A 72,089-nucleotide genomic window follows, 5' to 3' on the forward strand; every position below is an offset into this window, starting at 1 on the left:
GGGAGGTATGGCGGTATGGGAGGTATGGCGGTATGGCAGGTATGGCTGTATGGGAGGTATGGCGGTATGGGAGGTATGGCGGTATGGGAGGTATGGCGGTATGGGAGGTGTGGCTGTATGGGAGGTGTGGCTGTATGGGAGGTGTGGCTGTATGGGAGGTGTGGCTGTATGGGAGGTATGGCTGTATGGGAGGTATGGCTGTAAGTATATCAGTGACTTCATGGATGGAGCATAATATAAAATATTTAACATCAAACCTATTTTCAACCAAACAGTAATCTGATTTCAGGAGACCCCTCAGGTTTACAAATAAAGCCACATTATCTGGTGAATACATTAGAGAATATAGCGGGCACTTTCCATTTCATTTCTTACGCAGAAGATCAAATGATTCTTAGGCTCCTCATGCTTCATCTCCTACACAAGATATAAAATATTTAAAGGGGTTGTCTGGTTCAAATCCATAAGTCTGTAGTCACTCTGTTTGACTGCTGACTTATGAATTCCCCCAGAGCCCGCACTGTGCGCTGTGAGGATCCGCTGGTTTCTGATCCGGGACCTGACGGTATATACAGTACAGACCAAAAGTTTGGACACACCTTCTCATTTAAAGATTTTTCTGTATTTTCATGACTATGAAAATTGTACATTCACACTGAAGGCATCAAAACTATGAATTAACACATGTAGAATTATATACTTAACAAAAAAGTGTGAAACAACTGAAAATATGTCTTATATTCTAGGTTCTTCAAAGTAGCCACAATTTGCTTTGATGACTGCTTTGCACACTCTTGGCATTCTCTTGATGAGCTTCAAGAGGTAGTCACCGGAAATGGTTTTCACTTCCCAGGTCTGCCCTGTCAGGTTTAATAAGTGGGATTTCTTGCCTTATAAATGGGGTTGGGACCATCAGTTGTGTTGTGCAGAAGTCTGGTGGATACACAGCTGATAGTCCTACTGAATAGACTGTTAGAAATTGTATTATGGCAAGAAAAAAGCAGCGAAGTAAAGAAAAACGAGTGGCCATCATTACTTTAAGAAATGAAGGTCAGTCAGTCTGAAAAATTGGGCAAACTTTGAAATTGTCCCCAAGTGCAGTTGCAAAAACCATCAAGCGCTACAAAGAAACTGGCTCACATGAGGACCGCCCCAGGAAAGGAAGACCAAGAGTCACCTCTGCTTCTAAGGATAAGTTTATCCGAGTCACCAGCCTCAGAAATCGCAGGTTAACAGCAGCTCAGATTAGAGACCAGGTCAATGCCACACAGAGTTCTAGCAGCAGACACATCTCTACAACAACTGTTAAAAGGAGACTTTGTGCAGCAGGCCTTCATGGTAAAATAGCTGCTAGGAAACCACTGCTAAGGACAGGCAACAAGCAGAAGAGACTTGTTTGGGCTAAAGAACAAAAGGAATGTACATTAGACCAGTGGAAATCTGAGCTTTGGTCTGATGAGTCCAAATTTGAGATCTTTGGTTCCAACCACCGTGTCTTTGTGCGACGCAGAAAAGGTGAACGGATGGACTCTACATGCCTGGTTCCCACCGTGAAGCATGGAGGAGGAGGTGTGATGGTGTGGGGGTGCTTTGCTGGTGACACTGTTGGGGATTTATTCAAAATTGAAGGCATACTGAACCAGCATGGCTACCACAGCATCTTGCAACGGCATGCTATTCCATCAGGTTTGCATTTAGTTGGACCATCATTTATTTTTCAACAGGACAATGACCCCAAACACACCTCTAGGCTGTGTAAGGGCTATTTGACCAAGAGGGAGAGTGATGGGGTGCTACGCCAGATGATCTGGCCTTTACAGTCACCAGACCTGAACCCAATCGAGACGGTTTGGGGTGAGCTGGACCGCAGAGTGAAGGCAAAAGGGCCAACAAGTGCTAAGCATCTCTGGGAACTCCTTCAAGATTGTTGGAAGACCATTTCCGGTGACTACCTCTTGAAGCTCATCAAGAGAATGCCAAGAGTGTGCAAAGCAGTCATCAAAGCAAAAGGTGGCTATTTTGAAGAACCTAGAATATAAGACATATTTTCAGTTGTTTCACACTTTTTTGTTAAGTATATAATTCCACATGTGTTAATTCATAGTTGTGATGCCTTCAGTGTGAATGTACAATTTTCATAGTCATGAAAATACAGAAAAATCTTTAAATGAGAAGGTGTGTCCAAACTTTTTTGTCTGTACTGTATGTGTAATACATACTCCTGGCCAGGGTCCATCTTGTGGGCATGACCTAGCTCCCTACACTTGCATAGAGCAAGGCCGTGCTACGACAGTGGTTGTGGTCATCTAGAGGGTGTGGCCTCGCTCCATACACTTGCATAGAGCAAGGCCGTGCTATGACAGTGGTTGTGGTCATCTAGAGGATGTGGCCTCGCTCCATACACTTGCATAGAGCAAGGCCGTGCTACGACAGTGGTTGTGGTCATCTAGAGGGTGTGGCCTCGCTCCATACACTTGCATAGAGCAAGGCCGTGCTACGACAGTGGTTGTGGTCATCTAGAGGGTGTGGCCTCGCTCCATACACTTGCATAGAGCAAGGCCATGCTACGACAGTGGTTGTGGTCATCTAGAGCAGGGGTCCTCAAACTACGGCCCGCGGAGGACTTTTATCCGGCCCGCCGGGCTATGGGCGGAGGAGAGGGGAGCGGTGTCATCGCCCGCCCTTTTCCCCCGCTTGCTCAGGGCCCCGGCAGGCGGATACTTACCTGTCCCCGTGCCTCTGCAGATCTGCTGTCTTCCTGCTCTGCGCTTCCTGTGACGTCTCAGGTCTCAGGTCAGAGGGTGCGGTGACGTCTTTACACTGCGCCCTCCCGAGTGTCGTCACAGGCAGCGCAGAGCGGGGCGACGCTGGAGTCCAGACCAGAGTAGAGCAGCGGCAGCAAGTGAGAAGTGAGGTGAGTATTGGATATTTTTTTTTTTTTTAATGTATGGAGGCATAGGTCATTATATGGAGGGGTGACATCCTGCAAGGGGTATAATATGGGGGGGTGACATCCTGCATGGGGCATGATATGGGGGGTGACATCCAGCATGGGGCATTATATGGGGGGGGGTGACATGCTGCATGGGGCATTATATGGGGGGGTGACATGCTGCATGGGGCATTATATGGGGGGGGTGACATGCTGCATGGGGCATTATATGGGGGGGTGACATGCTGCATGGGGCATTATACGGGGGTGTGTGACATGCTGCATGGGGCATTATAAAGACAGGGGAGTGATATCCTGCATGGGGCATTATATGGGGGGTGACATCCTGCATGGGGCATTATATGGGGGGTGACATCCTGCATGGGGCATTCTATGGGGGGTGACATCCTGCATGGGGCATTATATGGGGGGTGACATCCTGCATGGGGCTTTATATGGGGGGAAAGGGACATCCTGCATGGGGCATAATATGGGGGGAAAGGGACATCCTGCATGGGGCATAATATGGGGGGGAGGTGACATGCTGCATGGGGCATAATATGGGGGGGTGACATGCTGCATGGGGCATAATATGGGGGGGTGACATGCTGCATGGGGCATTATATGGGGGGGGTGACATGCTGCATGGGGCATTATATGGGGGGTGGCATCCAGCATGGGGCATTATAAGGGGGGAACAGCCTGCATGGGGCATTATAAGGGGTGGAACAGCCTGCATATTGCATTATAAGGGGGAAACAGCCTGCCTATTGGGAACATTTACCTGCCCATTGAGGACCTATGCTGCCTATTGGGGATATTTACCTGCCTATTGGGGATATTTACCTGCCTATTGGGGACATTTACCTGCCTATTAGGGACCTATGCTGCCTATTGGGTACATTTACCTGCCTATTGGGGACCTATGGTGCCTATTGGGTACATTTACCTGCCTATTGAGGACCTATGCTGCCTATTGGGGATATTTATCTGCCTATTGGGGATATTTACCTGCCTACTGAGGACCTATGCTGCCTATTGGGGATATTTACCTGCCTATTGGGGATATTTACCTGCCTATTGGGGATATTTACCTGCCTATTGAGGACCTATGCTGCCTACTGGGGATATTTACCTGCCTATTGAGGACATATGCTGCCTATTGGGGATATTTACCTGCCTATTGGGGATATTTACCTGCCTATTGAGGACCTATGCTGCCTATTGGGGATATTTACCTGCCTATTGGGGATATTTACCTGCCTATTGAGGACCTATGCTGCCTATTGGGGATATTTACCTGCCTATTGGGGATATTTACCTGCCTATTGAGGACCTATGCTGCCTATTGGGGATATTTACCTGCCAATTGAGGACATATGCTGCCTATTGGGTACAGTTACCTACCTATTGAAATACCGGTTGATTTAACTTTACTTGTTCTTCATTTTAAATATTGTATTTGTTCCTGTATTGTTTTTTTTACTACAATATAAGATATGTGCAGTGTGCATAGGAATGTGTTCATAGTTTTTTTTAAAAACTATATTTCGGCCCTCCAATGGTCTGAGGGACCGTGAACTGGCCCCCTGTTTAAAAAGTTTGAGGACCCCTGATCTAGAGGGTGTGGCCTCGCTCCATACACTTGCATAGAGCAAGGCCGTGCTATGACAGTGGTTGTGGTCATCTAGAGGGTGTGGCCTCGCTCCATACACTTGCATAGAACAAGGCCGTGCTACGACAGTGGTTGTGGTCATCTAGAGGGTGTGGCCTCGCTCCATACACTTGCATAGAGCGAGGCCGTGCTACGACAGTGGTTGTGGTCATCTAGAGGGTGTGGCCTCGCTCCATACACTTGCATAGAGCAAGGCCGTGCTACGACAGTGGTTGTGGTCATCTAGAGGGTGTGGCCTCGCTCCATACACTTGCATAGAACAAGGCCGTGTTACGACAGTGGTTGTGGTCATCTAGAGGGTGTGGCCTCGCTCCATACACTTGCATAGAGCGAGGCCGTGCTACGACAGTGGTTGTGGTCATCTAGAGGGCGTGGCCTCGCTCCATACAATTGTATGGAAGTGAGGCCACGCCCACTGGCCAGGCCATAGCCATGAGTATATATAACACATGCGTACCCTCCTTTGCTGCCATATAAGGTGTCACCATGACTTCAGGTAAAATTTATGTGTCCTGATATAGTGTAAAGGGTACACGTTGATTATAGAGGTTTTTTTTTCCCCCAGAGTAATTTAGGTGGCCCCCTTCTCTTGTTACCTATGACCTTTTGTGCTGGAAGGTGAAATAGTACCTATAGAAATAGTACCTACAGCATAGCACTTTAGTTGGGCTAAACTGTACAGCATAGTAATTTAATGGTGATAACATTGGGCATTAGTCCATTATTTTAAATTTGGCTGCTTGGAGTTGACCCTTCAAAGCTAAATAGGTAGTTTGTATTCTGTCTTTTTATGGGGTGTTATGTTTGTATGTTTTAAGACTTGTATCAATAAAATTATGCTTTTTTTACCCTCCGGTCGTGGCTCAGAAACCAGCGAATCCCCACAGCGCACAGTACGGACTATGGGGGGTGCATTATACTATATGGAGGACTATGAATAACAAAATAAAAAATGAATTTGGCACTCCAAGTATATGTGAAAATAATGTGTTTCTTATACAGGTTCCTCTGTGTGCATAAATTAACATTTCGACCTATATCTGGCCTTCTTCAGTACAATCTGGAGTTCAGCAACATGTCTATGTGGGATGGAAACATATGACCAGGGAGACAAGATGCGCTGTATGCAGATGGTGTTAAAGGGCGCAGGAGTATCGATGGCGCTCACTGACATATTAATAGCAATAGATTCACTAGGTACATTTTAGGAAAAAATGCACCTGCACCATATTATGGCCCAAAAATGGGGGTGAATGTTTAATTCCACTCCAAATAATCAATGTATAGCAATCAGACAAATAGGAATTTTTGGCAAAAAAGTTAAACACTTTATTAGACGATCATATAAAATACACACACATGATTAATAAAGGATGACAACCACACACCCATAACTTAGTGACATATGCATGAAATATCATTAATGTAAACCATATACAGTGCTCAAAAGTTTACATCACTCGGCAGAATTTTTCCTTTCTTGGCCTTGTTTCAGAGAATATGAATGATAACAAAAAACTTTTTCTCTACTCATGATTATTGGTTGGGTGAAGCCATTTATTGTCAAACTACTGTGATTTTTCTTTTTAAATCTTAATGACAACCAAAAACATCCAAATGACCCTGATCAAAAGTTCACATACCCCAGTTCTTAATACCGTGTATTGCCCCCTCTAACATCAATGACAGCTTGAAGTCTTTTGTGGTAGTTGTTGATGAGGTTCTTTTTTTTCTCAGATGGTAAAAAGCCTCCAGTTCCTGTAAATTCCTGGGCTGTCTAACATGAACTGCACGCTTGAGATCTCCCCAGAGTGGCTCAATGATATTGAGGTCAGGAGACTGAGATGGCCACTCCAGAACCTTCACTTTGTTCTGCTGTAGACAATGACAGGTCGACTTGGCCTTGTGTTTTGGATCGTTGTCATGTTGGAATTTCCAAGTAGGTCCCATGCGCAGCTTCCAGGCTGATGAGTGCAAATTTGCCTCCAGCTTTTGCTGATAACGTGCTGCATTCATCTTTCCTTCAACTTTTACCAAGTTTCCAGTGCCTTTGTAGCTCACACATCCCCAAGACATCAGCGATCCACCTCTGTGCTTTATTGTAGGAATGGTGTTCTTTTCATCATAGGCCTTGTTGACCTCTCTCCAAATGTAACGTTTATGGTTGTGGCCAAAAAGTTCAATTTTGGTCTCATCACTCCAAATTACCTTGTTCCAGAAGTTTTGAGGCTTCTCGCTGTGCTGTTTGGCGTATTGTAGGACAGATACTTTGTGGCATTTGCGCAGTAATGGCTTTCTCCTGGCGACTCGACCATGCAGCCTATTCTTCTTCAAGAACCTCCTTATTGTGCATTTTGAAACAGCCACACCGCTAGTTTTCAGAGAGTGCTGAATTTCAGTTGATGTTATTTGTGGGTTTTTCTTTGCATCCTGAACAATTTTCCTGGCAGTTGTGGCCGCATTTTTTGTTGGTCTAGATGACCGTCTACCTACGCTTTTACAGAGCCCCTGATTTTCCATTTGTTAATTAAAATTTGAACGCTGCTGACTGGCATTATCAATTCCTTGGATATCTTTTTGTATCCCTTTCCTGTGTTATACAGTTCAACTACCTTTTCCCGTAGATCCATTGACAATTCTTTTGCTTTCCCCATGACTCCAGAAACGTCAGTGGCTGGATGAAAGATGCAAGGGTCTGTCTGGATCCCAGAAACTCACTCAGCTTTTATGCACACTCACTGATTATAAGCAAACAAGTCACATGTGAGGATGTTACCTTTAGTAGCCATTCAAACCCATTTGTGTCAAATTCTGTGCATGTTATCAGGCCAAAATCACCAGGGTATGTGAACTTATGATCAGCGTCATTTGGATGTTTTTGGTTGTCATTAAGATTTAAAAAGAGAAAACACATTCGTTTGACAATAAATGGCTTCACCCAACCAATAACCATGAGTGAAGAAATAGTTTTTTGTTCTCATTCATATTCTCAGAAACAAGGCCAAGAAAGGAAAAATTCTGCCAGGGTATGTAAACTTTTGAGCACAACTGTTGGTCTCAATGGAAGAAAGTACAACAATAATTCTGTGGCGGTGAAGATATGTAGTGGGTGTGATCTATAGCATAATTGTAGATATCACTATGGACATATAGATTCCACACCCAGGAACACCCTTAATTGTAGTTATCAATTAGTCATACCCCTAATATTGCACTCTTACCCATATAGAGCCATGTATATTTCTGTATTTGTCACTATAGATATTATCATTAATATGCCATAAATAAGAAACAATCTTAATATCCTTCTAATATCGCATAATGTGGTCTCTCCACTGTGCTGTATACAGTTAATACAATGCTCCTGTGCACCATCTTGTGGCCTTTTTTGAGTATTACGCTCCCACTATGCACAGTGTTCATTTCTCTCAACTATGAATGCTAGACTACTTTTGCAGATCGACCCGGCAGCACGCATGCACATCTGGTTCTTCGTCTCAACCCAGTTTGTGACACGGCCGGTCACGTGACACCAGTGTTGGCAAGCTCCTGGATGTCACCAGTTTGCGCATGCACCAATACACGCCGCGTCCCTCTCCTATTTGCTAGTGCTGCATTGTTATACTCCCTCTTCCTATAATGATGCCACCCCCTGATGAAGACATTGTCAAAATGCGTGTTCTGGTCAGCGCATCGCAAGGGAGCTCCTGCTGTGAACCAAGTATGTGCTAAACTAATTTTTTCCCATCCATCCTGAGTGTATGCTGACTATTTGACCATGCAATATATGGGAATATCTTTACCTTTTACTCCAATCTTGTATACTTGACCATTATTTAGTCACCATACACACTGTATCTTATGATTGCATCATTAATATTATATATGTATTTTTATACATATTTCCTTATATATATTTCTGATGATGGTTACGTTCAATATACTATATTTGTGATTTTCTACTAAGCACAGAGTCTCCTTTACATTTTCATATACACTATTTTTATTTATGATGTTTTCTGTTTTTTGTATGTCCACTACACCTTTCTACTTGATCAATACAGTTAATCTTTTATGACATTTATTTATGACTCGCTATATTGACTTAATTATTGTTTTTTTGTGTCCCTTCTATCCATTGCAAAAAATAGTATACAATTTATTAATTTTACTCACTTATATAGTGCCAGTAATTCCAAAGCGCTTTACAGATATTATCATCACTGTCCCCATTGGGGCTCACAATCTAAACTCTCTATTGGTCTGTCTTTGAAGTGTGGGAGGAAATCAACGCACCCACGGGGAGAATATACAAACTGCTTGCAGATGTTGTCTTTTTAAGATATTTTACAATACTATTAAGATATTTTATTTTTTAATTTATTAATAGTAATTTTATTTGTTATAAAATCGCTTTGTAGAAACATGTACATTTTACAACACTTGTGTATCATTTTTCCAGCCCACCCTCAATAAACAGGAAAAGGTGGAGAAAGAAAGCAGAAAAGGGAATGGGTTAAAAAAAAACTAGGGAGGGGAGAGGGCAGGAAGATTTGATGACTTTAATAGACTTATTATATACCAGTCAGGCGCATCCTTTTAGCATAAAAACATAAATAATGTGTACGTTAACAAATGTCTATATATGATGTGAACATTGTCTTACTGGTCAGGTCCCATAGAAACATCAAACATGAGGGGTATACCTGCCATAGAAGGAGCCTGTCTGCAGACAGACGGCAATAGCCTGCAGGCAGAGGAGTCATTTGTAGATAAATACTATATTAAACATGTGCAGCAATCTAATTGGAAGAGCGGCTGCAGGGAGAAAATAAAGTTACACTCTCCCTGCAGCCGCTCCCTTCCAGTCATTAGGGCTCGAACAGTGAAGAGTCAGTGATCTCTACACACTGAGTGCTCTGTAATCACATCCACCGCTCCGACATCCATAGAGCAGGATGTCAATGAGAAAGAAGGGAGAGATTACAGCTCGCTCACAGTGTAGTGATCGCTGACTGCTCACTGCCCGGTGCTGCCCAAGAACAGGAAACAAGCGGCTGCAGGGAGAATACAACTTCATTTTTCCCCACTTCCAATTAGATGACCCACATTGTATAAAACAGCTTTTATCTGCAGATTTATATTTTTGCAGAGAGGTTTCTTTTAAGACTCTAAAGTTATAAATCTGTTATACAGCTCGTCCCAATCATATAATGTGAGCAGTTCTGTTCCCATCTCTGTGTATACACTGTGTAATGTGAATGTATTGTGCTCTGTGAACTGTATATGGGGCACAGAGAATGATACTTGCCACATGATGACCAGTAACGGATGATGTAATCCAGTCAATCCAGCAAAAATGATAAAAGGGGAAATGGGGGAGGGTACAAATGGGAAGGAAAGGGAAAAATATGACAAAACACTGCGCTTCTAAGGCTGAAAACTCTGCGGATGCTCCTTGTAGACAAGTCGCTGCGTCGCTCTCTCCCAACTGTCACCTGAGATACAAATGATAACATTACAGATGTCAGGAGCGACCAGTAACTGCCAATCACCTGCAGTCACATGACCTCCTCACTGCAGCCAGCACATTCCTCTTACATGGGAAACCTTCCAGTAAAGATTTAGCCGCGATTCACCAAGACCGGCCGTTCTCATGTCGGAACGTGCTGGTTTCTGGCCCTTAGTCTGACATTTATTGGTTAGACATTGTGCCTGCATGAGCTCCTGAGTCTGTTTTGGGCATTTGCAGTAACTGGGGCTAATACTGAGGTGATGGAGGTTTCCCTTTTGTCAAAGAATTATAGCAGAGTCTGGAGATTCATTAAATACAAACACTGTGGCCCGATTCATCATTTGTGATTTATTCAAGTCACTTTTCTTTTTTGTTTTGTGGCATTTACTAGTGTTTTTTTCATAAAATTCTTCAATATGGCATACGCGGTCAAGCACTGTCAGGAGTGGGGCTTATTGCAGAAGGGTCAGCAATTATAGACAGGGGCATAACTACAATAGGTGCAGGGGTTGCAATCACATCTGGACTCTAGAGCCTAGAGGGCCCAAAAAGTCCCTTTGGTTTGTATGAAAAGACCAATACTATTAAAGACTTGCAATAATTGGGGGCCCTGTTGGAGCTTTTACATTGGGGCCCATGAGCTTCAAGTTACTCCACTGATTATAGGAAGTATTGAGAAAGTGCAAGTTCAGCGAAGGTTCCTGAGTGAGTTAAAAAAAGGCCGAGCCTTGAGGATCAGTCAGATTGTTTGCAGAGGTAACAGCTCTTATCTAGTGAGAAAGCAGGCGGCAGGGAAGCTCTTAAAGGAAATCTGTGAGGTTGAAGAACACTATTGACCTGCAGATAGATGGTTGATCTGTTTTTGGATTGCTTTACTAATGAATCAGAATTTTTTCTGAAACTCTGAGTGCCGGATTTTTTCTTCTTTGAGTACATGGAGTGTTATCATATTCTGGCACCATATTTTTATAAAGAGTGACGTACATCCTACTTACATATTATAGGTTTCAGGTATATGATGATGACATTGATCACGTTACTGTACTTGGACCGCATGACCCCTCACATGGGGGGGGGGCACACAATCTGAACTGCCCGGGGCCCTGGCCACCCTTAATCCACCCCTGGTAGCTGTGTCTTTCATATAGAAATGTACTGAGTTTTGGCTAAACTTACAGTTAGTTTCTTGCAGTGTGTTGCCAGCACTGTGACCTTGGAGATTGGACGCACCATTCGCTAGTGATGAGCAGCTTTTTTCTTATGCACAATAAAATTGCATTAATTTTATTTATTTATTATACCTTGCTGATATAGCGCCATCATATTCCACAGCACTTTACATACATTATCATCGATGTCAGTATATCTTTGGAGTGTGGGAGGAAACCGGAGAACCCGGAGGAAACCCACACAAACACAGGGAGAACATACAAACTCCTTGCAGATGCTGTCCTTGGTGGGATTTGCACGGCCAGTATAGCTCTGGATCGGCGTACACGACAGAGTGTTCAAGTTCCTGCCAATATCCAGCAACTTTGCACAGTCATTGATGAGAGGACCAACATTTCACAACCAACAACCTGATCAACTCTAAGCGAAGGAGATGTGTTTGCACCACGTGAGGCAAATGGTGGTCACACCAGATACTGATTGGTTTTCTGAGATAATGACTTTTGTGTTTCCATTGGCTGTAAGCCATAATCATCAACATTAACAGAAATCAACACTTGAAATAGATCATTCTGTAATGACTCTATATAATGAGTTTCACTTTTTGTATTGAAGAACTGAAATGAATTAACTTTTTGATGATATTCCAATTTTGTGAAATGCACCTGTATATAAGAAGGAAGGATCCTGCTATAATTGAACTTTTGATATATTTTTTTGTCATTTTACATACAGTTTAAATAATTTAATATTTTGATAAACTAGACTTTTTTTGGACACGACAATACTAAGTAAATGTTTTTTTTATTTCAACTTTGTATTTTCTTAATTTTTAAATAGGGAAAAGAGGCATCTAAATGGTTGACGACAACGATCGGAGCTAGCTCCAGCCAAAGCTGTCAGAGAAAGATGCCGGCTCTGTATCGCATACTGGGCATCTGCCACTTATGAAGGGCTCTCAGCTCCTCGCCATTGCAGCCTATGGCTATGTGCCCACGATGCAGATTTGGTGCGTTTTTTGTGTGTTTTTTTTTTCCGTGTGGAAATGTAGCTGAAGCACATTGCACATCTCAGGATTTTTTCTGCTCGGATTTTAGGTGTGGAAAAAAACGCAGCATGTCCATTCTTTATGCGTTTCAGCATGCGGATTTGCCTATACAATGCATTTGAAAAACGCATGGCAAATCCGCAAGTAAAAATGCATCAAAAGCGCGTGTAAAATCAGCATGCGTTTTTACTGCCAAGGACATGCAGAAATGCTGCGGAAAATTTCAGCTTCATTTCTGCACCGTGGGCACATAGCCTATCACTGGGCTCTGAGGTTTAGTTGGTGCAGAAAGGGGCAGCAGCAGAAACCCACAATAACAAACACCAAGAGCAGCGGCAGAGAGTCACCGCTGGACCTGTGGAGGGTGAGTAGAGCGCATTTTGCTTGTTTTTTAAATAAACTGCAGCTGGGGAACAGAGGTCTTCCAAATCTGGAATACCCATTTAACCTCTGGAAGCCTCGGGGGTAAACAAATAATTCTCAGAAAATCCTTTTCACCAAAAGTCCTGGCAGCACCCCAGGCAAAAACTATAGTACCCCATTATAATAGTCCGCCCGGCACCACTGGGCTCTGTCCTGCGTCGTATCTCTCAGGCTTTGGCTATAAACAGAAATGACAAAACTATGTCTTTTTTGGAAGCGGAAAATCCAATGAGATTTTCCGGAGGAATTTGCGTTGCTTTTTCTCTTTGTTTTGGGGTTGTTTTCTTGAAGCGTTATTGAAGTATTTTCTCCTTATGGTCTTTTGCAGCCTGTGACAGTGTCGAGTTTGGAGAAGCTTCCATGAGAATCCGCCTCACAGAAGTGACGTTAATTATTATTATTTTTTATTTTGTGCAGTGAGGTTTTTAATGTTTAGTCAGAAAAACTCTCAAAATAATTCACAATATGAACAGCCGTGTGGATATTCCACAGCAATGAATATGAGGAGTAGTCAGAGTATCTGAAGCAGTTTTTTACGTGGATTTTGGAGTGGATCTGACACAATATCCATGTAGAAAACTGTGTGTGAACTTCGCTCAAGGTAGATAATAAAGAGGTTGTCTCCACGTTGATCTTCAGCACCCCGATCCCCATCCTCCCGACTTCCGGTTGCCCGGTTGCCGATGCTGTCCTGCTTGATTGACAGGTCAGACATGTGGCAATGTAGCATTGCTGAACCCAAATGGTGCACCCTCCGATGCTGACACATGAGGCATCTTTACCGCTGCAGCCCCGGAGAGTGCAGGGTACTAAATCCGGGCAGCCTCAAATCAGTGTGTACAAGCTCTATAGAAAACAGCTTGTAAGCGCTGCACTCCTAGCACAGCAGTGGCCGGTAACCTAGGCAACGAGCAGTAAACAAAACTAAAATTCCTCCTCTCCTTGAGAATGAAAAGGATTTTTTAAAAACAAGTAAATCACAAAGCTGCTGCTTTTTATAAACAATTCTTCCCATTGATGAGGTCACTTTTATTGGGCGGCTACTACTAGAGAACAAATGGCGTTTCCACCTGTCATTGACTCCCTTTACATGTGGTAATTAAGCACCAGCAATAACCCCGCGGGTACAGCACATTACGGCCATATACGGAGATGACACGGCCTCTCTGCTCGCTGCCTTGTTACGGTGCACCCCTCCGCTATGCGCTTGGTATGGTCCCGGGTATAAATGCGCACTGCCCCGCGCCCTGGACGCTGTAGTGGCAGCTGTCGGCTGTGAGGTGCAGCAGTCATGGCTTCTTGGAGGTTTCTCAGCTCGTCCGTCGCGCTGTGCCCCGGAGTGCAGGGACCGTGTGCCTCAGCAGACCATGCGTCAGAGCAATGAGCGCTGGAGGTGGGTATGACAGCCATGGTGGACTGTGGCCGCCTCCTGTGTGTGGTGTGAGGACTGCTGTGTATTAAGGCCCTGTCACACATAACGAGATCGCTAGCGAGATCGTTACTACGTCACAGTTTTGAGATCGCTGGAGAGATCGTTCGGGAGCCGTCAAACATGTATAACTTGCCAACGATTTCGGCCGCCCCAGCGATCTAACTAACGATCTCGTTGGTCGCTGGGACGCTGTCACACAGCAGCTATTTCAACGATCCACACTCAACGATACACACTTTGAGGGACTGTACTGTGACAGAAAGGCGTGCATAAAATTACCTTTCCGCGCCCACTCATCTCCGATTGGTGGACGCTACTGCGTTCTGATTGGCGGCCGGGTTTTTAAAAAAGGCGACGTTGGGGCAATTCCGCTCCCTTGTTCCTATCTGCGCTCTGCTTTCGGATCGTAGCAGTGTTCTCCGGGCAAGTTTCGTCCATCTGGGATTTGTTGAAGCCTTGTCAGCGTCCTGATTTTTGGATCCTAGTTGCGTTCTACTGCTGTGATTCCATTCATTTGTGGATTTTCTTCAGCTGTGACTGAACATTGACTTTTGGGTTCTTCAGGCACTGTATCGCTTTGTTTCCACGGTAAGTTATTTTAGTGGATTTTTATCACACTCAATAAGTATACATTTGCTTATACATTGGAGGCCATTTTTAGTCAGCAAATGGTGTGTAGTACTTTTTACTTTGTTTTAAAATGTTTCATGTATGCTCACTGTATTGCTATCCTTTTCAGATGGCTTTCAAAAGTGAAGAGTTTGTGAGGGAAATGATTGACCTGTACCGCTCCCTGCCGTGCCTTTGGCAAATAAAATCAACAGACTACTGCAATAGAGAGAAAAAGAGGGAGGCCTACCAGCAATTGATTTCCCTCTTTAAAAGGCATGGCCCCAACGAGAAGGTGGATGAAGAGCTGGTGAAGAGAAAGATCCAGGGTCTACGCACCGTATATAAGAAAGAACTCAACCGGGTGGAGAAATCAAAGAAGTCAGGTACCGGCACAGATGAGGTTTATGTGCCGACATTATGGTATTATGATTTGCTTGCCTTCACCCGTGACCAGGAGCTACCTCGGCGAATGGCGTGTACGATGCGGCCGACCCCGGAAGAAGACCCCGACATACGGACTGACTCCCCTGTTGAAGATGTAAGTACCTTCTTTGCTTCCCTGTAAATAGCATTTATACTTTCAATGTACATGCCATAGTTTAGCCGCCCCTCATATTTGTTTTTTAGTGCACGTGTACCCATGCTGGTCATAACATACCTGCTGGATGTTGTAACCAAATCTTAACTTTAATTTTGTGTTCCCACAGCACCATCGGCAAGATGACGACATCTCGGCTACGGAACGTGGTATGGAGGAGGCGAGTGTTATGTCAAGGAATGAGGAACCTATGGCATCGGTGAATGAAGACCCTATGGCCTCTACAAGTGAAGACCTTGTGCCTCGGCGACAGAGAAAATCAAGGAAAAGAAAGGCCAGCTTGCCGCCATCGCCAGGTCTAGTATCTCTGGCGAACAAGATTCTACTTCTGCAGACCCAGGCCAAGCGGGACAGCTTTGCAACATATGCTGGCGAGAGACTACAGAGGCTGGATGACCGACAGAGGGCGCATGCAGAAAGGGTCATGTTTGAGACTTTAAATAAAGCGGCAGCCGGTGAACTTAATGAAACGTCTACTGTACATACTCTGATTGACCCTGGCCATTTTCAACAACATTCTTGGACCCATAGGCCGGACCCACTTCACAGCACACCAGTGCAGAGGATCCGGCGTCCACAAAGCCTTGCCCCCCCCCCCACAGTATCCCATGTGTTCTGATTCTTTTGTTTCCCCCAGGCACGGATACACAAATACAGGTAATCGATATGAAGAACTGTAGTGATGTTTCATTTCAATTTTTTTTTATCATTTTGTAAATATTGTTAATTTAATACTTATTTAAATTGTTAAAATTGTTTATATTTTTGTTTGTTTATAAAAAAAAGTTTTATTGTCCTCTTTTTTAACTTTACCCCTGCCCTCTGATCTCACCCTGATTGAAATAAAAATGTTTTTTGGTTGCCTTATTTTCTGCTTTACCTCTTCCCGAGGGTGGGACCCCTCACCCCTGCCCTCCGATCCCTTCCCAATCTCCGTTCCCTCCCCTCCATTCTCTACCGTCTATTCCCATCCCTGCTCTCCGCTGGTGATCACCTCCTCCCCTTCTCCTCCTCCGGCTCCAGGCTTTATCACCTGTCTTCTGTCTTCTCCCTGTGTCCTCTGGTCTTCTTCACAGCTGGTTTTCTTCCCCTCCTCTTCCTACTTCCCTTCTTTTAGTCTTTGGGGTCATAGTCATGGTGCACGGTATGGCAATGATCTGCCATACCATGCACCATGAGTCTGACTCAGATTATAGGTTGTATATACTAGATTCTTGATAGGGCGTTGATCCAGGGAACTAGTCTGATTGCCGTATGTGGAGTCAGGAAGGAATTTTTTTTCCCAAAACGGAGCATGGTTTTTTTTTTCCTTCCTCTGGATCAACATGTTAGGTCTTCCTTATAGTTTTCATACTATGTTCCTATTCTTTCCTCTTCTCTCTTCTTCTTGAATTAGCTGGCATCTGTGAAAGCCGACTTCAGACGGCTTTCCTGCCCCCACACAACTTCAGCTAATAATATCAATAAGTAGGCGGCAATGAAAGCCGACTTCAGACGGCTTTCCTGCCCCTACACTACTTCAGCTGATAACATCAATTAGTAGACAGCTATTAAAGCCGACTTCAGACGGCTTTCCTGCCCCCACACAACTTCAGCTGATAATATCAATAAGTAGGCGGCAATGAAAGCCGACTTCAGACGGCTTTCCTGCCCCTACACTACTTCAGCTGATAACATCAATTAGTAGACAGCTATTAACGCCGACTTCAGACGGCTTTCATGCCCCCACACAACTTTAGCTGATAACATCAATTTGCAGGCGGCTATTAAAGCCGACTTCAGACGGCTTTCCTGCCCCCACACAACTTCAGCTGATAACATCAATAAGTAGGCGGCAATGAAAGCCTACTTCAGACTGCTTTCCTGCCCCTACACAACTTCAGCTGATAACATCAATAAGCAGGAGGGTGTGAAAGCCGACTTTGGAGTGGGCTTTACTGCCCCTGCACTGCTTGTTAGGCAGTATCACACAGGATAGGATTAGATACACAACCCGTCAGGCAGTATCACACAGGATAGGATTAGATACACAACCCGTCAGGCAGTATCACACAGGATAGGATTAGATACACAACTCTTTAGGCAGTATCACACAGGATCGGATTAGATACACAACCTGTCAGGCAGTATCACACAGGATAGGATTAGATACACAACTCTTTAGGCAGTATCACACAGGATAGGATTAGATACACAACCCGTCAGGCAGTATCACACAGGATAGGATTAGATACACAACTCTTTAGGCAGTATCACACAGGATAGGATTAGATACACAACCCGTCAGGCAGTATCACACAGGATAGGATTAGATACACAACTCTTTAGGCAGTATCACACAGGATAGGATTAGATACACAACCTGTCAGGCAGTATCACACAGGATAGGATTAGATACACAACCCGTCAGGCAGTATCACACAGGATAGGATTAGATACACAACCCGTCAGGCAGTATCACACAGGATAGGATTAGATACACAACCCTTTAGGCAGTATCACACAGGATAGGATTAGATACACAACCCGTCAGGCAGTATCACACAGGATAGGATTAGATACACAACTCTTTAGGCAGTATCACACAGGATAGGATTAGATACACAACCCGTCAGGCAGTATCACACAGGATAGGATTAGATACACAACTCTTTAGGCAGTATCACACAGGATAGGATTAGATACACAACCTGTCAGGCAGTATCACACAGGATAGGATTAGATACACAACCCGTCAGGCAGTATCACACAGGATAGGATTAGATACACAACCCGTCAGGCAGTATCACACAGGATAGGATTAGATGTAACAAAGTGTAGACAATAGTGGATATAAACTAATTTTTTTTTATAAAAATATAAAAAATATAACCAACCAAATAATATCAACTACATAACAAAAAAGAATTTATTGGCTGCCGTGACGGTCATGGGCTGCCACAAATCTTGCCAGCATCACTCCGTGCTGGTGGATCTCTTCACTCAGTCTCCGTTGTGACGCCAGGAGATCTTGTAGTGTTGGGATTTCTACGGAGGTAATAGTTAAACTTAAAAGTCCAATAATTCTGTACATTCATCAAATTAAGGCTATGTGCCCACGATGCACCACACCCGGGTACCATCCACACATTAGAACGCGCTAATTACGCAAGTACAGATGCAGTATTGCGGAATTGGCGCATTATAATGCAAGTCAATGGCGGCGCAAAAAAAACACCTTATGCAAAATAATTGGTAGTGCTGCGTTTTTTTCCGCAATGATAATGTGCAGCGGAAATTTCCGCAGCATGTGCACAGCACATGCGGATTATCATTGGGGAACATGGCAGACCTTCTACCATGCGCTTTTAATGCGTTTCCACAGCAGCAAAAACGCTGCAGAAACACCTTAAAAAACGCATCGTGGGCACACAGCCTATCAGGTACATGTTTGGTATTTAACACTTACGGTTTTCAGGTTGCTCGGATGATGACGAGCTTAAGGACCACCCCGATCCCCTGGCACCACCGGCTAGAGAAAGACACAACACTTAATAGTACATGACAGCCCTAAACTTTCCAAGTTGTATGGACCGTATTTTATGTCAAAGCATTACCGAAAGATGAAGCTGCACCTATATCACGGAGTGATGCTGGCGAGCTGGCAGAGGAATGCTGCTGGGGCTCCAGGGCTGGAGGTGACTCCCTTGGGGGCTCTGGGGCTGCAGGTGCTGGAAAACAAATAACATTAGATACCTAAGGTGATTGCAGTTGTAACTAATGTGCTGCCATGTATTGTGTTAACATATTTTAAAACCACTCACCACTGCGGGGCAGGGACCGTGACCGGATGCTGACGATTCGGTCGGCAGACCTATATTTCAGGTCCGCCAGCTTTTTACGGATTTGGGTAGCAGAGCGCTGCACCCCAAATCTCCGGACCAGGCCCCGACCGATCCTCTGCAGCACCGCCTGCTTATGGAGCACTGGATGCTCAGAGTGCACATGGCACTCATAATCAAGTGCATCCAGGTGCTCCACAAGGTAGCACACCTCAGCATCACCCCAAGGAGATGCCCTGACCCTGGATGCCATAATGCTCTTAATAAGCTAGGCCGCAACTACGTCGTTAGACTCGCCCACGACGCATGAACGTCGGTAACCACGCCCACGACGCATGAACGTCGCCAATAAACCCGCGGTTTATTAGAGAACCCTATTGTGACTTGAATTATTAGCGTGTCGGACTAGAGACGCTGTATTGATAATGCGACATCTGTAGAACGCAGCAGTGTCTCTATTGTGACGGTCACACAGGAACACTGGTGTTTAGGTGGTTTTATGTAGAAATATGTATCTATATTTTTATGTCGGTATGCATACTTCTGTGTCTGTGAGTATGTGTGTGTATAGCTGGTTATCTGTATATAAGTGTGGATATGGGTGTAGATTTTTATGTATCTGAATATGTATGTGTATATGGATGTGTATATGGATGTATACATACGAGTACAACAGTGGCGTACCGCCATTGGTGGCAGGCCACATAACTGCTATGGGGCCCGTGGCCGTAGGGGGCCCGTGAGCCAGCGGACCCCATAGCAGTCTCCCCCATTCTGTACCCCACGCTCCTCTGTTTGATTGCCGCCACCGCCCACTGCCACTGTGTTCAGACATGGCCAACACCTTTAATTGTGCTTGAGTGGGCCCTGCTGCGGCATTACTACAAGGCACAGCCGCACAACACACTACACGCAGCCATTACTGAGTACAGTGCCGGTGGGTGGCGGTTAATCAAACAGCGGCGCGGCAACGCTGCTACGATGCACCACGCTGTGTCAGACAGTGGAGCTGCCAGCTGCTGTCGTGATGAGAGAGACGCGCTGCAGAGACTGAAGCAGCGGGGAATACGGAGTGGTAAGTATGTATTTATATATTTTTGTAAATCAGTCAGTACTGATAATACTGGAGGACTGGGGCTGCCTTTTACCCTATGGGGGGCTGCATTATACTGTGTGCTCTCCCATCCTGGTATACAGGGCTGCGGAGTCGATAAGCCAAACCGACTCCTCAATTTCCATTACTCCGACTCCACCTCCCTCATACATGGCTCATGTGATACATTAGGGTCATTACACTGTGCATGTGGAGGCTAAAAAGGAGGAAGTCACCATCGGGGTATCATACTGTGTTAAGGGGGACACTTTTGTTGGCATCACATTTTTATGGGGCTATGAAAGAGTAATTTAGGAGTTCAGAAAGGAAGAAAGGCTGGAAGGTTGTGGGATCTGCTCTTCTGTGTCCCCAACAATTATTTCCTTTTTTTTTTTTTTTTTTTTTTTTGTGGGGGGGTCCCAATTATAACTTCTGCTATGAGCTCCCATGATTCCTATGTCCGCCCCTGGAGTACACGTATGTGTATACGGGCCCTTACTATTGAAACAATGATAAACAAATCTTTTGCAAAGTTAAACACAGTTTATTACACAAATCAATACAAAACTGAAAGTAGTGTATAATTGTCAGTAGTTGCCCACTATAAGTTCTGATGTTGCCAAGTAACAGCACCAGGACCGTTAAAATACTGGCAGTAGTTGTCGCGGCTGGTCTTCGCATCCTGGGTGTTTCTGCCATATCCCACTGGTTGAAGGCCTGCAATTGCAGGATCGTTTGAACGCCATTCACCGAGCTCCACTTCCCCATTGGCTAGGTCCACAGAGTCCACGAAGCCAGGCGGACAGTACGTAATTGCATCACGTCGACGAAGAAAGTTGTGAAGTGTGCAACAGGCCAAAACAACAGAGTCTATTGATGTAAGCTTCATGTTAATTGGCGTGTGAAAAACTCTGAAGCGGTTGGCCATGATACCGAAGGCATTTTCGACAACACGACGTGCCCTTGACAAACGATAATTGAAAATTCTTCTTTCCTGGGTAAGACTTTTTTGGGGGAACGGTTTAATAAGATTGGGATGAAGTGGGAAGGCTTCATCGCCGACAAAAACAAAATTAAGGTTACCTGTAGTCTTTGAGTTGGGAGGCAAGTGTAGGTCACACTTGTCCAATCGCTCTCCAAAAAGTGTGTGCTCTAAAACACCACCATCAGAAACCCTGCCGTTCATGCCAACATCTACATTTATAAATTCGTAATTGGCATTAACAAGGGCCATCATGATGATGCTGAAATAGCCCTTATAATTATAAAAATAGGATCCGCTATTTGGTGGCTGAGTGATTCGGACATGTTTCCCGTCCAAAGCCCCACCACAGTTAGGGAACTGCCACAGCTGCTCAAAATCAGAGGCAATCTTTTTCCATTCCTCCTCCGTGTTGGGAAACTGTATGTAACTACGTAGACTGTGGTAAATTGCATTACATGTCTCCGGGATTAGAACACTGAGCATGGGCCTTGAAATGGCTGCAGAAAAATGCAAGTCTTGGAGTGAGCGTCCGGTGGCCAGGAATCTCAGTGTGACTGCCAATCTTTCATCTGCCGGAATGGCAGCACGCATCGCTGTATCCTTCCGTTGAATACGTGGCGTAACTCGTTCCAATAACTCTTTAAAAGATTCCTCTGACATCCTCAGATAGTTGCGGAAATCATGAGGATTCTTCTCCTGAAGCTCTCTTACAAGTTGCATGTGGGACAATTCAGACCTCTTCTGCAGCCACTCTCTGGTCCACATGCGACGCTTTCGTTTGGAACGCCTCTGTAGCTCTCGTGCCTCATCTTGACGCCGAGCTTCCTCAACCAGCAATGCAGCAACCACAATAGCACACTGCCCGTCGTCCATGATGTGCAAACTGCAAACATAACATGAAAAGATGAGAACACTTTCAACAAAACAATTAACAGAAGTATTGAAACTGTATATAAAAAATATCATGGAAAACCATATTCCATTCTGTTAGTGAGCATGACAGAAAATGCGCTGTGTGGGTGCATGTGCATGAGACCCCTAAAATATCTGCCCATGCAAAAGCATACATATATATATATACAAATAGAAGCCAAGCCCTCCCTCCCTGAAAAGCAAAGATAACAGATAATTAGTAAATGTGTGATAAAAGATTAAAAAATGGAAACGCATCTGAGACCTCAAACAATACCTACCTTACTAAAGATGTCTGATATGTTCAAAGCGGAGTCACAGCTGGAGAACGCTGCAATGATCCGCAAAAATCAGCACTAGTCCAATGAACGGATATTAGCAGCCCGGAGAACTCTGGTAGGATCTGCAATAAGCACGAGGTCAGAAACAAAGGACGGAATCGCTATTCTGTTGCCTTCTTTATGCGCGTCCGGAAATGAGAACGCCGTAGCGACCACCAATCGGGGACGAGGGGCGCGGAATAGTCCAATTTATACACGCCTACGTGTCTCAGTTCTGAATCGCTGGACGAGGTCGTTGGCTAGGTGTCAAATACAGCGATGCACACTGCCCAGCGGGAGTGCAACGACCCAGGAATGGTCCAGGGAGCTTTGTAACGATCAACGATCTCGCAGCAGGGGCCTGATCGTTGCTACCTGTCAAACGTAGCGAGATCGCTAGCGATGTCGCTGTTGCGTCACAAAACCCGTGACGTATCAACGATCTCGCTAGCGATCTCGTTATGTGTGACAGGGCCTTTACTAGGTGTGAGGCTGGAGTGTGCGGTGTCCCCTGTGAAGGGCATAGGACGGGACAGTGTATGTGACTTTGCAGCAGTGTAGTAATGTGCGCCGCCCATCAGCACGTACTCACTGCTCCAGTGACAGCAGGTGACACCCAGGACTGTGACCTTGTGCACGGGGTCTGCCAAGCCCCTGCACAGGTTACACTTCCACTACTGTACCCTCTGTACAGACTGAATTGTCACACAGCTCTGCTGGCTATTGTCCTCTGTTATCAGCCACTTTCAGGTCACTTTGTTTTTTCTTTGTAGTATTCTTGCTATGATCTGTCCTTTTTGTGTCTTTTCTGTTTAGGTATCCCCACTGATGAGGAGTAGGCGACGGGCCTGGAGAGGAAGGTCCTGAACGCTTTGAAGAAGGGAGAGGTATATGACCTAATGAAGATAATTAAGACTGAAATGTACAACTGGGGATGCTAGAGTGCTACTCCCCTCCATTAGAGTGCTACTCCCCTCCATTAGAGTGCTACTCCCCTCCATTAGAGTGCTACTCCCCTCCATTAGAGTGCGTCTAGGACCAGGCTGAGCCATGTTCACACACTTATATCTTACTCCTTGTGTTTACTGTTTGTTTTTGTTTTTTTTACAATTTTCTTGTATTGTGCCAAGTAGTGGACAAACCCTCCTTACTATATCCCTCAGTGTAAAATGGAAACAAACTCCCCTCCTGTGCGGGTGCCATTCTAGCAATGTGAGTGCTGGGTCTCCCTGGTCTCCCATGATATTTGTATACCGTGTGAGTGCTGCAGCCAGTCTGCTGCTAATGGGCCACTGTTCTCACACTTTCCTCTGATGTCCAAAGTTCATCTCCAGGAAGTGTGAGCGAAGCAGCCTGTTAGCGGCTGCTGATTATTCCATATGGGACCGGGAGACCTATTGCTGACACTGTTGGAACGACGCTGGTGTGAAACTGGAGTTTGTTTTATACCGGGTAATACAGCCTTTAAGAAAGGGGTTGTCAAGTCTTTGACAAACCTTTTAATATCCTTGTGTGTTTAGAGGAACAAACATTGGCTTTGCCCACTTCTCAAAGTTGTCTAAGCTGGCTGGGACACACATGTGTCAAGAAACTATTTGCTTTCAGCAACAAAAAGTTGTGCAAAAATGTAGCGAGATTCCAGGTTTTACAGTAGAAACCTGGTGACACTTGATGAGTCTGGGACAAAGTGAAACTGGCTGAAGAGGGGTCCCCGTCTTCAGATGCATCTGTAGGTCTTGTGCTTGTGATGTAAAGTTTGGGTCCTGGTGACATCCCCTATACTTTATTGGTGTAGCTGCTAGTCACACCCCGGTGTATATGGGGCATTATTAGTGACCTGCTAGACAGTCTAGCCACAGGGAACACACATCTGGTCACTTCTGTGTTCTGTAGTCATGCTTCCCAGGTCCTATTTCTTCGCGCTTTTTTATTTAATCCCTTATATAGCGCCTTTAATTCCGAAGCACTTTACCGACATTATCACTGACCCCATTGGGGCTCATAATCTAAATTCTCTATCAGTATGTCTTTGAAGTTTGGGAGTAAATTAGATGAAACCCACGCAAACACAGGGAGAACATACAAACTCCTTGCAGATGTTGTCCTTGGTGGGATTTGAAGCCAGGACCCTATTACAGAGTGGGGAACTAGGAGAAACTGGATACTTTTTCCAGCGTATAAAACAGGATGGGATATGTAGTCTAGGAATGATGGCCGTATCCACAAATAGGCATGAGAAGAATTTTTTTATTATTATTATTTATTTATTTTACTATGACCTAAAAACTAACAGGCAGGTAGTTGCTAACTGTCTGTCTGTGCCTGGTGTCTGTCTCTGCCAGCACAGAGCGGTCAGACTGCTCCTGCTGGCGATTCAGCGGCTTCCACGGACGTCTTGTCAACAGAGCAGCTTCTTCTCTTCTGCTCTGTTGACAGCCAGCTTCCTTTTCCCAAAGTAAAAATAAAATGGCCCTGGACAACCCATTTAATGATACTTTGGCAGCATCGTTTAATAACGTTGTTCTACCTTGCTTCTCACTGTGAAGGACTCCAAACATCTGTCATGTGGCAACAACTCAAGGGGTAATGCCACCAGATTACTTTTTTTACGTTCTTTCTCATGCACCCTCTCCACAGGTCCTCAGTGCATATGGATGTCATAAAGCAGAATGGGGTGCTAACCATGTACCCATCACTTTAGACATCATAGTGGGGAGGAAGGGTTTCTCCTGCTGTTGACATACTTGGCCTCCATTACATTGATCACTGCTGGCAGGAGTATTATAATAAGTTTGTCCTACGACAGCTTCTTTCCAGACCTTATTATAAGATGGTGGTCTTGCTTCAACACACGGTAAATAGTGCAGGTCTGAGATTAGGCAATGTACTGTATAGCTGTGCATGGGATATATTGTGCTGATTTCAGTGGATCAACCATGTAAGTACAGCAGTGCCTATCATGAGTTTCAGGCCTTGTTCCAGTTATTCCTTTGTTTCCAGGAGAAGTAAAGCAAATGACCGACCTCTTATACAAATGTGGATTAAGGTCAAAGTCCATAATGAGTCCTTTGCAGGAATCTCTCAGTGTATCTGGATTCATGACAAGACATTGCTAAATTATTTTGTTCAGTGTCTTTAAATAAACGTTTGTGTTCTTTACATATACAGGTGCATCTCACAAAATTAGAATATCATCAAAAATTTAATTTATTTCAGTTCTTCAATACAAAAGCTGAAACTGATATTATAGTCATTACAAACATAGTGATCTATTTCAAGTGTTTATTTCTTTTAATGTTGATGATTATGGCTTACAGCCAATGAAAACACAAAACTCATTATCTCAGTAAAGTAGAATAATTAACAAAAAACACCTGCAAAAGCTTCCTAAGCGTTTAAAAGGGTCCCTTAGTCTGTTTCAGTAGGCTCCACAATCATAGGGAAGACAGCTTACTTGACAGATGTCCAGAAGGCAGTCACTGACACAATCCACAAGGAGGATAAGCCACGAAAGGTCATTGCTAAAGAATCTGGCTGTTCAGAGTGCTGAATCCAAGCATATTAATGGAAAGTTGAGTGGAACGAAAGTGTGGTAGAAAAAGGTGCACAAGCAATCTGGATAACCGCAGCCTTGAAAGGCTTATTAACAAAAGGCCGTTCAAAAATTTTGGGGAGACTCACAAGGAGTGGACGGCTGCTGGAGTCATTGGTTCAAGAGCCACCACACACAGACGTATCCAGGACATGGGCTACAAGTGTCGCATTCCTTGTGTCAAGCCACTCATGACCAATAGACAACGCCAGAAGCGTCTTACCTGGGCCAAGGAGAAAAAGACCTGGATTGTAGCTCAGTGGTCCAAGGTGGTGTTTTCAGATGAAAGTAAATTTTGCATTTCATTTGGAAATCAAGGTCCCAGAGTCTGAAGGAAGAGTGGAGAGGCCACAATCCAAGCTGCTTGAGGTCTAGTGTGAAGTTTCCACAATCAGTGATGGTTTGGGGAGCCATGTCATCTGTTCGTGTAGGGCCACTGTCTTTTATCAAGACCAAGGTCAGCGCAGCCGTCTACCAGGAAACTTTATTGCACTTCATGCTTCCCTCTGCTAATAAGATTTTTGGAGATGGAAATTTCATTCTCCTGCAGGACTTGGTACTTCTGGCAGTGTGGACAGGTGCCAATACCTGGTTTACAAACAGTATCACTATGCTTGATTGGCCCGCAAACTCGCCTGACCTTAACCCCATAGATTCTCTATGGGGTATTGTCAAGAGGAAACATTTTTCAAGCTGTTATAAAGTATTCTAATTTACTGAGATAATGACTTTTGTGATTTCTTTGGCTGTAAGCCATAATCATCAACATTAACAGAAATCAACACTTGAAATAGATCACTGTTTGTAATGACTCTATATAATGAGTTTCACTTTTTGTATTGAAGAACTGAAATAAATACATTTTTTGATATTCTAATTCAGTGAGATGCACCTGTAAGTGGTATAACACTTACAACTCATTTTGTCTTTTTAAGGATCCTTTTAATGTCCTCAAGCCAAAATCCTATGCAGGAACCAAAGAGAATCCACACATTGTGCCACCAGTCAATAAGCAGAGACTTGTGGGCTGCATATGTAAGTTTCTTTGCTACACGTTTCATTTCAGTGTAAAACTTATAGAAAGGGTGATTAACCCCTGAAAGCTGTACAGATTTGTCATGAGCACATGTCACTTTGGGCTGTGTGCCAGATATGTACACCATGCCAATTAACCCATCAGATACCACAGTCAATCACAACAGCAGCATCTAAGTGGTTAAAAGGGAGAATACTCACTCTTTAACACTATCTGCTCATCGCGATTGTAATCGTGGGTGCCAATAGTTTGCATTGCACCCTGAGGTCATCAGATGACCTCGGGGTACAGTGGCCTGTTGGACCCTCTTTATGGCAGTGTCTAACAGACTGAGTCAGTGAAAATCTAACAGGTCTCATGCACTGTATTGTGAGTACTACGTGAGTACTGCAGTGTATGGGACCAGGAATTGGTGAGAAATGTTCATGTTCCACAGTGGTACTAGGTTAAAGTAAAAGGATTAAATAAAGTATAATTACTCTTAACTTTCCCACAATGAAAAATCCCCCACCTAGCTCTTGTGGTAAATAAGTTTCAGCTTCTAGAATATGGCGATGCAAAAACAAATTAATGTTTGTAAAATATTGTTTTTAGTGTGCAGAAGTAGCAAAGCATAAAGAGCTAAAACTGGTATCCTTATAATCATACTGAACCAAACAATAAATCATTCTTACTACTAATAGCTTTTACCACACAGTGAACCACATAAAAATATATAAAACCAATAACTGAATTGCTGTTCTTTGTTTTTTTGTTCATCCTGCATCTGTGTAAAAAATGATCAAAAGAATGTTCTGTATCCCAAAATGGTACTTAAAAAAGGATCAAACTCCTCCTGCAAAAATAAGCTCTCGTACAGCTCTTGGCCAGATAAGTTGTTGCTCTCAGAATGTAGACCAAAATTTTTTTTTTTATAAATCTGACATCGCTGTAAATGTATTGAACAGAATAATAAAGCAGTCTTATCACTTATACCACACGAAAATTGCGTAAAATTTAAAAACTATTTTACTGCTGTTTTTGTTCATTCTGATTCCCAATAATCTGAATAAGGCTCGGTTCACATTTATCCTGCGCTCTCCACTGAGCACTTGCGTCTGGGTTTCAGTGTAAATTCCCCAAAAAATGTGATTCAGATAGAACCCCCAACTGAACCACTCGCTATAATGAGGCAGGTGGTCACTTTGGACTCCATCTGGACTGTGTTCCACCAAAGTCCCATCAGTTTAGGTGTCTTTTTAGCGCACAAGTGTGGGTGACCACTGTTCTGTGCATGTCTCAAGATGGATACCACCGGAACAGATGCCAAACTGAGTCCAAAGTGTCTCCACCTGCCTCATTATGGAGAGCGGTTGCATTGGGGGGTTTCATCTAAATCACATTTTTGTAGGATTTACACGGAAACTCCAGCGTAAGTGCTTAGTGTAGAACACAATAATATGATCCCAGCCTTCTATTGAAAACAAGGGATGTCCCCCAAAATATTACCAATAAAACACTAACTTAGACCTGAGTGGAGTTTTGTGCAGGATATCTGTCACTGGAAACATAGGGGGTCCCACATTACTGGTAGAACAAAGACTCTTGAAAAGCGACGGATCCCAACCCATCAAATAAAATCCAGTGAAATCTGTGCTTCCAAATTCCCCTCCTTCTGAGCCCCCCTATGCCTAAACCACAGTAAGCGGCCACATGTTTGGCATTATTGTAGCTGGGAGAGTGCACTTAACAATTTACGGGGTGTATGTCTCCATAAGCTCAAGCTGGGCACAATATATGGGGCTACTACACTGTATGGGGGCACAATGTATGGGCATTTAAGTGGCAGATTTGCAATTCTCAAGGGGAAAAAAGCCTGGCGTGTATGTTGCAAAGCAAACTCCTGTGGGCCAAAATAGTTACTGCAGCTGTAGATGAATTCATTGAAAGGTGCAATTTCTAAAATGGGGTCATTTTGTGCGTTTTTCTATTGACACCTTCGGGGTTCCGCAAATGTCACCTGCAAAACTTGTGCACCAAATAGCGCTCCTTCCTTCTCAGCCCTGACGTGTGGCCTAACAGTAACTTCTGATGACATATGGGGCATTGCTGCATTTGGGAGAAATTGCTCAATAAATTATGGGGTCCAGTTTCACCTAATAACCCTTGTGTAAATGACAAACTTTCAGCTAATAAAAAATGTACAGTTCTACCACTAAAATGTTAGTTCCATGTCCCCATATCGCAAAATTCTGTGAGGCACCTGTGGGTTCAAAATACTCACTACACCCCTAGATGAATTCCTTAGGCAGTGGAGTTTCCAATATGGGGTCACCGGGGGGGTGTTCTGGCATTTCAGGGGCTTGGCTAATGGAGTCCACAATCTATTAAAACAAAGTCTGCGTTTTAAAAGCCAAGTAGCGCTCCTTCCCATCCGATCCCTCCGTGTGCTCAAATAGCAGTTTACACCCCCATATGGGGTACTACCACGTTTAGATATACTGGTCATACACACATCTAGAATAATGTACAAGACCATAAACTCACAGAAATCCGCTCAAAGGGATTGAATCTAGAAAACTGGTATAAAATACAAAAAAATATACTGTATAATTCCAATGGCCCTGCAATCACTCTTTACCTATTTATAGAAGTCCATATATTCCAGCCGCCTAAGCAATGCCTGTTCAGGTTCAGATAGTTGTGTATATTGTTGTTGAAAGTTCTAAGAGAAAATGCCATTATTTTTTAAAATGGTGGATATTGCAGCAGCATGATGAAGTCTGGCACCAATGTGAATTTTAAAGGACTCAGTTTGTAGTTGTACAATAAATTCAAGCACTGAAACATAACCTTTTATCATTTTCTTTCTTCCAGGTGAAGAAGATAATTCTCAAGTTATCTGGTTCTGGGCCCATGATGGGCAGGTAAATCGCTGCCCACAGTGTGGCTCTCACTACAAGGTTGTCCTTTATGAGCTTCCACACTGAAGAGGACTTGTATTACTATTGACAGCCATATGTTAAAAAGTTAAAAAATCTTTTATTAAATACTTGATATATTGTAATGTGTTTTATTTTCATTAGCATTGGTCGTGCATACAGAACAATACTTAAAAAAGCTAACGTTCTCCCATCCTTTGAATTGGAGTTGACAAAGGTCTGTAAGAATTTGGCAGTTTGGATGGGCAAGATGCGTTCTGTGGTCTGGATCTCCACTCTGGCTTCCACTAGTGGCTTCTGCAGGATAAATTATAGGAGTGGTTCGAAACTAATAAGGATTTTAATCCTAAATGTCTTTCTATTGTACTAATCTAATCGCTCTTCTAATTGACTTTAAGAAGTCACTGCTGTTCCCTCTTTAGTTTAACTTTTTTTTTTACCTACTTTGTTTTGATGACATTTTTTGAGAATCCCCAGAATCTCCTGGTTATCTGGGAGCCTTGGCTTGGTCACTGCCGCAGCCCCTGTCTCCACCCTGAAACACGGAGTCATCATTGACATCAGTTTCAGGGGTAGGGTTATTCCCTGCTGTACAGAGCATGTGACGGTTGTCCATTCTGACTCTGTATGAGCTTCCTTGTCACTGTGTAGTACTTTCAATGCACACAGTGTGCTCCCTCGCTAGCCCTAATGGGAAGAGACTAGCCGACAAGAGTGCACTTGGTGTGCATTGTAAGGTGAGGGGACATGCAGAGTACAGCAGGGACTGCCCACCCCCTGAAGCGGATGTCACTGACTCTTCATTTCAGGGTGGAGATAAACTGTTAAATTTTAAATAAAAACTCCCTTTTAGATAAGCTATTAGAATCTCACTACATAAAGATGACGCGCCCCTGGGCCTGCTGTGTCGCGCAGCGTCTCGCGCACGGGGGCTTACCCGGAACCGGATCAGATGAGGGTTGTAGTCTCCGAGTGGCGGGGACCCGGTCCGTGCCCAGGGAGTCAACTCAGTGTGTGGCAGTCTTGATAGATGTTATTTGAGTGTCGACTACGCCACCCGTTGATTTGCAGCTATGGAGCTGCCGCTGCAGGGCAGACCGCTGAGGCCGGTGTAGGATTGTGCAGCGTGATAGTATAACCCCCAACGGGAGGGGTATGGCCTCAGGGCAGCCGACGTGGAAGATGAGGGTAGCAGGAACCACTCAGAGACGGTGCGGTGTAATTCAGGGTCTTTACTGGTAACAACGATAGACCCTCCCGGAGTACTTGCTAGCGAATGGGGCCTGGTCAGTCCTTGAGCAGATGGGATCTCCCCTGGCCAGGCGGAGTTGTAGGCCTCCCAAACTGACTGTACTCTTCTGGCTACCTTGCTAGAAGCGGATATAAGTAGCCCACGTCCCTGAGTGTACCGTGTGGTGCTCACCCGTATGGCCGGTGACTCGGGGCCTTCTAATGGCTTCCGCTCCACGATGGCGGCGCTGGTCCCACGCGTGTGACCGTGCCTTCGGGTTTCTGGGCCTGAGGACCTGAAATCCCCTGCCGGTCGGCTTCTGCTGCTGGGTAAGAGTTAGTCCCCACAGCCTCGGACGCCGGGTCCGGTAAGAAAGCTTCTCAGTCAGGGCGAGCTCTGCAGCTGCCAGCCCCTGACTTGTAGTAGTATTGCTCCCACTGAGCTTCTGCTGTTTCTTCCTGTGACTGTTTCTTGTCTCTACTCTCCTTGACTGACTAACCCTGCTTCAGCCCCGGGTTTATATAGGGGAAGGTCTTCCCCTCCCAAGACTGGGCAGGAGGTGTGGCATGCACAGGATCCCTGACCAAAGGACCTCCCACCTGCTCTCAGACATAACATTACATTACTGTGGGAAACCAGACCCCTGGGGTGCCACATTCCCCCTAGTGAAATTTAGTACTCCGGGACTAAACATATTTTAGAAAAACATAACAAGATATAACAACAATAATAGTACAATAAGAAGAAACACATAAAGGTGGTCACGGATATCCGTAACCGGGTGCAGTCTTTGAAGAAAGCAAGGTGTCCATTTCACCAAAACAGGGAGACGTAACCAGGTAGGGGTCTGTTCTGCCCTGAGTCCTTAACAGTCTTTAGTCCGTCCTGGGTTACGCTCCAACTATGTACACAGGATTCCTGGTAAATCCACCAAAGACTCCTATAAACAACTAGAAACACATAATTATACACAAGCAATAAGAAAAACAGGTAACCACAAATAAAACAACTTATACATTTCAAATCCTCCAACGTGCGGGTAACTGGCCTCTAGTGGCCCTAGTGGACCTACGGAGCTGACTGTCTAGCCCTTAACTACAGGGTGTAGGAGCTGTCAAGGGTAAACTGGGCAGCTGTCTACCGGCTCTTTGGCTCACTAGGGATATGGCAGGCTCACTGCAAGCAGAGGGTTGATCCTCCTGGTCTGCGGGTGTGGGGTCTTCTGCCTCCTGGACCGGCTGTTCTTCCAGCTCTACCTGTTGCTCCGTAGGTGCTTGGGATGCTGGTTGGAGGAAGGTGAGTACGGGTACCACAACTGCACCATTGACTTGAGTCCAAGACCGAGGGAAGTCCCCGAGCACAGTACTAACCATATCTTCCCTTTCCTCTACGGGTCGATGGTCTTCTTGTTCCTCTTCAGGGTTCCTCAGTTGTTCAGGACACTTCTTCAGGTGGTCCCGGGATACAATGGCTGTAGTTTCCCCTCCGTCTTTACTGATGGTACAAACCTTCGGGTTCTCGTGGCTTGAGGGCAGTACGGTGTACGGGTCCTTCTCCCACTGGTCGTCCAACTTGTGGAGCCGTCTCTTCCTCTTCAAGACCTGCTCTCCGGGTACCAGGGGAACAGCGGGAGCATACTGGTTGTAAGTTTTCTCTTGTCTTTCCCTAGCCTGACAGAGACTTCGCTCCACGCTCTCCTGTACTCTCCGGTACTGCTGCTGCCTCTCTGTGTCCCAGTCTGCTTCTGGTGAAGTGTCCTCGGGTGTCAGGACTCCCATTTCCAGGTCAACAGGTAACTTACCAGGTCTTGCCCTCATTAGGTAAGCCGGGGTACAGTTGGTGGAACCTACCGGGATGTGGTTGTATAGGTCCACCAGATCGGGCAGCTTCTCAGGCCACAGACTGCGTTCTTCCAGGGGCAACGTTTTCAGAAGATCCATTACCACCTGGTTCATTTTCGCACAAAGTCCATTAGTTTGCGGATGATAGGGTGTCGTCCTTATCTTCCGGCAGCCATACAGAGTGCAGAATTCTTGGAAGACCTCCGCTTCAAAGGCAGGTCCCTGGTCTGTCAACACTTGGTCCGGGTACCCGTGTGGACGGCAGAAATGCTGCTGGAAGGCTCTCGCTGCTGTTCGAGCTGTTAAGTCCTTGACGGGGACGACAATCAAGAACCGGGAGTAGTGATCCACGATGGTTAGTGCGTAGACGTAGCCACTTCTGCTTGGGGTCAGTTTTACATGATCCAAGGCTACCAGTTCCAACGGCTGCCGGGTGACGATGGACTGCAGGGGAGTCTTCTGGCTGGCACGATCCTTCCTTCTTAGGTTGCACGGGCCACAGTCTCTGCACCACTTCTCAATGGTTCCCCTCATGCCTACCCAGTGGAATCGCTCGCGCAGCAGGAACTCCAGCTTCTTCCACCCGAAGTGTCCTGCTCCGTCGTGGTATGCCTCCATCACCATGGCTGCGTCTCTTCGTGGCACCACTACTTGCCAGAGTAGTTCATGCGTCCGGGAGTTAACCATTCTGCGGCACAACTTCCCCTTGTAAAGGAACAGTCGACTCCTCTCTGCCCATAGTTGTTTGGCTTCCTCCGGAGCGTCTGGTTCAAGGCAAGCCTCCGGGCGAGTCAGCATCTCCTTCACCAGTCGGACGGCAGGGTCGCTGTCTTGCGTTTCCGCCCAGTTGTAGTGAGGTAAGGGGTTCAACGTAGCAGCCTGCTTACTCCTTACCCGGTGGGAGTACTGGATAGTCCCATGACGGTGGAACGCAGGGAGTTCAACTTCTTCCAGTCCCTCCGGATCTTCTCCTTCGTCCAGCAGGTTGGGCATCCTGGACAGGGCGTCCGCGTTGGTATTGGAGCGTCCGGCCCGGTATTTGATTGTGAACTCGTAGTTGGACAGACGGGCCATCCACCTCTGCTCCAGGGCACCGAGTCTTGCCGTGTCCAGGTGTGTCAACGGGTTGTTATCCGTGTACACGGTGAACCGGGAAGAAGCGAGGTAATGCTTAAAGCGCTCGGTGACTGCCCATACTACGGCCAGGAACTCTAGCTTAAATGAGCTGTAATTCTCGGGATTCCTTTCGGTGGGTCGCAGCTTTCGGCTGGCGTAGGCGATTACTCGTTCCTTCCCCTGCTGGATCTGGGACAGTACGGCTCCTAGCCCGATGTTACTGGCGTCGGTGTAGAGGATAAAGGGCTGGCTATAATCCGGGTACGCCAGGATTTCGTCCCCCGTGAGGGCCATCTTCAGCTGGCGGAAGGACTCTTCTTCCAGCTCCTCCCATTTGAAGGGCGGCTCTGGTTCTTGGCCTTCCGGGACTGGCCTATCAGGAGGTCCTGCATAGGTGCTGCCTTTTTGGTGAAACCGGGAATAAACCTTCGGTAGTAGCCTACCAACCCGAGGAACTGCCGCACTTCTTTTACGCTGGAGGGGCTTGGCCATTCCTTAATTGCGGTGATCTTATCAGGGTCGGGAGCCACTCCGTCAGCGCTCACCACGTGTCCCAGGTACTACACCTTTGGTTTCAGGAGGTGACACTTGGAGGGTTTCACCTTTAGGCCGTAACTCGCCAGAGCTTCGAACACTTCCGCCAGGTGTTTCAGGTGGTCCTCATACGTCTTGGAATATACGATGACATCGTCCAGGTACAACAGGACCGTCTCGAAGTTTCTGTGGCCCAGACAACACTCCATTAGTCGTTGGAAGGTTCCTGGTGCGTTGCAGAGTCCGAACGGCATGCAGGTGAACTCGCTAAGTCCCATCGGGGTGGTGAATGCGGTCTTCTCCCGGTCCGCCTCTGCTACAGGAACCTGCCAGTACCCGCTAGTGAGATCCAAGGTAGAGAAGAAGTTAGCAGATCTTAAAGCAGCCAATGACTCATCTATCCTTGGTAAGGGGTACGCATCCTTGTGTGTGATACGGTTGATTTTCCGGTAATCTACACACATCCTCATGGTGTTGTCTTTTTTTCTGACTAAGACTAGTGGAGCTGCCCAGGGGCTACAGCTATCCCTGATCACCCCAGCCTCCTTCATGTCTCTAAGCATCCCCTTGGCATGTTGGTAGTGTGCAGGGGGTACGGGTCGATACCTCTCTTTTATGGGAGGATGGTCTCCCGTGGGGATGTGGTGTTCTACCCCCTTGACTCGCCCGAAGTCTAACGGGTGTTTACTAAACACTCTCTCGTACTCTTGAACCACCCGATAGACTCCCTGTTTCTGATGTGAGGGAGTGGAGTCAGTACCCAAATGTAGTTGCTGACACCAGTCCTCCTTTGTTTTCTTAGAGCCGTTACCTTCCTCCGGGTGAGATGGAGGCAAGGGTTCCACAGATTGTATAGCATTTTGGTTAATGGTATATAATTTGGCTAGCGTGGCATACCGGGGCAGGTACACTTCCCTCTTCCCGATATTGATTATGCGAACGGGCACCCTCCCATGGCGTACATTAACCACCCCCCGTGCTGTCAAGATGGTGGGCCTACTGTCTGAGTAAACTGGTTCTACCATTGCCTGGTAATCTCTACCTCTCAGACCAATAGCTGCCCGGCACCAAATCATCATTTCACTTTTTGGGGGCATGGCAATAGGAAAAGGGTCACACATTCTTACGCTACCAATCTCACCGCCGGAGAGTTCCACCTGTTGCCGTCGCATCAGTGCCCGGATCTCTTTCTGGAGCACCCGCTGCTCGCCGGAGCTGGCGTTCTTGGCAACCTGCTGTAAAAGGAAAATCACCTCTGCAAGACAATTTTCAATTACATTAGTTCCTAGAGTTATTTTTGGGTGACTCTCATGTTTGTCAATATCTACAATGATCAGTCCCTGTGCTGCCAGTTCGACTCTACCGATTTTGATGGTCACCTCTTTAAATCCGATCTGTGGCACGGGCTGGCCATTGCTGGCGATGATACTCAAGTCGTCGTCAGGGTAGCGGGTAATATCCGAGTCATTCCAGTACTGCTTAAAGAGCACGTACGGGATGGTGGTGACCTGTGACCCGGTGTCCAGTAGGGCACTCATGGGAATGCCATCCAGTACCACAGGCAAGACTGGACGTCCTCCCACATATCTGTCGCGCCAGTTCGATGGGCCTGGTGATCTTTTTCCTGGGGGTTGGCCCTCTACCCCAGGTTGTGCCCGTTTAAAGAACAGTACCTTGCCATATGTCCGGGTTGATTGCAGCGGCGGCAGATGGGTCGTCCGTCTTCGCTGTATCGGTCACTGGGTCTTCCTCTGGCCGGTGGGGTCCTCCTTGGTCGACGCCACGGGATGTCCTCCGGTCCGGATGCCAGCTGGATCTTCCCTGGGGTGGAAACCTGTAAAGACTGCACAGTTCGGGTTAGCGCAGCAACGCTCTTAGCTAGCTCTTGGACCTGATGGTGTAGGTCTGGAGCCGGGTCATTGTCCAAAGCCTGCGCATCAGCTCCCACAGGCCCTGCCGACAAGGGCGCCGCCTCCTGGTGGTAAGTGATAGCTGGGCGCCTATGGGTCACAACGCCACCCGGTGCCGGTTCTCGGAGCACCCGGATGGCTCTGTCCTTGAACTGTGCAAAGCCCAGATGGGGATCCTGTAAGGCCATCGCCCGCAACTGGGTTCGGTGGGCATTACAATATAGTCCCTCTATAAATTGTTCGGTCAACAGCCTGTCCTCGTTTCCCACTCCATCAGGGTCGGTCTGCTTAATGGCCCTCAGGGCCTCTTGTAGGTTTAGTGCATAGTCCCTTATACTCTCATGCGCTCGCTGCTTGCACCCGTAGAATCTAAGCTTAATCTCGGCTGAGGTGCGGGTATCAAAGGTATCCTTCAGCCGGGTTAGTATCCCTGCGACAGTCTTCCTCCCAGGTGGCCAGGATTTTACTTCCCTTTTGGCTGCCCCGGTTAGTTGGGCCACCAGGATGCTCACTTTTTGCTCTTCTGTGAGGGGGTACACCTGGAAGAGGCTATCCAGCTTTTCTCTAAAGTCATGCAGGGTATGTGACTCCCCTGAGTACTGGGGTAGCCAAGCTGCTCCCGGGATATAGGGCATGGTGAAGGGCATAACTGCAGCAGCGGTGGCGCTGGCGGGGGTTGAGGCAATGAAGCTCTCCTCCGCATCCGACATCTTCCTCCCCCCTAGTGGACCGTGGCCTACCTTGCGATGATCCTGTTCCGTAGGCCGCGGCTCCGCAGTAGATCGTCAGGGTTGAGGACCTTCCGTCGCGCTCCGGTGACGTCGGCGTCTGCTGGGCTCCTTCCAGGACCTTACGCAACGTCCGGACGTGAGGCGGGACTTCAGTTCTCGCGCGCTTTCGGAGTCCACGCCCCTCTTCTTCCCGCGCGGCGTCCTCAAGATGGCGTCCAACGGCGGGAAAACTCCACGGATGGTGGGAAGAAGGCTGAAGATGGTGCCGGATGGCGGGAATCTTCACAGATGGCGGGAAGAAGGCTGAAAATGGCGCCGGATGGCGGGAATCTTCACTGATGGCGGGAAAACTTCACGGATAGTAAGTTTTAAAAGTCTCTTTTTCAGGCACGCAGTACCCGGTGGTTGCGGGCACGAGATCCTGCCGACTACGCCAAAGTTGACGCGCCCCTGGGCCTGCTGTGTCGCGCAGCGTCTCGCGCACGGGGGCTTACCCGGAACTGGATCAGATGAGGGTTGTAGTCTCCGAGTGGCGGGGACCCGGTCCGTGCCCAGGGTCTTTACTGGTAACAACGATAGACCCTCCCGGAGTACTTGCTAGCGAACGGGGCCTGGTCAGTCCTTGAGCATATGGGATCTCCCCTGGCCAGGCGGAGTTGTAGGCCTCCCAAACTGACTGTACTCTTCTGGCTACCTTGCTAGAAGCGGATATAAGTAGCCCACGTCCCTGAGTGTACCGTGTGGTGCTCACCCGTATGGCCGGTGACTCGGGGCCTTCTAATGGCTTCCGCTCCACGATGGCGGCGCTGGTCCCACGCGTGTGACCGTGCCTTCGGGTTTCTGGGCCTGAGGACCTGAAATCCCCTGCCGGTCGGCTTCTGCTGCTGGGTAAGAGTTAGTCCCCACAGCCTCGGACGCCGGGTCCGGTAAGAAAGCTTCTCAGTCAGGGCGAGCTCTGCAGCTGCCAGCCCCTGACTTGTAGTAGTATTGCTCCCACTGAGCTTCTGCTGTTTCTTCCTGTGACTGTTTCTTGTCTCTACTCTCCTTGACTGACTAACCCTGCTTCAGCCCCGGGTTTATATAGGGGAAGGTCTTCCCCTCCCAAGACTGGGCAGGAGGTGTGGCATGCACAGGATCCCTGACCAAAGGACCTCCCACCTGCTCTCAGACATAACATTACATTACTGTGGGAAACCAGACCCCTGGGGTGCCACAAAGATCTTAATGTTGAGGTGAGTCCGAGAAAAGAATCAGCTGACGGTGGAGTCATGTTGTAGATGATAAAAGGGAGTGTTTTCCTATTGAATTTTTAAACGGCTTAACCCTGTCAGCCATGCCAAGTCGTTGCCTTATCCTTAAAGGGATCGAGCCACCATAAAGAATACAGTTAACCAACCAGAAAAGGTGGAAATAATTTAGTTATTTAGTGATTCAAAATTATGCTTCATTCAAAAGATACCAAGCTTTTTTATTTTTTGAATTCTGCTTTCTGGCGCCCCCTGGCGTTGTTCCATTCCGTTTTGGTAGTGGGTGATCAGCTGGTCGCGTTTGCACAGTGCCTGTCATAAGAGCCCCCCCCAAGTCCACACCCGCAGTGTGCACAATGTATTCTGTCACAAGTCTGACAGTCTGCTGTAAGCACAGTGTGTGATTCACCCCCTCCCCCTGCACTCACAGCTCCCCTCCCGGTGAGATGGTTCTGCTTCACAGCCTAAGCGCAGAAGGTGTGTCTCTGCTATTGTGCTTACAAGTCTGTGATGTGAGGAAGAACCATCTCACCGGGAGGGGAGCTGTGAGTGCAGGGGGAGGGGGTGAATCACACACTGTGCTTACAGCAGACTGTCAGACTTGTGACAGAATACATTGTGCACACTACAGTTGGGGGGGCTCTTATGACAGGAACTGCGCAAACTCGACCAGCTGATCACCCACTACCAGGACATATTGGAATAAAGTCAGGGGGCGCCAGAGAGCAGAATTAAAAAAAATGAAAGCTTGGTATCTTTTGAATGGAACATAATTTTGAATCACTATAAATTACAAAACAATTTATTTCTACCTTTTCTGGTTGGTTAACTGTATTCTTTATGGTGGCAGAACCCCTTTACCCCCGAGGGTGGTTTGCACGATAATGACTAGGCAAATTTTTACAATTCTGACCACTGTCACTTTATGAGGTAATTACTCAAACGCTTCAACGGATCCCCCTGATTCTGAGAATGTTTATTTTTTTCGTGACATATTGTACTTCATCATAGTGGTAAAATTCCTTCGATATCACTTGCGTTTATTTGTGAAAAGCTCGGAAAATTTAGCAATTTTCAAAATTAATTTTTATGCCGTTACATCAGAGAGATGTCACACAAAATAGTTAATAAATAACATTGCCCACATGTCTACTTTACATCAGCACAATTTTGGAACCAACATTTTTTTTATTTTTTATTAGGGAGCTATAAGGGTTAAAAGTTGACCAGCGATTTCTAATTTTTAAAACAAAATTTGCAAAACCATTTTTTTTTTTAAGGGACCACATCACATTTGAAGCGACTATAAGGGGCTTTTATGACAGGAAAATACCCAAAAGTGACATAATTCTAAAAACTGCACCCCTCAAGATTCTCAAAACCACATTCAAGAAGTTTATTAACCCTTCAGGTGCTTCACAGGAATTTTTGGAATGGGGAAGAAAAAAATGAATATTTACCAGTACGTCCATCATAACAGCATGACATGAGTTAAGTCCTCTGTTCCTCTAGGGACAGGAAACGCATGAGAGGTTAAAAGCCCCCCCCCCCCCCCCCCATCACACCCTCAGTGTTTTTCCTGTCCCTAGCAGGAGAGGACACTATGGAGAGGTTCTCCGAAGATGGAAGTTACGTGAGAGCCAGGGGGATTGGGGGGGTCTGAGAACTCTCCCCTTCCTTCGGTCCAGAGGCTCCATGCTGATACCCCTTTGCGGGGTCCCTCAGCCAGAAGACCGCCGCTTGCCGCTGTATCCCCCGGACAAGCTGAGCGTTGCGCTATCCCACCGGCTGAAAGGCCGGCGTGCGCTCAACGGAGGAGCGCGGTGTATGGCTTCCGGCGGGAGGCGGAGTCATCAGGGCAAACATCCGCTTTGGAGCCGGCGTGCGTTCCAGGGTGGAGCGCACGCCGAGCGCGGTGCGAGACTTCTGGCCAGGAGGCGGAGTCAGAAGAGCGGACATCCGCTTTGGCCGGCGTGCGTTCCAGGGTGGAGCGCACGCCAGTTCTCCTTCCGGCATTGAGAAGAGGGGCTTCGGCACCCAGAAGGCACAGGTGCCCGGAGGCAGTGGTGAGCCTCCAGGGCATTAAGAATAGCGATTATCATTGGGGGCGTGGCTACCACCTGGATCAGGTAAGACCCTATAAAAGGGTACACCTCAGCCACACACACACTGACACCATGGAAGCTAATCCTTCACGGTCAGAAGCCCCTTCAGAGTCCCTGGGCAGTGTGAGTACAGCCTTAGGCCCTTCTCTGGATAAATCAGAGTATTCTAGGACAGATTTTTATAGTAAATCTCCGGTGTCCTTTTATATTTTTTATGGATTAGGAGAGGGGAACCCAGAGGTCTGGATCTTCTTCCAAAAAATCAAGACGATGTGTAGACTGTAACACGAAGCTTCAGGACTCGTATAAAAAGTGGCTGTGTAAAAAATGTATAGCCGAGGTCCTAAAGGAAGAAAAAACTTCCTTTTTGACGGATATAAGATCTATGATACGTGAGGAGGTCCAGAGTACAGTCTCGAGCCTCATGCCTTCCCGTACACAGCCGTCACACCAAATAGTTCAACCCTCTCCTCGCCAGAAAAGACCTTGGTGGGAGGTGGAAGATGTGTCTGAGGAAGGAGAATATTCAGATTCCGCATCAGAGCAGTCTAGAAGAGGATGAGGATCGCTTCTCTCAGTTACCCTCACGAGCGAAAGAAATATGTCTTCTCTACGGAACATACGGATGAACTATTAAAGTCCGTCAGGCGTACTATGAACTTGGAGGACACTCAGGTCTCCCATTCCAAACAGGATGAAATGTTCGCAGGTCTGAGAACTCAGAGAAATAGAGTATTCCCTGTAAATGAGCATTTAAAATCAATGATTATGGAGGAATGGGAAGAAGTGGAGAAAAGACTCATTGTGCCAAGAGACTTTAAATCCCGTCTTCCTTTCAATCCGGAGGACATCAAACTTTGGGAGGAAATCCCTAAAGTAGATGTCCCAATAGCGAAAGTGGCTAAGAAAACATCCATCCCCTTTGAGGATTCGTCTTGCCTCAAGGACGCAATGGATAGGAAGGCAGAGAGCATGCTCAAGAGGAGTTGGGAGGCCTCAGCAGCCATAATTAAGTCAAATATCGCTGCCACTTCAGTGGCAAGATCCATGTGCCTTTTGGTTGGACGAGCTGTCAGATCAAATTAGGTCGGACTCCCCTGTAGAGATGCTATCAGACTCTCTTCCCATGTTAAAGCTGGCAACGCAATTCATGGCTGATGCCTCGGCCGAATCGGTCAGATTCGCAGCTAGATGTAGCGTATTATCTAATACAGCTAGATGGGCGATATGGCTAAACATGTGGTCGGGGGATAGCCACTCAAAGAATAAACTGTGCTCAATTCCCTTTTCGGGTGCTTGGGTCTTTGGTCCAGTGTTGGACGAGATCCTAGAAAGAGCATCAGACAAGAAAAAAGCATTTCCCGAGGATAGGGTTAAAAGATACCGGCCCTTTCGTGGACCCCGTCGATCCCCTAAACGTGATTACAGGGGTAAGGGTAAGACGGGGAGATGGTCTTACAGGAAGGGAGGAAAGGACAGAGCAGATCAGGTTGCCTCTGGAGCCCCAGCTAGACCATGACGCCATTGGAGTAGAGGGCAGGCTTCTTTTCTTTTAGGACAAGTGGGTGTCCATTACAAAAAATCAATGGATCCTACGTTCCTTAGGGGAAGGTTTCAAAATAGACTTCTCCCATGCCCTCCCTCGTCGTTTCCAAATCACTCGTCCTCGCTCCCCCGTAGATCTCAAAAGTCTATGGCAGGATATATTAGTCCTTCAATCCCTACACGTGGTGAAACAGGTCCCCCCCTTCAGAGCAGGGTTTAGGCCATTATTCCTCCCTCTTCTCGGTATTAAAACCCTCGGGCAAACGCCGTACGGTTATAAACCTCAAGCCCTTAATCCAGTGGGTGGAATACAAAAGGTTCAAAATGGAAACTATAAAAACCAGCATTCCATTGATAGAGAAGGGATCGGTAATGTGCACCCTAGACCTCAAGGATGCATATTATCATGTTCCAATTCACTCAAATCACCAGCAATACCTAAGGTTCGCTCTAGAGCAGGAGGACACAGTACACCACTTTAAATTCACTTGCCTAACCTTCGGTCTGTCCTCGGCCCCCCGAATATTCACAAAGGTTATGACAGAAGTAGCGGCCTTCTTAAGAACACAAGGGGTTATAATCATCCCTTACCTGGACGATATATTGTTGGTGGCTGAGTCAGTCTCTTCTTCTCGGTCAACAAGAGCATACGATCAAAACCCTGGAATATTTGGGGTGGAACATCAATTGGGAAAAATCAAGCCTCCATCCAAGTACTACAAAAGTATTTCTAGGGGTACTCTTAGATTCCAGTCTTCAAAAGTCCTCCTTGCCCCAGGAGAAAAGAAAAAATAAAACTGGAAATTTACAACTTCGAGAAACTGAAGACCACCTCAATCAGATACGCCATGCGGATGTTGGGACTGATGACCTCAATCATTCAGAGCGTGAAATGGGCACAGGCCCGTTCACGGCCGTTACAGAAGTCGATCCTGTCAGTTTGGAACAGACGACCATCGGGGTTGGACAAGAAAATGAGACTGTCAAGAGAGCTAAAAAACTCCCTTTCCTGGTGGACAGACCCTTCAAACTTAGAAAATGCAGTAGACTGGATCCTTCTTCCTTCAATCCAGATCCATACGGAGCAAGCATAGGAAACGGATATCTACAAGGGATGTGGCCCAAAGAGATACAACACAGGTCGTCAAATTTCAGGGAGCTAAAGGCGTTCTGGGACACTCTTCAAAGATGTCAGCATTTGATCAGAGGAAATCATGTAAAAAATTTCTCAGACAACAGCACCACCATCGCTTTTCTTCGTCGACAAGGAGGTCCAAGAGGGAAAAGGTTACAATCCTTGGCGTCAAGAATTTTCTACTGGGCGGAGAGAAATGTCCTTTCAATATCGGCTATTCATCTAAGGGGGTCCGAAAATGTGGTAGCAGACTTTCTCAGCAGAGCAAAAGTTGGTCCCTCAGAGTGGGAGCTGAATCCGGATGTGTTTCATCAAATCATTCAACGATGGGGCACCCCGTTCATAGACCTGTTCGCAACAAGAAAAAACAGGAAGCTGCAGCCCTTTTTTTCCTTGGACCCAGCCGACAGCCCAGAAGGAATAGATGCCCTTTCTCAATCATGGGGGACAAAACTGGTGTACGCCTTTCCTCCAGTCCCTCTCATCTCAAGAGTACTAAGGAAAATCCAACAGGAGAGGGGAGCTCTTATTCTGATAGCGCCCTACTGGCCCAAAAAGAGCTGGTTCCCTCTGCTACACCGGATGGCGGTGGATCTCCCATTCAGACTCCCAGCCAGGAGAGATCTTCTATTGCAGGGTCCCTTGTTACATCCGAACATCCAATTCCTCCAATTGACAGCTTGGAACCTGAGAGGCGGATCCTAGCCTCTAGGGGCCTTTCCCATCGGGTAATTACAACTCTACAAGCCTGTAGGAAACCAGTAACGTCAGCCATCTATACTAGGATTTGGAAACAGTTCTGTAGCTTTGCAGGTCAGTCTGTGGGAAATTCGTCTCACCCCAATATTCCAACGATATTGGATTTCCTCCAAGAGGGGTTTGATAAGGGTCTGAGGCCAAATACGTTAAAAGTTCATATCTCGGCCCTAAGTGCTTTTTTGGACTACTTCTTAATAGACGACCCATGGATATGAAGGTTCATAAAAGCAACTTCTCATTTAAAACCCACGATAAGGAGTCTAGTACCGCCGTGGGATCTGAACCTGGTGTTGAGGGCTTTATGTAAGTCTCCCTTTGAACCCCTAGAAGAAACATCAGTAGACCTGCTTTCTATGAAATCAGCCTTTCTTGTGGCAGTTACTACAGCGAAATGGGTAGGCGAGATCCAGGCCCTCTCAGTTCTGGACCCATACCTTAAGATTGTGGAGGACAGATTGGTTCTTAAACTGGATCCCTCCTTTCACCCTAAGGTGGTGTCCAGTTCAAACCTGAATCAAGAGATAATACTGCCGTCTTTCTGCCAGTCCTCCAAAAATAAAGGAAAAATCCTTCCATACCTTGGACGTCAGGAGGGCAATTGTTCGGTATATAGAAATCACAGCCCCCTGGAGGAGAGACTCAAACCTTTTTCTGCAATTTTCGGGTGTGAATAAGGGCAAGAAAGCTTCTAAGCCGACTCTAGCAAGGTGGTTGACAAGGACTATCGCCCTCGCATATGAATCTGAGGGGAAGGATCCACCAATTTCCCTTAAAGCTCATTCTACTCGGGCAATCTCCGCTTCTTGGGCAGAGAAAGCTGGAGCGTCAGTGGGCCAAATTTGCCAGGCAGCAACCTGGTCCAATATATCCACATTTAGTAAACATTATAAATTGGATGTATTGTCCAGTCAACAATTAGCCTATGGCCGTAAAGTCCTTCAGGCAGTAGTCCCGCCCTAAATGTTCCATTTCTTTTGATTTGGTATGTCTCCTGTCGTGCCGTTATGATGGACTCCTGGAAGCGTAATTAACGGTAGGAATAATTCCTATTTTTAACTTTTTTTCACAAAAATGTTACTTTAGACCCAATTTTTTTTTATATTTTTGCAGGGGTAACAGGAAAAAATGGCCCACAAAATTTGTTATGCAATTTCCCCTGAGCACGCAGATACCCCATACGTGGGGAAAAAAACACTGGGCGCACGGCAGGCTTCAGAAGGGAAGGAGCGCCATTTGACTTTTTGAATCTAAAATTTGCTTGAATAATTAGCGGACGCCATGTTGCGTTTACAGAGCCTCTGATGTGCCTAAACAAGGGACACCATTTTGGAAATTAGACCCCTCAGGGAACTTATCTAGATGTGTGGTGAGCACTTTGAACCCCCAGGTGCTTCACAGAAGTTTATAACCTGGAGCCGTGAAAATAAAATTTTTACATTTTTCCCACAAAAAATGTTTTCAGCCCCCAGTTTTGCATTTTCATAAGGGTAACAGGAGAAATTGCACCATGTAACTTGTTGTGAAATCTCTCCTGAGTAAGCTGATACCCCATATGTGGGGGAAAACCACTGCTTGGGCGTACGGCAGGCTTCAGAAGGGAAGAATAATTAGCGGATGTTCCCCTGATGTGCTTGAACAGTGGAAAAACCCCACAAGTGACAACATTTTAGAAACTAGGTCCCTCAGAGAACTTATCTAGATGTGTGGTGAGCACCCTGAACCCCCAGGTGCTTCATAGAAGTTTATAACATGGAGCCATAAAATTAAAAAAAATCAAACTTTTTCCACAGAAATGATCTTTTAGGTCCAACTTTTTTATTTTCACAAGGGTAAGAGGAGAAAATTGAACCTAAGAACTGTTGTGCAATTTGTCCTGAGTATGCCAATACCCCATATGTGGGGAAAATACACTGTTTGGGCGCATGTCAGGGTTCAGAAGGGAAGGAGCACTGTGACTTTATGAATGCAAAATTGGCTGGAATCAAGAACGAATGCCATGTCGTATTTCGGGAGCCCCTGATGTGCCTAAATAGTGGAAAACCCCCACAATTGACTCCATTTTGGAAACTACACCCCTCAAGGATTTTATCAAGGGGTAAAGTGAACATTTTGAACCCAGAGGTACAACAGAATTTGATAACATTAGGCCATTCAATTGAATAAGTTGTCATTAGTCTTGAGCGCAAGTGCTCAGTACTTGAGTTTGCATTGGGTACTCAGGTATGCACCATGTATCGCGGGTGCTCGAGTGACATGCTCGAGTCCCCGCCCTGCATGTTTTACGGTTGTTAGACACCCCCCAAAAAAAAGATACGGGTATCGCTCGTGCATGGCAGGTGATCCCAGCAACATTTTTTTTTGGGCCGTGAAGCATATGGGGCAGAGACTCGAGCATGTCACTTGAGCACCCGTGATACTCAGTGCATAACCGAGCACCCAATGCAAATTCAAGTAGCGAGCACTTGTGCTCAACACTGGTCTCCATATCGTCATCATTTTTTTTTTTTTGCCCGACCCTAACCCTAAAGTTTATTTTTTACGCCATTCCTTGTGTGGTCTAAGCGATTAGATGACTTTATTCTTCGGGTTGGTGCGATTACAGTACAGCGATACCAGATACATAACAAGTTTTTATGATTGACAGCTGTCACACACTAAAAGACGCTTTTTTTGCAGAGACTATTTTTTGCATCGCCCTATTTTGAGAGCTATAATTTTTCCATATTTTGGCCGACAGTCATGTGACGGCTTGTTTTTTGTGGGACAAGTTGACCTTTTTATTGGTACCATTTTCGGGCACGTGACATTTTTTGATCGCTTTCTATTCTGATTTTTGGAAGGCACAATAAACAAACCAGCAAATCCGGAATTGATTTTTTGTTTCTTTTATGCTGTTCAGCGTGTGGTAAAATTGATAAGGTAGCTTTGTTCTTCGGGTCAGTGTGTTTACAGCGGTACCGAATTTATATATTTTTTTTTATGTTTTGACGCTTTTACTCAACAAACTATTTTGTAGAAAAAATATTTTTTTTGCATCGCTTTATTCTGAGAGCTATAACTTTTTTTTTTTTTCCCGGATGATGGAGCTGTAAGGCGGCTTGTTTTTTGCGGGACAAGATGACTTTTTCAGCGGTACCATTTTTATTTACATTCGTCATTTTTATTGCGTGTTGTTCCATTTAAATTAGATAAAGCATTTGCTTGTTGTTTTTTTTTTTTTTTTTTTACAGTGTTCACTAAAGGGGTTAACTAGCCAGTTTTATAGGTGAGGTCGTTCCGGACGCGGCGATACCAAATGTGTGCATTTATTTATTTATTTTTTCTTTTTCATAATTATTGATGGGTACATTATATTGTTTTTTGTTTTTTATATTTTTACAATTTATTTTTTTTACTTTTACATTTTGTCCCACTATGGGACGTTCACTTTTTGTAGCCTGATCGGCTGTACAACATAGAGAGCAGGAGCAGCTCCCTGTGTTATGCAGCCTGTCAGCACTGCACAGGGAGAAGTTGTTTTTGTTATGCACTGCGCATGACCAAAGCAACATCCTGCCTCCTGGAGACCCGAATGTTGTCATGACGACATCCGGGACTGGACTTGGACACTGGGAGAGGGGGTGAGTATCGGCGCTTAACTCCGCAATGCTGTGATCGACTTCGATCGCAGCATTGCGGGGGTTAATGTGCCGGGAGCGGTGCGGGTGCGATTGTATCACGCGTAATAGTACTGATTACAGTCTCAACCCCAGAAAACATGCTTTTAATTCTTGTTTCTGCTAAACTGTTTGTTTAGTTTTGAGTAAGGGGCTTATTGTTTTCATGCAATTTTATGGAAAGCAACTGAGACATGGCCTATTTCAGTACTACAGTTTGTATCTAATATCCAATACTCATTTTAAGCCATCACACAACAGATCTACCATATTCTTAGTGAGCTTGCAATTCATGTCTAGAAGAACATCCAGAAAGACAAAATGGTGTAAGTTTATGGCTCTTGCTCTCCTGTAAATTCACAGGGCAGGGTTAAATCTCCTGCTCATGCAATCTAGCAGGGCCGTGTTGGGTCTTCATCTGTCAGACTCTGCCTGGGATCCAGGGGAGAAGACGGGAGCAGTTTATTACTGCTTCAGTCTTCTATTTCACTGACTAAATCGCATTGTGTGATGGGATTGCTGATGCTTCTGTAGGACCCGGCAATCACATGATCATGAGGTGTCTCAAGCATAGCAAAGCTCCTGGATCCTAGCAGACTTTGATGGCTCTGCCAGTGACATTTGTCATTGTAGTGTGCTATTTTATCTTGTAAATGGGGCTCCTATAAATGCCCCAGTTACAATGTAAGAAAATCAATAGTAATAAAAAACTGAGGATATTTTTCATATCTTTAATTATTGTTTAGGGGAACAAATTGTCTAGTGTTTATGTACACTACTCAAAAAAATAAAGGGAACACTCAAATAACACATCCTAGATCTGAATGAATGAAATATTCTCATTGAATACTTTGTTCTGTACAAAGTTGAATGTGATGACAACAAAATCACACAAAAATCATCAATGTAAATCAAATTTATTAACCAATGGAGGCCTGGATTTGGAGTCACCCTCAAAATTAAAGTGGAAAAACACACTACAGGCTGATCCAACTTTGATGTAATGTCCTTAAAACAAGTCAAAATGAGGCTCAGTATTGTGTGCGGCCTCCACGTGCCTGTATGACCTCCCTACAACGCCTGGGCATGATCCTGATGAGGTTGCGGATGGTCTTCTGTGGGATCTCCTCCCAGACCTGGATTAACCCCTTCGCAACCTTGGGTTTGTCGTTTTTACTTTTTCGTTTTTTACTTCCCTTGTTCCCAGAGCCATAGCGTTTTTATTTTTTGGACAATATGGTCGTGTGAGGGCTTATTTTTTGCGGGACAAGTTGTACTTTTCAACGCCATTACTGGTTTTACCATATCTTGTACGGGAAAACGGGAAAAAAATTCCAAGTGCGGTAAAATTGCAAAAAAAGTGCAATACCACAGTTGTTCGTTCTTTTTTTTTTTTACCACGTTCACTTAATGCTAAAACTGACCTGCTATTCTTATTCTCCAGGTCATTACGAGTTCGTAGACACCAAACATGTATAGGTTATTTTATATTTAAGTGGTGAAAAAAAATTCCAAAATTTGGTAAAAAAAACTAAGAAAAAAAAATAGCGCCATTTTCCGAGACCTGTAGCGTCTCCATTTTTCGTGATCCGGGGTTGGGTGAGGGCTTATTTTTTGCACGCCGGGCTGACTTTTTTATTGATAACATTTTGGGGTAGATCCGATGTTTTGATCGCCCGTTATTGCATTTTATTGCAATTTTGCGGCGACCAAAAAACGTAATTCTGGCATTTAGAATTTTTTTCTCGTTACACCGTTTACCGATCGGATTAATTCTTTTTTTATATTGATACATGGGGCGATTCTGAACGCGGCGATACCAAATATGTGTATGTGGAGTTTTTTTTTTTTATATTTTATTTTGAATGGGGCGAAAGGGGGGTGATTTAAACTTTTTTATATTTTTAAAAACATATTTTTTTTTCACTTACTGCATGCTTCAATAGTCTCCATAGGAGACTAGAAGCAGCAGTTGTCTGATAGGCTCTGCTACATACAGGGAACCAGCAGATCCCCTGCATATAGCAGAAATGGTCCTGTGCTATGAGCGCCGACCACTAGGTGGCGCTCATAGCGACGAGATCATGACAACCACAGGCGTCTGCTGCAGACCCTAGGTTGTCATGCCCACCCATCGGGGTCGCCGATGGGCGGGGCTTATGACGCGCAACCCGGAAGCACGCGTTAAATGCCGCTGTCGGAGATTGACAGCGGCATTTAACATGTTAACAGCCGCGGGTGGATCGCGATTCCACCCGCGGCTGTTGCGGGCACATGTCAGCTGTAACAATCAGCTGACATGTGCTCGGTTCAGTGAGGGCTCAGCGCAGCAGCCCTCACTGAACCGGGGGTGCGCAAATGTGCGTACTAATACGGCAAGGGTTGGAAAGGGGTTAAAGCAACCACCAACTCCTGGACAGTCTGTGGTGCAACGTGTGACGTTGGTGGCTGGAGTGAGACATGATGTCCTAGATGTGCTCAATCGGACTCAGGTCTGGGGAACAGGCGGGCCAGTCCATAGCTTCAATGCCTTCATCTTGCAGGAACTGCTGACACACTCCAGCCACATGAGGTCTGGCATTGTCCTGCATTAGGAGGAACCCAGGGCCAACCACACCAGCATATGGTCTCCTAAGGGGTCTGAGGATGTCATCTTGGTACCTAATGGCAGTCAGGCTACCTCTGGCGAGCACATGGAGAGCTGTGCGGCCCTCCAAAGAAATGCCACCCCACACCATTACTGACCCACTGCCAAACTGATCATGCTGAAGGATGTTGCAGGCAGCAGATCGCTCTCCACGGCATCTCCAGACTCTGTCACGTCTGTCAAATGTGCTCAGTGTGAACCTGCTTTCATCTGTGAAGAGCACAGGGCGCCAATGGCGACTTTGCCAATCCTGGTGTTCTGTGGCAAATGCCAAGGGTCCTGCATGGTGTTGGGCTGTGAGCATAACCCCCATCTGTGGACGTTGGGCCCTCATACCACCCTCATGGAGTTGGTTTCTAACCGTTTGTGCAGACACATGCACATTTGTGGCCTGCTGGAGGTCATTTTGCAGGGCTCTGGCAGTGCTCCTCCTGTTCCTCCTTGAACAAAGGCAAAGGTAGCGGTCCCGCTGCTGGGTTGTTGCCCTCCTACGGCCCCCTCCACGTCTCCTGGTGTACTGGCCTGTCTCCTGGTAGCATCTCCAGCCTCTGGACACTACACTGACAGACACCGCAAACCTTCTTGCCACAGCTCGCATTGATGTACCATCCTGGATGAGCAGCACTATCTGAGCAACTTCTGTGGGTTGTAGAGTCCGTCTCATGCTACCACGAGTGTGAAAGCACAACCAACATCCAAAACATAAGCCAGAAAGCATTGGTACTGAGATGTGCCCCCCCCCCCCTGCAGAACCACTCCTTTCTTGAGGAAGTCTTGATAATTGCCAATAATTTCCATCTATTGTCTATTCCATTTGCACAACAGCATGTGAAATTGATTGTCAATCAGTGTTGCTTCCTAAGTGGACAGTTTGATTCACTTGGAGTTATATTCTGTTTGTGTTCCCTTTATGTTTTTGAGCAGTATATATAACTTAACTATTTTTGTTAAATTTATTTTTGCACATGAAAGTACCAACTGCAGACAAATGAAAAAACTACTTTTCCCATTAAGACATTTTTATTACATACATGTAAAGAAAAAAACCCTACACATTACATATCTACATAACCTGGAATATTCTCAAGTGGCTCTTCGGTGTGAAATTTGAACAGTATAAAAAATATAGTAAACTGAAAATGGCTTGTTCTTAAAGATTTGCATCACAAAAAAATTAAATTGTCTAGCAGGTAACATTTCTCCAGGTGGAGAGTGGCAAGTTGCATAGGACATCATTGGTGCAACCTGTGCAGATGTAAGGGAGGGGGGCATTTCTACATCCAAACCAGGTGGAATTGTGCATTATGAGGAGCTACTGGAGTGCAAAGGGCTCATATACTTTTCTTGCACTGGGCCTCTTCTGTCTGTCACTGGCGACTTCTAGGCCATGCAATGCTCCAGAAGCTGTTAAGAGAAGAGGAACCCTAGTGTCACCTCTTGGAAGTAGTAATCTAGTAATCCTAAAGGTCAATTTCGTTCCTTATTAAAGAGTCTTGCAACGTGACTTTTTTTTCCTCCTTATGCTTGCTTGGCACTCTTCAGTGAGAAACTTTACCCCTTTTAGAGCCTCTGCTTTGCACTTATGAGGGGCAAACGCCGCAATTGTGTCTGCAGATGGAGTTTCTGGTTTGGCTTTTTATCTGAAGTCACGTGGCATGGCTCTTCAAAAGCTGTGTTTACATGTCTAGTAGTCATCTGTTAGAACAGATCCAGCAGCAATCCGGTGGCAAAAAAAGTTGTAAAGAGACAGCTTTTGTCGTGTTTTTTTTAAAAAAACAAAACAAACTAATATCGGCTTGAGCTGTTTTTTTAACATTGACGTCTATGGACAATGGATCTGTTAATTAGCCATCTGTTATCTTCTATTTGACACTGGTCCTGTAAGTATAAAATGGATGGCTATTTAATGGATCCGTTGTTTATAGACTTCAATATTAAAGCTCCCCTCCAGCGTTTTTTTATTTTATTGCTGTAGTGGTGCTACTGGCGGTTTGGCGGTTTGTGACGGCTGCTCAAGTGTTTGCTGGAACGAGCCAAAGGTCACACTTCAATGCAAGTCTATGGGAGCCTCGTTTTTTTCAGGTTGTGATGTAACTTCTGATCCATCAGAAGTTCCCAGGCATTTAAAGCATCTTTTGATCTGTTTAATAGCAGCATGGGTATCTATGATGTAAATTTGGTTTGATAGATCCATGTTTGTCAGTTAATATATGATGATATTTAAAGTCTTTATTAGCATGGATTCACAGGTGTCCAAATTTTCTCACAAATACATTGACATATATTTTTTGAGAGAAAAGGGGTGGCTTAAAGAAGTTGTCCACTACTTTTATATTGATGCCCTATCCATAGCAATATTATTATTATAACAATATTTCCTTTTTGTAATGTGTACTGTAAATGTTTATATCTTAGTATTTCTTGTTCAATAAATCATTCAATCTATTTTGCTGTGCCTGTTAACATTAACTCTGGAACTGCCTTTTCTCACAAAAAACATGTGTTGACATGTTTTTTCTTACATACGGCGCTTACACTTTAACCTATAACATTGGGGGTGAAGGGTATGATCGTCTTCTAGCAATTCGGTTTACACAAAGCTAATGGGGAATGTGCCAAGCTTACACATTATCCTACAACCTTACAGAGAATCGAGCCGCTGTTAATAGGGAATGTGCCCAGCTTACACATTATCCTACAACCTTACAGAGACACTGTCGCCGAGCGCATGGTTAACTTTGTAAATATTAGCATTGAAATGTATTGTAACCTATAGATTTGCTTGTATAATGTTGTATTTTTAGATCTATTTACACCTTTTTCCATTTCTTGATTTGTGTATACCTCTAAGTGAATCTACAATAAATGTATATTTTTTTAAACACTTTTATTACGTCATTATTATGAACACTACAGAATGCTACCATTAACCCTAGGGATCCTGGGGCTGCCTTTTCTCACAAAAACATGTCTTGACATGTTTTTCTTACATATGGCGCTTACACTTTAATCTACAACCTTGTGTGAAGGGCATGTGGGCTGTCATGGGGGACGTAACAGAGGCTGAACATGGGCTGCTTCCGGGGCAGGAACGGTACTGACGTAACAGATATTCACACACCTAGGGGCGGTAAGGGTTGGCTTCCGGGGGCGGGGACGGAACTGACGGAACAGGTATTGACACACACAGGGGCGGAGAATGGAGAGGGGAGGGGTTTAGACCAGAAGTGGAGGCGGAACAGATGCCAAAAAGGGGTGGGCACCTGTCAAAAACCAGAAGTGGGCGTGTTAACGAGAGGTGGGTGCTCTTACTACTCCTGTCAGGTATATATTATTGGAGGCAGCAGAATCTATGGGCTCCTGTCAGGTATATAGTATTGGAGGCAGCAGAATCTATGGGCTCCTGTCAGGTATATAGTATTGGAGGCAGGAGAATGTATGGGTTCATACCAGATACATATTATTGGAGGCAGGAGAATGTATGGGCTCCTGTGAGGTATATATTATTGGAGGCAGGAGAATGTATGGGCTCCTGTCAGGTATATAGTTTTGGAGGCAGGAGAATGTATGGGTTCATACCAGATACATATTATTGGAGGCAGGAGAATGTATGGGCTCCTGTCAGGTATATAGTATTGGAGGCAGGAGAATGTATGGGCTCCTGTCAGGTATATAGTATTGGAGGTAGCAGAATGTATGGGCTCCTGTGAGGTATATATTTGCTATTTATCATTTTTGGATGTGCTCTCCTGTGACCCCTGCTGCATATACATTGTTCATATATTGGGGCTATTTGGGTTCTCTGTCTTTTTAACCTCTTTTATTTTTTAATTACGTTCTGATTTTCTTCTTTTTTGTGATTTATTCTTAAAGGACCTTATTGGATTTCTTTCCTGATGTCCAGATATCAGATGCATCTGAACTCTTCTAACAACGATAAATTAAATATATATATCTCTTGGAGGAGTGATTTGCAACAATATATCTGTCTGTGCATCATGGTGTTTGTTATTTGTCTTTGTTTCATGTGTCTTATTTATGTGTATTTATTGTACCATTTTCTTTCTTTGCCCCCTCTTCACTTTTTTATTCCCCTTCTCGTATGTTTATATATATATATATATATTTCTGCTATTATTATTTCTTATTTCTTGTCCCCAATTATCCTGCTGTACTCCTGTCTATATTCCCCTATATTTTTACACTGCATAACAGCCCCTATCAGTACGGAGCTGTATCTCTTTGCAGCGTCATATAGGGAACCGTCCTTGGAGTTCTACTGTGCTCATGCGCTGGGCGACTCGCTCCCCCTGCTCTCGCGTCGCCCATCTCCATGGCGCCGGCGCGTTAACCGGATGTCCTCCTGACGCTTCCAGGTCGCGCCCGCGTCATGATGGGCGGGGCGGGACTCCGGGGGGCGCTGACTCTCCCAGTGTATGCGCCGCCTGTACCTCTCCGCTGATGGCCATCCTGAATCATCACATGACCCTACACGTGATGCCTATAGGGGGAGGAGCTATACATTTAAAAAGGTCCTTGTACCCTTGCCATTCACGCCTCTTGAAAAAGCACCCGCGAAACGCGCGTCGAGGCTGCCCTCTCTGACAGACACCGGCCCTCACTTGTCCCTAGCCACGTGTGATACTCTGGGGTGAGTTACCTATACCATGTACATGATATGCACTTAGCAATGGAGTTATTGTACAGGACTACGGTATATATGATATCCCCATATATTAAGTGTCACATTCTTTCTTACTCTGCTCTATTCTACTGTTATTTCCATTCTTTTTGATTATCTGGATTATTATTTTTTGGATCTGTTTGTCTGCATCTTACTGTTTTACCATCTATCTATGAATTTTTTAACATGAAATTATAATAAGCTTTTGTACGCCAAGATACTTGCCTTTTCTCCTGTTTTATTATATTTCGTTCAAGTTGGCTACATAATATGGGGTGTGAGTGGTTATTTATCCACACCACCCTATTTTGAATCTCTAAATGTGGGCTATTGTGTTTCTCATATATTATTGGAGGCAGGAGAATGTATGGGCTCCTGTCAGGTATATATTATTGGAGGCAGCAGAATCTATGGGCTCCTGTCAGGTATATATTATTGGAGGCAGCAGAATCTATGGGGTCCTGTCAGGTATATATTATTGGAGGCTGCAGAATGTATGGGCTCCTGTCAGGTATATAGTAATGGAGGCAGCAGAATGTATGGGCTCCTGTCAGGTATATAGTAATGGAGGCAGCAGAATGTATGGGCTCCTGTCAGGTATATATTATTGGAGGCAGCAGAATCTATGGGCTCCTGTCAGGTATATATTATTGGAGGCAGCAGAATCTATGGGGTCCTGTCAGGTATATATTATTGGAGGCTGCAGAATGTATGGGCTCCTGTCAGGTATATAGTAATGGAGGCAGCAGAATGTATGGGCTCCTGTCAGGTATATATTTTTGGAGCCAGCAGAATGTATGGGCTCCTGTCAGGTATATATTATTGGAGGCAGCAGAATCTATGGGCTCCTGTCAGGTATATAGTAATGGAGGCAGCAGAATGTATGGGCTCCAGTCAGGTATATAGTATTGGAGGCAGCAGAATCTATGGGCTCCTGTCAGGTATATAGTATTGGAGGCAGCAGAATCTATGGGCTCCTGTCAGGTATATAGTATTGGAGGCAGCAGAATGTATGGACTCCTGGCAGGTATATATTATTGGAGGCAGCAGAATGTATGGGCTCCTGTCAGGTATATAGTATTGGAGGCAGCAGAATGTATGGGCTCCTGTCAGGTATATAGTATTGGAGGCAGCAAAATCTATGGGCTCCTGTCAGGTATATAGTATTGGAGGCAGCAGTATGTATGGGCTCCTGTCAGGTATATATTATTGGAGGCAGCAGAATCTATGAGCTACTGTCAGGTATATATTATTGGAGGCAGGAGAATGTATGGGCTCCTGTCAGGTATATATTATTGGAGGCAGCAGAATCTATGGGCTCCTGGCAGGTATATATTATTGGAGGCAGCAGAATCTATGGGCTCCTGTCAGGTATATATTATTGGAGGCAGCAGAATCTATGGGCTCCTGTCAGGTATATAGTATTGGAGGCAGCAGAATGTATGGACTCCTGTCAGGTATATATTATTGGAGGCAGCAGAATGTATGGGCTCCTGTCAGGTATATATTATTGGAGGCAGCAGAATCTATGGGCTCCTGTCAGGTATATATTATTGGAGGCAGCAGAATCTATGGGCTCCTGTCAGGTATATATTATTGGAGGCAGCAAAATCTATGGGCTCCTGTCAGGTATACATTATTGGAGGCAGCAGAATGTATGGGATCCTGTCAGGTATATATTATTGGAGGCAGGAGAATGTATGGGCTCCTGTCAGGTATATAGTATTGGAGGCAGCAGAATCTATGGGCTCCTGTCAGGTATATATTATTGGAGCCAGCAGAATGTATGGGCTCCTGTCAGGTATATATTATTGGAGGCAGCAGAATCTATGGGCTCCTGTCAGGTATATAGTAATGGAGGCAGCAGAATGTATGGGCTCCAGTCAGGTATATAGTATTGGAGGCAGCAGAATCTATGGGCTCCTGTCAGGTATATAGTATTGGAGGCAGCAGAATGTATGGGCTCCTGTCAGGTATATAGTATTGGAGGCAGAAGAATGTATGGGCTCCTGTCAGGTATATAGTATTGGAGGCAGAAGAATGTATGGGCTCCTGTCAGGTATATAGTATTGGAGCCAGCAGAATATATGGGCTCCTGTCAGGTATATAGTATTGGAGGCAGAAGAATGTATGGGCTCCTGTCAGGTATATAGTATTGGAGCCAGCAGAATCTATGGGCTCCTGTCAGGTATATAGTATTGGAGCCAGCAGAATCTATGGGCTCCTGTGAGGTATATAGTATTGGAGGCAGCAGAATGTATGGGCTCCTGTCAGGTATATATTATTGGAGGCAGGAGAATGTATGGGCTCCTGTCAGGTATATAGTATTGGAGGCAGGAGAATGTATGGGCTCCTGTCAGGTATGTAGTATTGGAGGCAGCAGAATGTATGGGCTCCTGTGAGGTATATATTTGCTATTTATCATTTTTGGATGTGCTCTCCTGTGACCCCTGCTGCATATACATTGTTCATATATTGGGGCTATTTGGGTTCTCTGTCTTTTTAACCTCTTTTATTTTTTAATTACGTTCTGATTTTCTTCTTTTTTGTGATTTATTCTTAAAGGACCTTATTGGATTTCTTTCCTGATGTCCAGATATTAGATGCATCTGAACTCTTCTAACAACGATAAATTAAATATATATATCTCTTGGAGGAGTGATTTGCAACAATATATCTGTCTGTGCATCATAGTGTTTGTTATTTGTCTTTGTTTCATGTGTCTTATTTATGTGTATTTATTGTACCATTTTCTTTCTTTGCCCCCTCTTCACTTTTTTATTCCCCTTCTCGTATGTTTATATATATATATATATATATATTTCTGCTATTATTATTTCTTATTTCTTGTCCCCAATTATCCTGCTGTACTCCTGTCTATATTCCCCTACTTTTTTACACTGCATGACAGCCCCTATCAGTACGGAGCTGTATCTCTTTGCAGCGTCATATAGGGAACCGTCCTTGGAGTTCTACTGTGCTCATGCGCTGGGCGACTTGCTCCCCCTGCTCTCGCGTCGCCCATCTCCATGGCGCCGGCGCGTTAACCGGATGTCCTCCTGACGCTTCCAGGTCGCGCCCGCGTCATGATGGGCGGGGCGGGACTCCGGGGGGCGCTGACTCTCCCAGTGTATGCGCCGCCTGTACCTCTCCGCTGATGGCCATCCTGAATCATCACATGACCCTACACGTGATGCCTATAGGGGGCGGAGCTATACATTTAAAAAGGTCCTTGTACCCTTGCCATTCACGCCTCTTGAAAAAGCACCCGCGAAACGCGCGTCGAGGCTGCCCTCTCTGACAGACACCGGCCCTCACTTGTCCCTAGCCACGTGTGATACTCTGGGGTGAGTTACCTATACCATGTACATGATATGCACTTAGCAATGGAGTTATTGTACAGGACTACGGTATATATGATATCCCCATATATTAAGTGTCACATTCTTTCTTACTCTGCTCTATTCTACTGTTATTTCCATTCTTTTTGATTATCTGGATTATTATTTTTTGGATCTGTTTGTCTGCATCTTACTGTTTTACCATCTATATATGAATTTTTTAACATGAAATTATAATAAGCTTTTGTACGCCAAGATACTTGCCTTTTCTCCTGTTTTATTATATTTCGTTCAAGTTGGCTACATAATATGGGGTGTGAGTGGTTATTTATCCACACCACCCTATTTTGAATCTCTAAATGTGGGCTATTGTGTTTCTCATATATTATTGGAGGCAGGAGAATGTATGGGCTCCTGTCAGGTATATATTATTGGAGGCAGCAGAATCTATGGGCTCCTGTCAGGTATATATTATTGGAGGCAGCAGAATCTATGGGGTCCTGTCAGGTATATATTATTGGAGGCTGCAGAATGTATGGGCTCCTGTCAGGTATATAGTAATGGAGGCAGCAGAATGTATGGGCTCCTGTCAGGTATATATTATTGGAGGCAGCAGAATCTATGGGCTCCTGTCAGGTACATATTATTGGAGGCAGCAGAATCTATGGGCTCCTGTCAGGTATATATTATTGGAGGCAGCAGAATCTATGGGCTCCTGTCAGGTATATATTATTGGAGGCTGCAGAATGTATGGGCTCCTGTCAGGTATATAGTAATGGAGGCAGCAGAATGTATGAGCTCCTGTCAGGTATATATTATTGGAGGCAGCAGAATCTATGGGCTCCTGTCAGGTATATATTATTGGAGGCTGCAGAATGTATGGGCTCCTGTCAGGTATATAGTAATGGAGGCAGCAGAATGTATGAGCTCCTGTCAGGTATATATTATTGGAGGCAGCAGAATCTATGGGCTCCTGTCAGGTATATAGTAATGGAGGCAGCAGAATGTATGGGCTCCAGTCAGGTATATAGTATTGGAGGCAGCAGAATGTATGGGCTCCTGTCAGGTATATAGTATTGGAGGCAGCAGAATGTATGGACTCATGGCAGGTATATATTATTGGAGGCAGCAGAATGTATGGGCTCCTGTCAGGTATATAGTATTGGAGGCAGCAGAATGTATGGGCTCCTGTCAGGTATATAGTATTGGAGGCAGCAAAATCTATGGGCTCCTGTCAGGTATATAGTATTGGAGGCAGCAGAATGTATGGGCTCCTGTCAGGTATATATTATTGGAGGCAGCAGAATCTATGTGCTACTGTCAGGTATATATTATTGGAGGCAGGAGAATGTATGGGCTCCTGTCAGGTATATATTATTGGAGGCTGCAGAATCTATGGGCTCCTGTCAGGTATATAGTATTGGAGGCAGCAGAATCTATGGCCTCCTGTCAGGTATATAGTATTGGAGGCAGCAGAATGTATGGACTCCTGTCAGGTATATATTATTGGAGGCAGCAGAATGTATGGGCTCCTGTCAGGTATATATTATTGGAGGCAGCAGAATCTATGGGCTCCTGTCAGGTATATATTATTGGAGGCAGCAGAATCTATGGGCTCCTGTCAGGTATATATTATTGGAGGCAGCAGAATCTATGGGCTCCTGTCAGGTATACATTATTGGAGGCAGCAGAATGTATGGGATCCTGTCAGGTATATATTATTGGAGGCAGGAGAATGTATGGGCTCCTGTCAGGTATATAGTATTGGAGGCAGCAGAATCTATGGGCTCCTGTCAGGTATATATTATTGGAGCCAGCAGAATGTATGGGCTCCTGTCAGGTATATATTATTGGAGGCAGCAGAATCTATGGGCTCCTGTCAGGTATATAGTAATGGAGGCAGCAGAATGTATGGGCTCAAGTCAGGTATATAGTATTGGAGGCAGCAGAATCTATGGGCTCCTGTCAGGTATATAGTATTGGAGGCAGCAGAATGTATGGGCTCCTGTCAGGTATATAGTATTGGAGGCAGAAGAATGTATGGGCTCCTGTCAGGTATATAGTATTGGAGGCAGAAGAATGTATGGGCTCCTGTCAGGTATATAGTATTGGAGCCAGCAGAATATATGGGCTCCTGTCAGGTATATAGTATTGGAGGCAGAAGAATGTATGGGCTCCTGTCAGGTATATAGTATTGGAGCCAGCAGAATCTATGGGCTCCTGTCAGGTATATAGTATTGGAGCCAGCAGAATCTATGGGCTCTTGTCAGGTGTATATTATTGGAGACAGCAGAATGTATGGGCTCCTGTCAGGTACATATTATTGGAGTCAGGAGAATCTATGGGCTCCTGTCAGGTATATATTATTGGAGGCAGCAGAATCTATGGGCTCCTGTCAGGTATATAGTAATGGAGGCAGCAGAATCTATGGGCTCCTGTCAGGTATATATTATTGGAGGCAGCAGAATCTATGGGCTCCTGTCAAGTATATAGTATTGGAGGCAGCAGAATCTATGGGCTCCTGTCAGGTATATAGTATTGGAGACAGCAGAATGTATGGGCTCCTGTCAGGTATATAGTATTGGAGGCAGCAGAATCAATGGGCTCCTGTCAGGTATATATTATTGGAGCCAGCAGAATGTATTGGCTCCTGTCAGGTGTATATTATCGGAGGCAGCAGAATCTATGGGCTCCTGTCAGGTGTATATTATTGGAGGCAGGAGAATGTATGGGCTCCTGTCAGGTATATAGTATTGGAGGCAGCAGAATCTATGGGCTCCTGTCAGGTGTATATTATTGGAGGCAGGAGAATGTATGGGCTCCTGTCAGGTATATAGTATTGGAGGCAGCAGAATCTATGGGCTCCTGTCAGGTATATATTACTGGAGGCAGCAGAATCTATGAGCGCCTGTCAGGTATATATTATTTGATAATCATGCCCATTGCCCAGCTCCCGCCATATGTCGATCGCCAGCCACATAAAACAAGGATGCTGGGGGCTGGGATTTGCAGCATCTTAAGACCCAAGCGTTCTTGGCCCCCCAGGCTGAAAATCGCAGCCCACAGCCACCCATGAAAATGGCGCATTCATCATAGCACCATTTCCAGGTGCTTTACCCGGCTCTTCCAGCGGCCCTGGTGGTGAGTGGCACCCTGGGTAATAATAGGGTTAGTACTAGGCCAGCTTTGTATTATCAGCTGGTACTAAGCCCGAAATTTATGGTGTGACGCCAAATTAGTCATAGCCACCATGAATTTCTCGTAAATAGAAAAAAAAAAACACATTTAGGGACTCCATCTTTAACCCCTTAAGGACCAGAGCATTTTCCGTTTTTGCTTTTTCATTTTTTGCTCCCCTTGTTCCCAGAGCCATAGCGTTTTTATTTTTTGGGCAATATGGCCGTGTGAGGGCTTATTTTTTGCGGGACGAGTTGTACTTTTCAACGCAATTACTAGTTTTACCATATCGTGTACGGGAAAACGGGAAAAAATTCCAAGTGCGGTGAAATTGCAAAAAAAGTTCAATACCACAGTTGTTTTTTATTAATTTTTTTGCCACGTTCACTGAATGCTAAAACTGACCTGCCAATCTTATTCTCCAGGTCATTTCGAGTTCGTAGACACCAAACATGTATAGGTTCTTTTATATTTAAGTGGTGAAAAAAAATTCCAAAATTTGGTAAAAAAAAAAAATATATATATATAGCGCCATTTTCTAAGACCTGTAGCGTCTCCATTTTTTGTGATCTGTGGCTGGGTGAGGGCTTTTTCCTTTGTGCGCCGGGCTGACGTTTTTTATTTATAACATTTTGGGGTAGATCCGATGTTTTGATCGCCTGTTATTGCATTTTATTCCAATTTTTGCGGCAGCCAAAAAACGTAATTCTGGCGTTCAGAATTTTTTTCTCGTTACGCTGTTTACCGTTCGGATTAATTCTTTTTTTTATATTGATAGATCAGGCGATTCTGAACGCGGCGATACCAAATATGTGTATGTGGGTTTTTTTTTAAATATTTTATTTTGAATGGGGCGAAAGGGGGGGTGATTTAAACTTTTATATTTTTTTACATTTTTTTATATTTTTAAAAACGTTTTTGTTTCACTTTTTGCATGCTTCTATAGTCTCCATAGGAGACTAGAAGCTCAACTATCCGATCGCCTCTGCTACATACAGGGGATCAGTAGATCCCCAGCATATAGTAGAATTGGTCCTGTGCTATGAGCGCCGACCACTAGGTGGCGCTCATAGCGACCAGCTCATGACAAACACAGGGTTGTCATGCCCACCCATCGGTGACCCGCGATCACGTGAGGGGTAGCCGATGGGCGGGGGTTAGGACGCGCTTCCCGGAAGCGCGCGTTAAATGCTGCTGTCGGAGATTGACAACGGCATTTAACATGTTAACAGCCGCGGGTGGATCGCGATTCCACCTGCGGCTGTTGCGGGCACTTGTCAGCTGTAAGAATCAGCTGACATGTGCTCGGTTCAGTGCGGGCTCACCGCCGGAGCCCTCACTGAACCGGGGGAGGAGTCCTATGACGTACTAAGACGTCATGGGTTGCAATCCTCACTCCAACGTAATCCATAGGTCTTCTGTCTTCAGCTCGGCTACATCTTTGCCATGAGACAAATATGTCTGCTGACAGAGAAGATCAGACACAGAATGACACTGGAGCACTGTTACTGTGTAATGAGGCACTATGTTTCTTTTTTTGTCATGACATTTCATGTAGAAATCTTGTGAAAAGTGTGGATTGTGCTCTGGAAGTGATCAGTTATAGCTAACTTTGTTATTTTCTGCAGAGATAAGTCCTGCATAGAAGATGTGATGTATCGGTCTGCGGCAGATAAAGAACTTCACCTAGAGACATCACTGGTGAGTATGTGTATTACCTATACACATACACTGACACTATATACAGAGCTCCTGTGTATAATGTCACTGGTGATCACTGTATTACCTGTACACTGACACTATATACAGAGCTCCTGTGTATAATGTCTCCAGTGATCCCTGTATTACCTGTACACTGACACTATATACAGAGCTCTTGTGCATAATGTCACTGGTGATCACTGTATTACCTGTACACTGACACTATATACAGAGCTCCTGTGCATAATGTCACTGGTGATCACTGTATTACCTGTACACTGACACTATATACAGAGCTCCTGTGTGTAATGTCACTGGTGATCACTGTATTACCCATACACTGACACTATATACAGAGCTCCTGTGCATAATGTCACTGGTGATCACTGTATTACCTGTACACTGACAATATATACAGAGCTCCTGTGCATAATATCACTGGTGATCACTGTATTACCTGTACACTGACACTATACACAGAGCTCCTGTGTGTAATGTCACTGGTGATCACTGTATTACCTGTACACTGACACTATATACAGAGATCCTGTGCATAATGTCACTGGTGATCACTGTATTACCTCTACACTTACACTATACACAGAGCTCCTGTGTATAATGTCACTGGTGATCACTGTATTACCTGTACACTGACACTATATACAGAGCTTCTGTGCATAATGTCACTGGTGATCACTGTATTACCTGTATACTGACACTATATACAGAGCTCCTGTGCATAATGTCACTGGTGATCACTGTATTACCTGTACACTGACACTATATACAGAGCTCTTGTGCATAATGTCACTGGTGATCACTGTATTACCTGTACACTGACACTATACACAGAGCTCCTGTGCATAATGTCACTGATAATCTCTACATTATCTGTACACTGACTCTATATACAGAGCTTTTTAAAATTTTCATTATCAGTCACTATCTGGTGCCATTATGTGCCATGGTCATGGCGTGGCGGTATTTGTCCCTTGTATGTGGTATTATTCGGACAGTCACTATGTGGTGGTAATATGTGGTCTTCTCATGGTGTGGCAGTATATATACCTTGTACTTGATAGTATTTGATCACTATGTGGTGGTATGTGTTCTGGTCATGTTGTGGTGGTATTTCTCTCTTCTATATGGTATTATTAGTCTAGGTATAGTGGATTGTTGTCAGTCATTTGGTTTTTCGGATATTAAGAATGGGAACATTCTTTATTTGCAATACATATTAAATACTTGGATGTTTAACCTATCCCTGTGTTGTGACTACCACACAGCAGCAGAGATGCACGTCAGCTAAAGACGCAAACAATAAGCCGTCACACAGCCCCAGATCCAAAAAAATGAGAACACTACGGTGCGCAGAACATGGCGTGAAAAGTGTGATTTTTTTTTTCAAACTTATGAATTTGTTTTCACTACTTAGATACCGGTAAAGGTATACAATTTGGTATCTACGAACTCGTACTGACCCGAGGCATCACACTGTCACGTCGGTTTTACCATATAGTGAACATGGTGACTAAAAAACCCAATAAACAAACGTTTAATTGCACTTTTTTTGCAATTTTACTGCACTTGGAATTTTTGTTGCCATTTCCCTGTACACAATATGGTAAAATAAATGATTGCATCTGAAAGTACAACTCGTCCCGCAAAAAAAACTGTCTTTCAGCAGCAGAAGGGAAGGAAGGGAGACACAGATTCTCTACTTCGTGGGTAGGCGGAGCCCCATAGGATAGTCACCTCAGATTGGAAAAAGACGACCGGCCCCTCCAGTATATAGGCTCCTCCTACTCCCATGTTCATCAGTCTTTTTATCTGAGGTCTCAGAGGATAGTCGCTGCTTCGGCAGCTCTTCAGAAGAGTTGTTATTTTCTATCCAGCGAGTCCTGGACCCCCCGTGGTCTAGAGGTCTCTGGGGGTCTCGGCGCTGCTGAGACCCCTGACCCTCCCCTGGCAGCTCTGTGTACCCCTTGAGGAGGTTCCCACTTATGCCTGCTGGCCCCGGGGGATACAGGGCGCTCCCTGGCGGAGGCGCACACCACACATCTGAGAGGGTCCCTGCGTGCTCCGCCATAGGGGGGAGCAAAGGGCCATGGCGCCACACATCCCTGAGGATCCCTGTGGCGTTCAGCCGGGTAAGTGCTCTTTGGTCTAAAGAGTATCTTTGACGGCTACGGCAAGTGTACTGCCTGTGTGTTTCTTGTCTATTTCAGACGCTGCCTTGACTGGGGAGCAGAGACGGAGGCCAGTAATTTTTATTTTTTATTTGCGCATGCTTTTTCGTTTTTGCTTCCTGCCTTCATTGAGGCAGGAAGCTCCCTGTATTGGCGCGCGTTTTCTTGCTTTTATTGACTTGCTTCCTGCCTTCATAGAGGTAGGAAGTTTTCTGCCCTCATTTTTGTTGTTTGAATAAGGCGGGGGCGTGGCCTAGCGGCGGCGTGGCTTAGCGTCTCCTGGCTTCCTGCCGTCATTACTTAGGCAGGAAGCGCTTGGTTGAGCGTGCGCTGGCGGTCCCTGCTTCTCCCTCCGGCGTCCAGCGGCGCCTCCTGCTCTCTGCTCCCCGTCCGTCCACACACTTAAGAGGAGCGGTCGCCGCAGTACCGGTGAGTCCCCTCTGCCTCTGGCAGGGGTTCTTTGTCAGTGCTGTCTCTCCAGGCTACCTATTAGGAGTCCTCGTGAGCACTGCCGCTTTCTCTCCTAAAGCTATTTACTTCACTGACCTTTCAGGCTGCGTAGTATTATAGTTGCTGTGATGTTAACCCCTTCTGAAAAAGTGGAACTTTAGGGGAAACACATGATGTTTAAGGGAGTTTCCCCCTATTGATTTTTTGCTTGGCATTTCTGGGGTAGCTCTTTTCTAAGGGTGAGCTTTAACCCTTCAGAGCCTGTCGCATATATATAAAAAAAATAAATACATAAAAAAATAAAAGTGAGTTTTGAAAACAGGCTGTGCAGCTTTCACACTTTTTTGCCATCCTTGTTGTACATCCTGGCATCTGGTGTGGGTGGCATGTCGGATCAGGGGCCTGGGAGTGCTCATTGGTCTCCTGATCCTTTTCAGGTTCAGTCGCACGCCTCTGATACACTCAGGCCTTCTACTACATCAAGTTCAACGCTCAGTGATGTTAAGGTGGAGGCGCTCACTCGCTCCATTGATAGTCTCTCTAGTCTCCTGGGACAGTGGGTGTCAGCTAGATCACACCCAATACCACGAGGTAAAAAGCGCCGCAAGACTATGGTGGCGTTGTCTCCCTCGCAGAGCGCATCAGAGGCTTCGGATTCACCAACAGATTCGGTTGATGAAATTTCTGAGTCCGAAGAGGAGGATCAACAGGATCGCTCTGTTTCTCTTTCTGGTCGCATAGATGGGCTTATTAAGGACATGCGGGAAGTATTAGAGCTGTCTGAAGAGCCGACAAGACCGTCTAGGTCGGGCCATCTGTATCAGAAGACGCGCCGTGTTCGTTCTACATTACCTGCGCATGAGGAACTTAACGAAGTGGTGGAGAAGGAGCGTCAGTGTCCGGATAAACGCTTCCGAGGAACGCGTTTTTTTGATGCCCTATATCCCTGTGCCAAGGAGATGGTTACTAATTGGGTTCCCTCTCCTGAGGTGGATATATCTCTGTCTCAGCTGACCAAGTCTTCCCTGCTTCCTGTTAAAGGGAGAGCCAATTTTCAGGATCCTTTGGACAGAAGATCGGAGTCAGCGGCGAAATCCATCTATGAAGCCGCGGGTCATGGTTTCCGAGTGGCCTTGGGGGCCATGTGGGCCAGTGAGGCTTCTCTGCGGTGGTTGGATCAGCTGCGTGCAGCGTGGCAGGATGGGACTTCGCGCTCAGAAGTGGAAAAGCTTTTTCAGCGAATGGAAGAAGCTATGTGTTATGGCAGAGATGCAGTACTGGACACTGCTTCAATTCTGTCCAGGGCTCAGGCTTCGGCAGTCACGATTAGAAGAGCTCTGTGGCTTAAACAGTGGACCGGGGATGCAGTATCCAAACAGGGATTGCTTAGTCTGGCATATAAGGGCGGTCAGCTCTTTGGTTCAGATCTTTCGGAACTAATTGCCAAAGCTAAAGCTAAGGATGTTACTCTGCCTGGGAAAAAGGCAGTCGCATCCACAGCCAGCAGGACAGGGCCCGGCAGAGGTCTTCGGTCCTTTCGGGCCAGGGGACGATTCAGTCAGCCTTCTTGGAGATTGGGTCGTCCCTCATCCTCCAGCAGATCCGCCCAGAAATCTTGTACTCCTTGGAAGCAACGGTCCCGTCAGGACAGACGGGAGGTTGATAAAAAGTCCGCTAAGGCTGACTGACGCCAGGGATCCCCCCGAGGGCTCTCGGGTGGGAGGTCGTCTGCTACAATTCGGGTCGATCTGGGCATCCCACATAGCAGACGCCTGGGTGACACGGGTTATGTCGGCAGACTATTTCATAGAGTTTCATTCACTGCCTCCAGACAGGTTTCGTCTGACGGGCATTCCGTCCGTGCCAAGACTGGCTGCCGCACTGTTTCAGGAGGTCGACTCTCTCCTACAGCAGGGTGTGGTGGTTCAGGTTCCTCCGGAAGACCAGGGAAATGGTTTTTATTCCAACCTTTTTGTGGTCCCCAAAAAGGAGGACAAGTTTCGTCCAGTGCTGGATCTCAGGGATTTGAATATTTACGTCCGGACACGGAAGTTCCGCATGGAGTCTCTCCGATCGGTGATAGCGATCCTGTCGCAGTACGATTTCTTGGTGTCCATAGACATCCGCGACGCCTATTTCCATATCCCTATCGGCAGGGCTCACCAGCGTTTCTTGCGTTTCGCTATAGGTCAAACCCATTACCAGTTTGTGGCCCTGCCTTTCGGGTTGGCCTCAGCTCCCAGGGTTTTTACAAAAATTCTGGCTCCTCTCATGGCGCTTCTTCGAAGACAGGGGGTTACGATCCTCCCCTACCTGGACGACCTGTTCATAGTGTCTCCCACAGCGGAGGAGCCAATAGCGGCTCGCGATCTCTCCCTTCAGTACCTGATGGACTTCGGGTGGCTGATCAATTGGAAGAAATCGTCATTGGAGCCAGCACAGTCCATTCTTTTCCTGGGGATGCAGTTCGATACTGTTCGGGCAGTTGTGTCCCTGCCTCCTGTCAAACAGACGAACCTTCGTCTTCTGGTCCAGGCTATGAGGTCGGCGCTGTCAATGTCCCTTCGGGAATGCATGCGCCTTCTGGGTCAAATGGTGGCAACTATGGAAGCAGTACCATTTGCACAATTTCATTCCCGGGATCTCCAGAGCCTTATTCTGACCCATTGGGATCGATCGCTAACTTCTCTGGATCGCTCGGTCATTATCTCCCGCAGGGTGCGAGAATCTCTTGTATGGTGGTTGCGTCCGGAGACTCTATCCGTGGGGAAATCCTTCCTTCCTCCGAGATGGTCGGTGGTGACAACCGATGCCAGCCGGACAGGCTGGGGGGGAGTTTGGAACAACCTCTGGATTCAGGGAGTCTGGTCGCCAAAGGAGTCGTCTCTCCCGATCAACATTTTGGAGTTGAGAGCAATATTTCTCTGCCTCCAACATTGGACGGTCTTATTGAGCGGTCTACCGGTCCGGATCCAGTCGGACAACGCTACGGCTGTCGCGTACATCAACCACCAAGGCGGGACGAGGAGTTCCAGTCTCATGTCGGAGGTCTCTCGGATCCTGGTGTGGGCCGAGTCCAAAGTTCCAGCAATCTCTGCAATTCACATTCCAGGGGTGTTGAATATCTCGGCGGACTTCCTCAGTCGCGAGCAAGTGGACCCTGGGGAATGGAGTCTCCATCCAGAAGTGTTTTCTCTGCTGTGTTCCCGTTGGGGGACTCCTCAGGTGGACTTGATGGCATCCAGGCTGAACGCCAGGGTTCCGACGTTCATGTCCAGGTACAGGGACCCGGAGGCGGTGGCGGTGGATGCTCTAGTGGCCCCGTGGGGTCAGTTCAAGCTGATCTATGCGTTTCCGCCGATGTCCTTACTACCTCTGGTGATCCGACGGATCAAACTCGAAAGGGTATCAATAATTCTGATAGCACCAGACTGGCCGCGGAGGACATGGTATTCGACGCTGGTGTCTCTTCAGGCGGCACCTCCGTTTCCGCAGCTCCTTCGCCCGGACTTGCTCACTCAGGGGCCCATTCGTCATCCGGACCTGAGGTCCCTTCGTTTGACGGCGTGGCTCTTGAGACCGAGATCTTGACCCGTCGCGGTTTTTCGCTCGAGGTCATTGCTACCTTGCGGGCGGCCCGGAGTCCAGCTACGTCCAGGATTTATCATAGAACTTGGGAGTCTTTCTATTCATGGTGTTCTGGATCCTCAAGAAACCCGAGGGTTTTTTCCATCCCCAACTTCTTGGCCTTTCTGCAATCTAGTCTGGCCAGGGGTTTGGCAGTTAGTACGGTGCGGGGACAGGTATCTGCTCTTTCCGCACTTTTTAGGAAGGCTATTGCCTCTCGCAGGGATGTGCGCTCTTTTTTTCGCAGAGTCGCACGTCAGTTTCCGCCACGGAGGGCAGTTGTGGCTCCATGGCGGCTTAATCTAGTCCTGGAAGCCCTTCAGCATAGGCCTTTTGAGCCTATGGATTCTGCTAAACTTTCACTACTTTCTTGGAAGGTGGCCTTCTTGGTGGGAGTCGCCTCTTTGAGAAGGGTATCGGAATTAGCAGCACTTTCTTGCTCACCTCCTTTTCTGGAATTTTTTCCGGATCGCGTGGTGCTTCGTACTCGTGAAGATTTTTTGCCTAAGGTAGTGTCACAATTCCACATTAATCAGGACATTGTGTTGCCTTCTCTTTGTCCAGGACCTAAGAATCCAAGGGAGCGGGCCTTGCACTCGTTGGACTTAGTGCGGGCATTGAAGTTCTATCTTACGATCACTCAAAGTTTTCGGAAGTCGGACTCTCTTTTTATAATTCCGGCAGGTCGTCGGCGTGGTCAACGTGCTTCCAAAGACACGATAGCTCGGTGGATCCGTTCAGCTATCCTGGAAGCGTACCGGCTCAAGGGCGAGCCTTGTCCGGTTAAAGTTAAAGCTCATTCCACGAGAGCCATTGGCTCATCGTGGGCTTTTCGTCAGGGGGCCTCGGCAGCGCAGCTCTGCCGGGCGGCCACCTGGCGCTCCGTTCACACCTTTACTAAGTTTTATAAGGTGGACGTAAGTGCTTCAGCCGATGCGGCCCTGGGACGCAGGGTCCTGCAGGCGGCGGTAATTTAAGTTATCCCTTTACTTAGTTTTCCGTTATTTAGCGCGGTTTGCGCTCTTGCCTAAGTTTTGGGGTATGGAAGCTTCTGCCTCTATTTCCCACCCTTAAGTAGGTACTGCTTTAGGACGTCCCACGAAGTAGAGAATCTGTGTCTCCCTTCCTTCCCTTCTGCTGCTGAAAGCCGGATTTTGGTAAGAACTTACCTGTAAAATCCTTTTCAGCGAAGGAAGGAAGGGAGACACAGCACCCTCCCAGGGCAGAAGTGTTTTTTTGTGTTTCTAGATACAGCGCGTCTCCTTCCTGATGTCGATCTTCTGGACTGGGTTTAGCGCTCTACGGCTCTCCTTCCAGTTTCGCCAGCTCTACACAATTGTCAGGTCCAATGGGGTATGCTTAAGACTGTGTGTTTCTATTACATAACCTGTTTTCCCTCATTTCTGAAATTTCAGAAGGGGATATGTTGTTCTGCTGGTTGGTCTGCTCTTCCTTAGCTTGTGTACGGACTGATGAACATGGGAGTAGGAGGAGCCTATATGCTGGAGGGGCCGGTCGTCTTTTTCCAATCTGAGGTGACTATCCTATGGGGCTCCGCCTACCCACGAAGTAGAGAATCTGTGTCTCCCTTCCTTCCTTCGCTGAAAAGGATTTTACAGGTAAGTTCTTACCAAAATCCGGCTTTCCTGCTGCTACAGACTTTTATATGACTACAATTTACATTCTGCTGCTTACGCAAACATTTTTGCAGTTTACAAGACACTTCTTACACTTGCTTGCACCCAGGTTTCATGTGAAAGAGTGTTCTCAAAGCTGAAAATTGTAAAAAAATCATCTGAGGTCTTCAATTGGACAGGAGCTTTTAGAGTCACTCCTTCTGTTGAACATTGAGTATGACATTTCAAGGAACTTAGACTATGATGACATTATTAATACGTATGCAATGTCATCTTCTGTTCTGAAAAAAATGCCCCCCTAGTGAACCTTGGCCTACCTCCTTTTACCTTGCTCCTGCTAGGCCGCAGTTCCGCCGGTGACGGTCTCCTTCAGGACCTGGCATCGCACACGTCTGACGTAAGCGCTCACTGGGGCTCCTTCCAGGAACCTGGCGCTGCGTTAGTGCGTGAGGCGGGGCTTGGGCTTTGCGCGCTTCCAGCGGTTACGCCCCTCTTCTTCCCGCGCGGCGACCCAGAAATGGCGGACAATGGTGGGAAACAGCGGCAATTGGCGCGAAACTTCACAGTATGCGACACAGTTCTTTAAGGCGCACAGTACCCGGTGACAACGTGCACGAAATCCTGCCGACTACGCCAAAGTTGATGCGCCCCCTGGGCCATGGGGTACCCGGTGCCGGGCCGGTCGATGCTGGGGGTTGTAGTTACAGTGGCGGTGACCCATTCCGTGACCCAGGGCGGTCA

General features: G+C 45.9%; 1 protein-coding gene and 1 pseudogene across 1 annotated transcript; both read left to right on the forward strand.

Moving 5' to 3' along the window:
- Nucleotides 1–14,054: 14,054 nt before the first annotated feature.
- Nucleotides 14,055–30,210, forward strand: LOC141245020 (cytochrome c oxidase subunit 5B, mitochondrial-like; annotated as a pseudogene).
- On the forward strand, nt 14,940–16,054 carry LOC141245019 (uncharacterized). Its single transcript, XM_073669032.1, has 2 exons — nt 14,940–15,345; nt 15,515–16,054. The coding sequence occupies exons 1-2, from the start codon at nt 14,968–14,970 to the stop codon at nt 16,022–16,024; spliced, it is 888 nt and encodes a 295-aa protein (XP_073525133.1). The 5' UTR covers nt 14,940–14,967; the 3' UTR covers nt 16,025–16,054.
- Nucleotides 30,211–72,089: the final 41,879 nt, after the last annotated feature.

Source organism: Phyllobates terribilis, unplaced genomic scaffold (assembly GCF_046119375.1).
Source record: "Phyllobates terribilis strain yellow unplaced genomic scaffold, ASM4611937v1 Scaffold_1659__1_contigs__length_235482, whole genome shotgun sequence".
NCBI lineage: Eukaryota > Metazoa > Chordata > Amphibia > Anura > Dendrobatidae > Phyllobates > Phyllobates terribilis.

Bases quoted from the DNA above. Each gene is read 5' to 3' on its own strand.
- LOC141245019 (XM_073669032.1), top strand. From the start codon at position 14,968: ATGATTGACCTGTACCGCTCCCTGCCGTGCCTTTGGCAAATAAAATCA. The intron at 15,346-15,514 runs GTAAGTACCTTC...GTGTTCCCACAG, and splicing joins CTGACTCCCCTGTTGAAGAT to CACCATCGGCAAGATGACGA.